General features: G+C 38.2%; 6 protein-coding genes across 6 annotated transcripts; 1 reads left to right on the forward strand and 5 right to left on the reverse strand.

Moving 5' to 3' along the window:
- Window positions 1-10,866: 10,866 nt before the first annotated feature.
- On the reverse strand, window positions 10,867-14,072 carry LOC110898608. The gene is made up of 3 exons (XM_022145414.2): window positions 13,620-14,072; window positions 12,128-12,265; window positions 10,867-11,286 (listed from the first exon to the last, which is right to left on the reverse strand). The coding sequence occupies exons 1-3, from the start codon at window positions 13,959-13,961 to the stop codon at window positions 11,098-11,100; spliced, it is 669 nt and encodes a 222-aa protein (XP_022001106.1). The 5' UTR covers window positions 13,962-14,072; the 3' UTR covers window positions 10,867-11,097.
- Window positions 14,073-16,746: 2,674 nt separating this feature from the next.
- On the reverse strand, window positions 16,747-17,435 carry LOC110902963. Its single transcript, XM_022149244.2, has 2 exons — window positions 17,326-17,435; window positions 16,747-17,257 (listed from the first exon to the last, which is right to left on the reverse strand). Exons 1-2 carry the CDS (start codon window positions 17,432-17,434, stop codon window positions 16,785-16,787), a joined length of 582 nt encoding a protein of 193 aa, XP_022004936.1. The 5' UTR covers window position 17,435; the 3' UTR covers window positions 16,747-16,784.
- Window positions 17,436-18,142: 707 nt separating this feature from the next.
- LOC110902962 lies at window positions 18,143-20,408 on the reverse strand. Its single transcript, XM_022149243.2, has 2 exons — window positions 20,220-20,408; window positions 18,143-18,833 (listed from the first exon to the last, which is right to left on the reverse strand). Exon 2 carries the CDS (start codon window positions 18,672-18,674, stop codon window positions 18,246-18,248), a length of 429 nt encoding a protein of 142 aa, XP_022004935.1. The 5' UTR covers window positions 18,675-18,833; window positions 20,220-20,408; the 3' UTR covers window positions 18,143-18,245.
- Window positions 20,409-23,965: 3,557 nt separating this feature from the next.
- LOC110901282 lies at window positions 23,966-26,702 on the reverse strand. The gene is made up of 2 exons (XM_022148121.1): window positions 26,688-26,702; window positions 23,966-24,721 (listed from the first exon to the last, which is right to left on the reverse strand). Exons 1-2 carry the CDS (start codon window positions 26,700-26,702, stop codon window positions 23,966-23,968), a joined length of 771 nt encoding a protein of 256 aa, XP_022003813.1.
- A 6,751-nt stretch (window positions 26,703-33,453) lies between these two features.
- LOC110901281 lies at window positions 33,454-36,193 on the reverse strand. Its single transcript, XM_022148120.1, has 2 exons — window positions 36,179-36,193; window positions 33,454-34,209 (listed from the first exon to the last, which is right to left on the reverse strand). Exons 1-2 carry the CDS (start codon window positions 36,191-36,193, stop codon window positions 33,454-33,456), a joined length of 771 nt encoding a protein of 256 aa, XP_022003812.1.
- A 32,448-nt stretch (window positions 36,194-68,641) lies between these two features.
- Window positions 68,642-71,071, forward strand: LOC110898607 (transmembrane 9 superfamily member 11). Its single transcript, XM_022145412.2, has 2 exons — window positions 68,642-69,963; window positions 70,198-71,071. The coding sequence occupies exons 1-2, from the start codon at window positions 68,793-68,795 to the stop codon at window positions 70,989-70,991; spliced, it is 1,965 nt and encodes a 654-aa protein (XP_022001104.1). The 5' UTR covers window positions 68,642-68,792; the 3' UTR covers window positions 70,992-71,071.
- The last annotated feature ends 1,018 nt before the right edge of the window (window positions 71,072-72,089 follow it).

Genomic DNA, 72,089 nt, shown 5'->3' on the forward strand with positions numbered 1-72,089 from the left:
TTGCAATTTCGACCAAGTTACATTTATATATTTACATGTGAAGCTTTTATTTTCTAGAGTTTGCAATTTCGGCGCATTTACCATATTTCGACCCAGTTATCTATAAATCAAAGTGATTAAAGGCGCGAGGCGCACTCAGGGCGATTTGTTGGGCCCAGAGCTTTATTTGTGCCTAGGCGCGCCTGGGCGCTCGCTTAATAACTATGACATGAACCGTAGCTATTAAAGGCGCGAGGCACACTCAGGGGGATTTGTTGAGCCCGAGGTTTTATTTGCGCCTAGGCGATCACTTTAATAACTATGTTATAAATAAGTCAAATGGGTAAAACAAAAAATATTAGCTCAAATGGGTGGGAACATAATAAAAAATGTATATAATGATCATTCTATTAAAAATAATACATTATTAGCATGGGCTATAAAAATGAAAGAAAGGAGCCTGGTACATGAGGCAAGCTGGTGCGCAAAAACGCCTCACTAAAATGCCCTAAAAAAGGGCCCGGCTCAACTTGTTTCATGTACGTTCATATACAATCTTAAATACTATTTATTTTTTCATATTCTATTTTTCTTGTAAACTTATTTTTTAACAAGTTTTAATAGAACAGGTTCTGGTCAAAGAGGGTCCGTCTAAAAATAATCTTTTGGTTCGGGTGGCCTGGTTCGGGTGGCCTAATGATTGTATTCCTGCATAAATGAAACAAAAAAAATGCAAGCTTGTTTAAAAAAAATATTACTGAACAAATTGCAAGTCAAAGCACCATTAAGTTGAGAACTGGGACCGACAACAATTAACCAATTACCATATACCGATAGTGATGATACTAAAGCGTACCAGGCTACCAGCAAATCGCATAGTGATGGTATGGATGCTGAATCCATCTGCTCACCGCTCTGCTCAATCCACGAATCTTGATATGTATGTTTTAGACTGCAGTCCAATGAAAATTATCTTAAATAAATAGCTTTATAAAGCAAATGATTTGCAAACAGAAAATAATCACATCACAAGCAACCATCATGTTTGTCTCTTGCTGCAAATGACCACCTTTTCACAATGCGAAAAGAGAAAAAAAACACAAATTAACAGCCAAAATGCATATAAACATACATCACAATTGTGGGAGGACGGAACAATATCTTCAAGCTTTTCTCTAATAAAGTGGCACTTACCATGACCATGGTTTCCAGTCTTGGATGTTGAAACTTCTACAACCTGTATTATCATTAATGTGAGATCTTGTGGCTCTTTCGATGGTAGAACCGTAGAAGTCTTTGATTTCTTTAGTCGAAAACAAAGGTCGCTTGTTTTCATTTGGAGCCGGTAACATGGCATTTATGAGGCCACCGGTGCTTGTCCCAGCAATTACATCAAAATAGTCTGCTATTCTTTCACCCTCATCATTTGCTAGTTCCTGAAAAAATAAATCATAAATAAATATTGTGGTGGTCAATTCTATAAGTTTTACTGGTTGCTTAATCAAATCTTAAACAGTTAGTAATGTTTTCGAACATTGTAAACCAAAAGCAATCTTAGAACAATCAGAATGAAACCAAACTTTGGCTTCGCTTTGGTTTCACGGTTTAAAATTATTACAAAGATTAAAAAACAAATACACAAAGCCTAAAAAAGTTAATAAAAAACCCTAACACAAACCAAACTAAAAAAACCATTTTTAGAACTAAAAAACACCAGAGAATAACCTAAAATTATCCATCCAAAATACAACAAACATACCTAGATTTACACACAGCAAAATATAGCATAATAAATAACCAAAAACCCTAATTTTTCGAATCAAAGAGCAGCAGGATACCCACACGCAGAACACCGGCTCTTCTGCAAATGTCACGTAGCAGGATACGACACATAAGTAAGAAATTTTTTGAATCAATGTGAGAAATTGAGAGGACTTACTTTGGTGGTTGTTCCGAGCGGTTGTGGTGGTTGCGAACGGCGGTGGTGGCTGCAATTGGGGTCTCCGAGTCTCCGGTGAAAGGCTAGATCGAATGGAGAATGCATTGATATCGATCTGATGTTAATGAGAAAGGTAGATCTTGAATCGCCTGGGAGAAAAACCCTAGATCCAGATCTGTAATCGCGAGAGAGAGAGAGAGAGAGAGAGGAGCAGGGAAGCGGAATTTTGAAATGAATGTGAACTGATGTATCCCATGTTTTTTTAGCAGAAGGGTATAAGTGGAAAGTGATGTTTTCTGATGCTTAAAAGACTTGTACATTATGCTTTAGGGGTGTTTTAAAGAAATTTTAATGACCTTAAGAAGTCCTTTGGATATGCTTATTAATATAGTATAGATATATATATATATATATATATATATATATATATATATATATAGGGTAAGGTTATTGTAAAAAAGACCAAAAGTGTGAGAAAGGTAAGAAAGAATTTCAGACATTAGATCTAAATTAATTGAAAAGGGTAAACAGGTAATTTTATCATTAATTCAATTAATTAAAAACTTCCCATAACCGCCACCTTAATTATAGAAAGTATATAACACCATTCAGCAAGTATATAACACCATTCAGTAAGTATATAACACCATTCAGCAAGTATATAACACCATTCAGCATTCAGCAAGTATATAACACCATTCAGTAAGTATATAACACCATTCAGCATTCAGCAAGTATATAACACCATTAAGCAAGTATATAACACCATTCATTGACTAAACATCTGATCGAAACATATTTTTTTCTCTATATAAGTATAGCAATATGGTACTCATATTAAAGATAAAAAAACGCTCGTTATTATGGTGTAATTTTTTTTTAAAAAAAAGTTACATATAAAAAGTTATTGACGTTTAAAAAAGATGAGGGAAGTTACATGTGCATTACCTAATTTCTAGTGGGTTTAAAAGACTATATTGCCCCTAAATATTTCAAATCAGTCCAAATTAATAAAAATATTTTACAATTTGGTCCCTATTGATCTCAACCATTAGATCAAAAGATCTAATGGCTGAGATTCTTTCTCACCCTTCTCACACTTTAAGCCTTTTTTACAGGATCCTCTACCTATATATATATATATAGGACAAAGATCCGTTAGGAACCACCCTTTATATATATAGGATAAAGATCCGTTAGGAACCACCCTTTATTGCGAGAACCAGTGTGAACACATGGCATTTTTTGTAATTAAAGTGAAATTACATCTAACAGTTCTATATCTTCTCCTCAATCTGGTTCTATATTTCAAATCAGCTATGTATCCTCTCCTCGATCTGGTTCTCCGATCTGGTGATGTATTTCAAATCGGTAACTGCAACCACACCCATGACAACCGTCGCTGCTGCCGGCACATCTGCCGCCGATCACCATTAACACATCACTGCTGCAACCACCGAGACACCACCGCACCACCACTGTGACAACTACTTCAACGAATCTGGTTATGTATTTCAAATCGTTATCTGCTACCACTTCCATGACAACCGCCGCCGCCGATCAGTGCTAACACATCACCGATGCCACCACCGAGACACCACCGCATCACCACCGAGACACCACCGCACCACCACCGTGACAACTCCTTCAACGACAACTATGACGACGACAACTCATCCGGTAACATTCATACATCTGCTCATAGGTCACCACTTCGATAACTAATTCGGCTCATCCTTATACGATTACTCAGTCAAGTACATCATTTATCCAGTGACTACAACAAATTACATATTATTTTTATTACACCCACTCTGTTACCAGTTTCGCTGAACACTCAATTTCTGATAAACACTCAATTTCCGGTGACACTACTTCAACATCGACTACTACAGCACCCACAAATCTGGACCAACAACAATTACAATTTATACAATACGAGACTAAAGGTAATATACATAAATAGTTTTTACATGTTTGATGACTCTATGTTCCTATATCAATTTTATTTATCATTGTTCTTTGTTTGTTTTGCTAGTTTTTTACATGCTTGGTTACTCTATGTTACTGTATCATTTTTTGTTTAACATTTTCTTGATTACTCTATGTTCCTATATCATTGTTTATTTAACATTGTTCGTTTTTTTTTGTTTATTTACTTGATCAATACAACGATCATGCACATGTGCATTATATTGATAACACCCATACTCATCACCGATCATGCACATGTGCATTATGTTGATAACACACATACTCATCTTTCGTAAACTTTCAGTGCATTATGTTGAAAAATGCTCACATTGGTTAATGCACATGTGCATGATATCACGGCGGCACAGAACTATGTCCATCTGCTGTCAATCCCGTTGATAGTCACAGAACTATGTCTAAAACTGTTGAAAGTCGACATACCCTTCATGGGTTTGAAATTCAGACTCTTGACTCTATGTCTACAACACTCTGACTGGTACAACACCTACAAATACAGAGCATCAAGAGTTGCAATTCAGTTGATTTGTGACTAAAGGTATTATGTTGACTGTAAACGATGTTTATACTTTTGTAAATGATATTGTATTAAATGATGTGCATATGTGCATTATATTGACTGTAAATGATGTTGTATTAAATTATATGCACATGTGCATCATGTTGATTGTAAATGATATTGTATTAACTTATATGCACATGTGCATTATGTTGAAAATTATACCATGTCATTGATGTATGGATTCTGTTTATGTATGGATTCTGAACAGGTGCCTTATGGATGACTATCCAATTATGTACAAAATGGCATTAAACAAAGGGTATTGGGTGGCGGACAACTACAAAAAAAATGGAAGAACAAGCCGACAACCGGGAAGGCATGGGTGGAGTTTATGCATCTTATGGCATGCTGAGAAACACCAGAGTGAAGACGGGTCAAGATGGGTGGGGTTGGCACTGATGTTGATGCTGAATTCCCTACTCTAAATAGAACGTTTAATCACTAGGAGGACATTGTGATGATGTACAACACTTATGATACAACAACTGGATTTTCCACACGCAACTACTTATATATTGATTATCACTTGTTTTTTTGTTTACATTCATTGTTTATACTTATTGTTTATCTACTTAAAAATATTCATTGTTTTATTCATGTCCATTTAACATAAATTACCAATATGTCCACTGTTTCAACACATGCACATGTGCATTACCCAACGCGTGCATTTTCAACGTTGAAACCGTAGCATCTAAACTTGTCGATTCACTGTTTCTAATGTCATTAAGTTTTAAGTGCATGTACTCCATTTTCAATCCACCTATTATACATTGCAACGTATACATTATGCACATGTGCATTGCCACCATATACTATTATATCACATCAATATGTGCCTGGGCATTTCCAACATATATTATACCAGACACCATACAACATTGTAAACTACAGATCCTATACCAAACACCATCATGAATTACCATTATGCGTCATAATACATAAATATGCACATGTGCATAGGCAACACAATCATTTACGCCACAATATTACACACTTGTGTATTTCTAACATATACTATACCAACCACCATATAACATTTGAAAACGTTGTAAACTGAATATAATCATCTGGTAACACATCATATATCACCACTATGCATACTAATTCACCTTATGCACATGTGCGTTTCCAACATATACTATACCATATTACATCAAATTATGGAATTAACGATCACATAGTTGTCATCGTCCAATAAACAAATATAAATTATCGTTAAAAGAAAATAACTAACATGTAAACCATCATACAAAAAACAACCATAATTTTCAATATAACATCGTTCTATCCAACTTTCTTTCATTAATGTTTTCCACTGTCTTGTCGCCCTTATCATCCATCACATAAGATCCATCATATCGTGCATTCGTCTACTTGTCCTATTCCTTGTATTTCTTTATCCTGCCGTAACTGCATGTGACATCAAAGAACATCGTTCTACTAAGATTCGTTGTTGTTGGTAGTCTATCCAAAACAAGCCTCCAAACCGATAAATTTATTTTTAGCGGCACCCATCTGTTCCAAAAGAACCCGAAACCATCATTCGGAAACGAATTTTCTTCGATTATCTTCCTGATGTTACGAACTATAAATAACCCTGAGGATTCCGGAGACCACATCCATCTGTCTGGACCTACCTCAAAAGAGACCGCATTCGCTGCATAGGTTAAGTCCGACAACTCAGCCAGTTCAGACGGGTTAAGTTGCAGCCTAGACCATTGGAGATGCAGCATTAGTTGGCCGATTTCTACCCCCATCCGCTCTTGTAAACATGCTGATTTGCGGCGTTCTAGCGCATATAAAAGTGCGAACCTTCTGCACAACGACTGGTCACCCAACCATACTTCCTTCCAGAATCTGAGCCCGCTTAAACAACGACATTAGATCCACCCCCAAACGTGCAAAATCGTTGGAAATATTGGCAATTTGTTTCCACGTACCAGGCGTGGACAATTTAACTGGAATGACCTTATTAACCTATTCTAGCAATTTATGCACATGTGCATAATTATACTCATTTTCATCAATAACTGACCCTTTTAAACTAATATGGCAAAATATGCATATGTGCATAAGCACTATGCACATATTCACTATGCACTTTTAACGAATCAACGACTTGAATCACTATACGCATAATCACTATACGCATTTTCATCAATATAACTGACCTTTTTAACGAATCAACGACTTGAATCACAATCATAGAAATCAAAATTAATTACTAATAACAACAGATACTTAAACTATAATATATATCTACCGGTAATAATCGGATCTTTACCGAGTGTTAGATGGCGTGATTGACGACTAATTGAGATCTGGCAGAGATAGACGATCAGCGATTAATACTCAGACGAACACGATTTCTAGCGATTAATACTCAGACGAACACGATTTCTGATTGCTAGGTCATGTCGATCAATGGTAATCAATGATTTTGTAATCGGTTATTAAATTGTTTAATTTAATAACAATCGGTAACCGATGATGAATGATTTTGTTAAATTTGTGCCCTAAATTGTACGATGATATGGTGAGGTTGTTAATGGAAATCGAAGTGCAGAGATTGTAGAGAGTGTGCAAGTTTTAAATGTTCGGACGTGATTCTGAACAATTAAATATGAAATAGTATTTTGTTGAAGTCCGCTTTTTGTTGAATTATTTGAAGTCCGTGTTTTTTTCTGAACATTCACTATTTAATTACAATAATACCCCATGTTCACATTGGTTCTCATGGTTCTCGCAATAAGAGTGGTTCTCACATGAACCCTACCCTATATATATATATATATATATATATATATATATATATATATATATATATATATAGGGGATGGTTCAAATGAAAACCACTTTTATTGTGAAAACTAGAAAACTAACTAAAAAAGCCTAAAAAAACCTAAAAAACATACAATTTTTTTTTTTTTTTAGAAAAATCGCTACTTTTTATATATGGAAAAAAAATTTCAAAAAAAAAAAAAAAAAAAATTGGTTGTACTGCACATGTGCACTAATACGGAAAGCCTAAACCACTTAACCCACCCCCCACCGACACCCCCCAAAAACCTAAACCCCCCCCCCAAACCTAAATTCACCCTCCCACCAAAAGCCTAACCCCCCCCCCAAAAAAAAAAAAAAAAAAAAAACCTAAACCCCCCCACCCTCCCGAAAACCTAAAACTAAACCCTAAACATAAACCCGAAAAAAACCTAACCCCCCCACCCCCACCCCCCAAAAACCTAAACCCCCCTCCCCCCACACCCAAAAACCTAATCCTAATCCTAAACCTCCAAAAAAACTAACCCTAAAAGCTAAACTAGAATCAAAAAACTAATTTTAAGCATGTAATGCACATTGTAGTACATGTTATATTGCACATGTGCACTACTATAATAATAGTATTGAAAACAAGACGACACCATAAATCTTTTTTTATGTCATAAAAAATATGCTCGAATATACTTGAATGAAAGATAAGAAAATTTGTGATCTTATGGTGCCATTTTTGTTTTAAAATGATAACGTATGGAGATATGGGAAATGTTTGAAAAGTTATATATTTTTTGTTCCAATTTTACCCCTCCTTCATTAAAAGTCTTCCCTCCCTCCTTTTTAGTGGGTTTTAGTTAGTTTTCTAGTTTTCACAATAATTAGTGGTTTTCATTTAAACCTTCCCCTATATATATATATATATATATATATATATATATATATATATATATATATATATATTTAAATAATGGCCCCTCAAGGAGGCCGGGCCCAGGGTCGTTGCCCACCCGGCCCACCCCCTAAGCCAGCACCAATCTTTACACAAATTAGATATGTAAACAGTACTCTATGGTAATGCTTTAAGAGCCATATTTGTAATTGTGAATTGTGAAGGTGACATTCTTCAAAATATTACATACTCACGAGTAAGTTATCAAAGAAAGTTCTTTACGTTAGAAAATTTTTTGCAACCAACAATCTTATTTCTATGACGTAATGGTTTGGCACGATGAGTTGACCATGACTATGGACGTCATGATCATAAGGTGTGCATTATAACTTAGAATATTCTAAGAGTTAAATGCCTGGATAGTCTCTGTGGTTTACCTAAATTTCTAAAATTACCTCTATAGTCCCTAACTTTTCAATTTTCGTTTCCGGATAGTCCCTGGCGCAGATAGGAGTTAGTTTTTTATGTTAAGTGGGTGTAAAATAACTAAAATGCCCTATCATAAAACAAAATAAATTAAATTAGTATTAAACAAATATATCTTTGTAGGACCCACTTCTTATAAAACATATATAATATAAGTATGTAAATATACATACCCTCAGTTATCCCTTTCTCTCTCTCCTTACTCTTTCTCTCTGGTACCACCATCACCTCCACCTCCACGCAGCCATCACCACCGACCACCATCACCATCGTCACAACCACCCATGCCACAACCACCACTTCCGCCATCATCACCACCCCTGCCACAACCACCACCGCCGCCGCCATCATCACCACCCCCGCAACAATCACCACCACCACCACCCCTGTTTCTTCCCGACAATCCCACCCCCACTACACCCCTCCGGCCGACCATGGTACTATATATGAGCCACCGTCACCGACAATCAAGCCATCATTGCTTCTACCACCACAACTGTCATCTTCGTATTTCTGTTGCCGTACATGGTAGATTGCTTCTGCTTTAATGAAAAGTTCCACGACACAACTGTCGTCTTCGTCTTCTCCGGTAGTACAAAATCGGAACATGAGTTCGTTATCGAAAAAGGTAGATCGGAATGTCACCAGAACAACCGGTGTCACTGGTTGTGTTGTATAGTTGATTCGTTGCTTCTTATGATGTCACTGGTGTTTTGATTTGTTTGGTTTTGGATAAACAGGATCATGGAAATTCTTGTGGTTTTGTTTCGGTTTGAAGCTTGATTTGGGTTTGAAGCTTGATGATGGTGGAAGGTGGAGGGTGGTGTTGACAATGATAGGAGGGTGGGTTGGGGTGAGATGAAGAGAATGGTGGTCACCACTTGACCTAAATATATTTCTTTTACATTTAAGTTATTTTTTAATAATAAGGGCATTTTAGTCATTTCACAACCACTTAACACCAAAAACTAACTTTCATCCGCGCCAGAGACTATCCGGGAACGAAAATTGAAAAGTTGGAGACTATAGAGGTAATTTTAGAAAGTTTGGGATTAAAGCTGAAAAAAGGTCAAACCACAGGGACTATCCGAGCATTTAACTCATATTCTAAAAAATAAATAATCCTAAACTCAAAAGCCTTGTTTTGACCCCCGAGGGGGGGGGGGGGTCGAGCAATGGTTGTTGACAGGTGGCGTGGTTGGCGGGTGGAGTGATTTTCATGACGATCAATGAGTGTGGTGAGCACAATGAACAAATGAAGGCTTCGGTTGTGGTACCTAGGTTTAAAGGGATCAATTCAGTGTTTGTTAAAAGAATTACAAAACAAGTTATTTTGTGATATAAAGTATGTTTTTCATATCAGAAAAACAAGTTAATAAAATAAACAGGTAAACCTTAACACTAACCTAAATACGACCTCTTTAACTAAACATGATAAGCATAAGCAAACTACTAACCCGTCAAACTATTCCAAATGTAACTCATGTTACGAGACTAGGCAAAAACTTATCACACTAAGGCTGGAGGGTGTGGGATGGAGGCCTTAAAGGCTTTATCAGGACACGTCAGCGCCACCTAGGATCCACGTCAGTCAGGGGCTTTATAATGCTCTCCTTTAACTTGCAGTGTGTGGGATAAAACCCCCAATTAAACAAAATTAAAAAAAAAAAAATTGTTATTGGATGAAATGATGTGAGCCCCACCTGCCCTCTCCCTTCTTCCTCGAATCCTCGTTACCATGGTAAAGCCCCATCAATGACTCCCGGTTTAACTAGCAGGGTGTGGGGTGACGCCACCACCCAGACGTGATGGAGGCTGAGATGGCAAGGATGGCGCTCCCATACCCTCCGGCCTAAACGCAAACTAACAAAAAAATTATATAACATGTCACGTCAATCCTGCACTATTATCTACAAGGGAGGGACAAAGTTATTACGCGTGGAAGATGTTAGCTAGCGATCATCTATTAAACATGTGTCATTCAATTTCAGCTATTACAAACTATTATAATAAAATTTAATTATTTCAAGAAAAGTAATTGAAAATGTCCAATCTCATAGGCAAAGTTCATAAACTCTTAGTATATGCTTCGAAAGTATGTATATTCCAATTTGTGGCTTCGAAATAAACAATAAAATAAAGTGATCTTTAATTTATTAATTAAACACTATTTACGTTTTTTTAATTAACGATAGCAATTCAATGGCCGCTATCAATTGAGGATCTTCAACATCATACCCGTCAACAACCACAAATTGTCACTCACACAGGTAATCACCAGAAAAACAAAAAATTACATTTGATGAATAAAAATGAAAACCTGCAAAATTACCAAATTCCTTTATATTCTTCATCTAGCAATCCTATTCCTATATTAAAACCACTAGAAAACCTGCTTCAAGCCGGCATTCCTTACCCTTATCGGTAAGTACTTACAACCTACACATATAATCTACTTAATCATCTCCAATCTCAGCCCATCATCGCGAGATCTTCTTCACTTGGTGTCCTATTTAAATCGGGTAACGCAAACCCCTTTTGTGGAGCTACCGTTTCTGCTTCTATTCTACACGATTGAGTAGCCATTGATGGCGATTTTATTTGTCGTTTATGTTCTTCCATCACTCTCGTCTTGTTTCTCTGGTTTTGATCCAAATCAATCTGAAAATAAATAACAAAAATGAATCGTATTAATTTTTTTAACAGCGAATGTTACTCTACTCATACTCATAAATTACATCAAATTAATCAAAAAGGTAAATTGTATTTTATGTCCTTTAAGTTTCAGCAAAATTTTAGACGCTCTTCTTTAACTAACGAAATTACAACGAATCTTTATGTTTGATTTTTTTTTACAGCAGATGTCCTTTATTTCTGTAATCCTTTTAGGGAGAAAGGACACCGCCTGTAAAGAAATTAAAACATAAAGGACATCCGCTGTAATTAGGGGTGCAAACGAGCCTAGCCGAGCCCGAGCTCGACCAGGCTCGAGCTCGAGCTCGTTTAATATATGAAAGCTCGAGCTCGGCTCGATTCGAGCTTTATTTCTAAAGCTCAAGCTCGGCTCGGGCTCGACTCGTTTAGTATTTATTAATTAATTTATATTAATTATAATTATTATTATACATATAATTTAGTTATTTTTTATATGTATATAAATGGTAATTATTATTATATAAATATATGTTTAATATATTAATAAAAATATATAAACAAAAAGCTCGATTAGGTTCGCGAGCCGGCTCGAGCTCGATAAGCGAAGTTTGGGCTCGGGCTCGTTCACTAAACGAGCTTGTTTTTAGGCTCGAGCTCGAGCTCGTTTAAGCTTGGCTTTTTTTTCAAGAAGAGCTCGAGTAGCTTGCGAGTAGCTCGGCTCGTTTGCACCCTTAGCTGTAATTTCGTTAGTTAAAGGTCAGCGCCTGAAATTTTGCTAAAACTTAAAGGACGTAGAATGCAATTTACCCTAATCATAACATGCATATGTGTGATTAAAGCCTTGTACCTTAATTCGTTTCAAATTGTCGCTTGTAGATATTTGTTGATATAATGGTACTCGCGTCGATGTCAATTCCTGTTCATGTTGAAAAACCTTTCGTTTTTCTGATTTTTGGTGGCTGGAGGTAGATGCACCTTCATTTACCTGCAACAAAAAATGATAAATAATATTATTTTATTATATTATAATGTGTACAAAATAAATAAAAGATAAAAGCGCTATCCTTTCAAGTGGAATATCAAAAAGTCATAAAGACGTAGCCGACAAACTTTCACGCACCAAAACATATATCAATTTTATGATCATAATATTCGAATATTGGTAAAAATGAAATAATAATTACTTAAACCGGTGTTCACGACTTGGGTCGGCAGGTTTTGAAAATACTTATCGCCGAAATTAACCATGGTTAAATGGGAAAACAACAAACCAAACCGGCCGGGTCGGGTAGAAAGTCCAAAAATGCCAACTCTACGGCGGTTTAACAGTTCAGTTTTATTTGTTTAAACATAAGTAATCTCCTTTCGACGAAAAAATAAAAACATAGGAAATTAGTTGTTGAATGCCATTTTCGCCCATGTTGGTTTGTCGAGTTCCACCAGTAAGGCCAAATTTCATTTTTTTTTCTTTTTCGTCCCAGACATTCTTGAAACACGGCAGTTTTAATCTAAAAAGTTAACGGTCGTTAACTTTGAATGTTAAATAAAGAGTAAAAAGGTAATTTCAAAGTTTTTATACTTTGTTTAACCTGTATGTGTATCGTTTTAAAGAGTTGTAAAAAATTGAGAAAAAGAATAAAAACGAAAAATTACCTTTTTAACCCCCATTTAACAGTCAAGGTTAACGACCGTCAACTTTTTAGATTAAACTGGTATGTTTCAAAGATGTCAAAAACGAAATAATACAAATTTAAAATTTGGCCTCGGCATAAATCAATAAATCACAAAAACAAAAATAACAATTAACTCAAAAGAAACAGTTGAAAGATAATGTAGAAAAAGACAAAAGTGCCCTCCGCGTATGGGCTGACCAGCATCCGAGTCCCTTTTTTGTTTAAAAACAACGGAAAGGGTAAATCCGTCCAAAAAATAAAAAACTCGTCTCGGAGAAGTTTCAAGTTTCAACTCGTCTTTGGATCTTAAACCCGGTATGTTTACACAAATATCCTTGAAAACACGTCACGAGAAACAGGTAAAAAACAGCCTTTCGCCCTTTTAAAACTTTTTATAACGACACGTAACACATTTCCGTAAATTAACTTCCGACGCCTTTCACCGTCGGCAAAAATACCGACGCAAAAGTCAAACTTCAGTAGTAGTAAAATAGAAAAAAAAAGACAAGGGTAAAATAGTAATAGAACTTTATAAAACTCGTTTATAACAAAGTCATACATAGGCCGATAGCCCGCCGGAAAAATCTGACGTGTCACAAACCAGATCGATAAAAAAACAGATTCCGGTAACCGACAAAAAAACCGGTAGAAAAGAAACAAACAAACCTTGATGGATCTTCCACCGGATGAGAGATCTGACGGCCGACAAGATTCGTCATATCCGTCGCTGCTAGAACCACCGGCGCCGCCGCTTCCGCCGCTCCAGGACAGATGTGTGGTGGGACTACGACGGTGTTCTTTCCCGGCGGTGGTTGGAGAAATAGATTTCGATCGGTTTTTCCGATGGCCCCAGAGAGGTGGAAGGATCGTTGTGATTGCAGTAGATGTGGTTGGTGATGGTGGATGACGGCGTGATGAATCTGAATCGGATGAATGTTTTGCTCGTAATAGAAGCTCCGCCACCAGAACGTCGTTTGTTAACGCCGATTGCAACCAGTGGTCCGTCATCTGAATCTGGTGGACTTTTTTATTGGTGTTTGTTAACGGAGAGATGATTTGCAGAGAGAAAAGGGGGAGGAAGATGAGATGGGAAGTGGAGGGTTGGGTGGCGCAAGATGTTGAAGGATTTTATAGGAGGTGTCGATATGTTTTTTTTTGTTTTTTTTTTTTAATTAGTTTTAAAGTGAAAAAGGTGGAGTTAAATGAGTTAAGGCTTAAGGGTATACGGGGCATTCTCGGTGACCCCATGCGGTGACCCAAGTCCCCGCTAGGCAACACCGTCGCCATCTCTGCAGTGAGGCAAATCGGGGACCAAGCTTGGTGTATGTTCACTGCATGAAGGAGAGAGGAGATGGTAAGCCACCCTTATTTTCAACCAATCAATTATTTTCCTTTTTTTTAATAAAAAACAATTCCCCCAAGAGAGGAGTGTCGCCATCAAATTGAGGGTGTGAGGGGAGTTTAAGAGGGGAGTTGACGTGGCATAACCTGATTGGGTGTGTGTAAGAGAGGGGACTCCCTAAGACCACCCGTAGTGGGGCGGTTTTTATAAAAAAAAAATTCAAAAAAAACGCCTAATCACGCCCATAGCCCATTACGGGGCGGCGTTTTATGGCGTGTTACGAGCCAAAAATTGTTTTGGCGTTTTTGTAATCACGCCTTAGCCTGCATTCTCATTTCCATTTTAGCCGATAAGAATATTCCACCTAATTTTTAGTTTAGTTTACTTTTATTTTTTTAAATAATTGGGTAATCATTGATGGGACATTATTGGGCATTATCCCACTACGCCTATTTGTGTAAAACGCCCGTAATGCCTATTTACTGACTGGGATGACACGTGTCGCACAATGCCCATGGGTGGGGGCATTATTCATGTGTACCACTACCATGGTCTAAGAGGGGAGTGCCCCTCTCACCCTAAATACAAGAGTTAAATGTCTGGTTGGCATATGTGGTTTGTAGATATTATAGATTTACTCCTAGTGGTTTAATAATTGCACTGTTGGTCTCAGTGGTTGTATTTTTTGCACTTAGGTGATCGTTATCACTAATTTGTGTTATATTTCTCAGTTAAGTACGTGTGAAATTACTTATTTAACCCTGAATAATTTAAAAAAAATATATATAAAGACATCATTTTCTCCCTTTTATCTCTCTCTAAACATCTGAACATAGAACCCACCCTAAGTCGTTACGATAATGGCAACTGAAACCCTAAACACTCCGGCGACTGAATCAGGATCCAACAACTCTGGCGCCGGCGAATCAAATATGTCGGAAAACACCGCAACCGGCACTCACCCATCTCCCGATACAAAACCATCAGCCGACCACGAACATGGAGAGATACGAAAAAACTATCGAAACCCTAAACACTCTGGCATCTGAATCAACGTCGAAAGGCACCGGCGCCTGTGAATCGAATTCGCCGGAAAACTCCGTAACCGATACCAAGCCACCTGCTGATGACGAACACGGAGAGAAACAAAAGCGAACGAAAACCAAAGAAGACGAAGTTGGAGACATAAGGTAGAATCGAAGCTTCTGGAGAAAGAGATGCTGGAGTTATGATGACAGAATCGGTATCAGATGAAGAATGTTCTGAATTTGCACTTGATAAGTGTTTTGTTAATCTTCCGATTAAGTGGAGTAATAATAATTTAAAAAAGTTTCTTAATGATCAAGTGAATTGCTGTTTCTTTTACTGCATTTTGTTTAATTTGTTCATGATGTAGTGGTGGTGGAGGAGAGATGGTAGTGGTGGTGGTTTAGGGTAGAAGATATATTGTTTTATTTTTTATTTTCTTAACAAGTAAGGGTGTTATAGTCATTTAACACAAATTTAATTGGGATATTTAACACAGATTAGTGATAAGGATCATCCGAGTGCAAAAATTACAACCGACACAATTTTCAAACGGAACGGTCTATGACGTCATCATTTCACGAGCATTTAACTCTAAGGCCATGGGGTGTACTCTAACATTTAGATTGTTAACAATGACATGCCATGTTAACTAACAATGTAAGACACTCCCTCCTTGTGTTAAACGACATTAAATGGGTTATGTGTTAACATGTTAACCCAATGTTAAGAGATTGAATTAATTATTCTTTTTTTAAACCAAAACCACTAAAAGATAGGGTTAGATAAAGCTAATGGGATTAATACATTTCCTTTGAGTGTGGCAAAATGAAACCGGAAAAAAAAAAGATTGATGTGACACTTAGATGTAGTTAACATAGATTAAAGTATACCCAAAGGCCTACATAAAATAAGAATGAGATTTAGATTTAAATATTTATTGCCTAAAATAAATTTAGAAAACTTATGTTTGGTAATGTTTTTTGAGCAATGGATATTGGATAAAATCTTATTGTGACATCAAGAAAAGTAAAAAGTATCTCTAACTATTGAAGATTATAAAAATTATTTATGTTGACAAATCATAATACTCCATTAATTACATAAAGTTTTGGTTAGGTTTAGAAAATAATGATTTTATATATTTTTTTATTAAAGTTATTCACCAACAAGGTCTATTCTTCACCACTTCTTGAAAAAGGAAGGGTGTAAGGTGCTGTTTGTTTTTTCTGGGGTAAAATGTCTGCAGTCTGCAGACCACATCTGCAGACATCTGCAGCAGAAGTGTTGGACCAAATGTCTGCAGTCTGCAAGAAGAAGACGGTTTGTTTTTTTACTTCTGCAAACTGCTGAAATATAAATAAACTGATTTATTAAACTTATAAGAGTTTTTCAACATTCAAACTTAAATAATAGTTATACAATACTGAAATAATATTCATAAAAAAGACAATAACATTTTTTTAAAGCATTGTATCCATGCTTTGCATTAACTGCTCAGCAATTTCATCTCGTAACTGAGTCATATATTCCCGATCCAATGCAGTACCATGTGCTTCAACCTCGTCTTCATCAGCATCAACGTGCACTAGCCAATTATGCACCGAAACATTGGGTTGATCGTATTCTGTAAACAATTCATCGCTTAAACCCTCTTTCCTTATAAAATTATGTAGCGCGAAACATGCAATGGTAATGTTCCTTTGTGTAACCAATGGAAATGGTGCCATCCTTTTCAAAATAGGGAATCTTGCTTTCAAGACACCAAAAGCACGCTCAATTACGTTCCGAAGTCTTGCATGAGCATGGTTAAATTTCTCTTTATTACTCAACGCACGTCTTCGGCGAAAATCTCCTAGCCAATACCTCACATTACGATATGGAGCCATAAATCCCCGTATGTGTGCATACGCGGCATCACAAAGATAATACTTGTCTGTAAAGATATACAATTATTTAGAAAAGTAAACCAAGTGATAAATATTTAACAAAACATAAACATACCTTGTGGTGGAAAGGGGAATGGTGCATCTGGATCTGATAATGCCTCTGATAATATTCTTGCATCATGTGCTACACCTTCCCATCCAGCCATGACGAACGTAAAAATCATGTTGAAGTCACAAATGGCTAATACGTTTTAATAACAATCTCCTTTTCCTCTTCCTCTATATAAATCTTGTTTACTAGTAGGGACAACAACATGTATTAAAGTTCCATCTAGTGCATCAACCGCTCCTTTAAAAACCCATCGTAGTCTCTTGTTATGTCCCGGTATGTTTGGATTAGGATTGAAAGAAGTTGGTACTATCATTTCTTTGGCAAAAAGCATCATTTTATCCAAGACTTCATAAAAATATTTATGAATTGTTTGCTTTGAGTGTTGAAATCTACGCTTGATAACTATATATCGTTGATTATGACCGATTATCATAAAAAACATAGTCATCTTCTCCTCAACCGATACATGTTTACTATCCTTTAAAGAATAATTTACTCTAAAATGTGCACATAGTCGGACAAAATGATTCACGAGACATACGTAGAAGTTCAATGCATTGTTTGGGATTTCCTGTCAATAACTCTAACGTGTATTTATGTCCCGTCATACGCAAATCATTGTCTCGCACTCGTTTTAAACCTCTCCTCCAAAAAAACCGGACATACAAGTACATAAGAATAACGAGAAGTAATTTCTTATTATACTCCATTATGAACCTGTTTTAACAATTATAAACAAACAAAAGCATAAGCATAAACCAAAGGATACAATCATAAAACCATACAATGTCTAACATAAATCAAAAACATAAAATGTCTTAAACATAAACAAAAGCACAAAATGTCTCAAACATAAACAAAAGCAATCAATGTCTCAAACATAAACAAAAGCTAACAGTCGTGTTAAGCATGTAAGGTCTTCACTACTTTAGCAGGCCTAAACTTTTTGCCGTCATCCCGATCCACCCTCTTAAGACCTCGGGAATTTCTGGCAATGCCATCCACGCCTCTCTCATGTCGGAGGACACCCCAAAAATGTGAAAAGCATCTAAGAATATAGGATCTACCGGGTCTAACCCAACCAACTTTAACTTCTCTGAACACTCACGAACTGTCGGCCCTTCTTTGCCTTTAATCAAAACCTGTAGAGCCTTCTGCATATCACGTGCTAAATCATCATGGTTAATAGATGATTTTGAGATTTTGGCCCTTTTGTTTGGATTAGGCTCAGAAGTGGGCTCGGAAGTAGGCTCAGAAGTGGGCTCAGGATTAGGATCAGAAGTGGGCTCGGAAGTAGGCTCAGAGGTGTCGGCATCATCTTGTGTGTCATGATAATGGGTGTCCATAATCATAAGCGATTGCACACGATGACAAGAAGATCCAACACCGAATGTTGTTTGGGTTGAGGTCCACTTGCAATTTCCAGTGGCAGTATTTCCATCAAACAATTCTGCACAAAGTTCTAGAAAAGGCAATGAAACTGTCTTCAATGATGCAGCCTTTGGATGCCCCTAAACCCAAATTATAAAAAAATGTTATAAACTTTTTTTTAGGATTATGTTTAAAATTTATATAAATGAACATACCTTCTTAAATTCTTCCCATTCCTCGTTTGTTAAGGTAAAAGTATTTGTTTGAGGGTTTTATATGTTACTAGTTTTGTTTTTCAAATACACCCAACCTACGTATTTGGCTTTAAGATTATCATATGCATTCTTCATTTGTTTTTGAGTCAAATCCAAGCCAAACTTTTCCTTAAGAACTTTTCCTAATTTATTCCACGAGTCTTTATGCAAACTCAAGCCTTTTCTACCCACCGTGTTTATCTCTTCAATGCAAGTCTCTAATAAGCATTTTAGATGGTCGTTTGACCATTGTTGTTTCTCTCCCATTTCTACTAATCAATAAACAACCAAAGGAACAATTTACAATTTTAAACTAACAACAAACAAGAAAAGGAACACTTTTTTGACAAAAATTATGAATTAACATTACAAATTAACAATTATAACCTAACACTAACAACAAACAACAAAAGGAACATTTTTTTTTACAAACATTAAGAACTAAAATTAACAAATTAACAATTTTTATAAATCACTATGTTCAACTAAGAACCAAAAACAATTCCTTACTTCAAATCAGAAATATATGCATCATTACAACACATGTTCAAATGAAAACACAACTTTACTTTACAAATCTGTTGAAAACACCACTTTACTTTACAAATCTGAACTTAAAACACATCTTTCAACCAAAAACAGCAGTATCAAAATTCATAAGCAAACACAACTTTACTTTACAAATCTAAACTTTACTTTACAAATCTGAACTTAAAACACATCTTTCAACCAAAAACAACAGTATCAAAATTCATAAGCAAACACAACTTTACTTTACAAATCTAAACTTTACTTTACAAATCTGAACTTAAAACACATCTTTCAACCAAAATCTGAACTTTACTTTACAAACCCTAAGCAAACAGCAGTATCAAAATTCAACATCATAATTATATGATACAAATCTAAAGTTCGAAGACTATTGAGCTAATGGGAAGTCCATGGCAAAGAGATTTTGGATGATGGGGGCTGATCAGTTTTTGATTTGTTATTTTGTTTTTCCTAGTTTGTCAGGCTAGCTGGTTTTGTGTTGATTTGTTAGTTGTTTGAGTTTTGGTTGTTTGGCTTACGTTCATGGGGTATGCCTCATGATCGAACTAGTGTAGACTCTCTACACTACTTGGTTTGTATTGTTTGTGTTGATATATAGAATCACCGGGGTAACCCTTTACCCAAAAAAAAATAATTATATAACTGTAAAAGGCAATGGAACAAGGATTATGGTCTCAACATCAAATGTATGTATGTGAGTAGATATTCTGAATATTGTACCTTTTGCTTATGCAAGAAAGAAAGGAGAAGAAGAGGGGCTGTGGTCGACCGGCAAGGGCTGTGGTCGATGTTGTTGTGCCGGCGAAGGTGACCGGCGAATAGGGTTGTGGTGACCGGCGCTGGAGATGTAGCAGCGAAGGTGGAGAGCGTGGGAGAGGAGTGGGTCGGCTGGAGAGGAAGGAGAGAAGATTAGGGTTTATTTTTTTGTGAAGGAGAAGTTTTGTGAAGAGCCTAGAAGACTTATGGTAACATCTGTGTGAAAAAGAGGTGAGGAAGATGTTTTTTAATGAAAACCCTTCTAAAAAACAAACAAGCTGCAGACCCCTATGTCTGCGCGTGGTCTACGTGGGGAAGAGAAAAGAGGTTCTGAAGTACTTTTCTAAAAAAACAAACACCCCTAAGTCATCTTAGCTGTAAGTTAGACTTCTCAAAAATTCAAACAATGCGAAGATAAACATCTGAACTCAATTAGGGTCTAAATATTTGAAGGAGTGAATTATGATTTTGGCCCTTATGGTTATATTACTTTTACCCTTTTAGCCCGAATTTTTTTTTATAACATCTGAGCCCCCAACGTCTTTTATTCTAACCCTTTTGGCCCCTAACACTAACCTCATCCATTAAATTTTAGGGGCCAAAATGGTTAGAAAAAAAGACGTTAGGGGGTCAAAAGGGTTAGAAAAAAAACGTTGGGGGTTAAGATGTTAAAAAATTCTTCTTTGGACTAAATTGGTAAAAGTGATATAACCATAAGGGCCAAAATCATAATTTACTCTATCTGAAGTTAATTAGAGTCTAACTTTCAGTAGAAACTTAATGTCCATACAGAGATGTTATCCGTGTAACTATAAGTCTATAACAATTCCAATGATAGGTTTCCTCTCTTTGTAAACATGAGGTAGCCTTGATAGTCTCTAAAGTTATTTGATGCAACTGAACGCATCATAGCTAATTCAATTGAATCTTATTGTTTCCCCAACCACTTTAACTGTAATCTGAGAAGATGAGCAAGAACACACATGATTCATATATATTATGAAGCAAGTTCTAACACCGACTCCATCATGGCTCAATCAGTGGCTTAATTCAAAGGTTACAGAAGCTTTTTTGAATTGACAAAAAATGCCCTCATATGCAACCAAAGTTAACTGAAAAAACTAACCGAGTTAGTCCTAAAGGACAAAACATGTATGATATGAAAACTTAAAGGACAAAACTCGTCAATTTTGAACATAAAGGACAGCGCCTAAAATGGGTATAAAGATAAAGGACAATCCTTTAAATTCACTCTGAGAATAATTATCTTGTAAGAAGACAAAAAAAGATTCAACCAATAAGATTTTTCATTTTGTTTCATTTAATATTTGTATTTAATATTATTGTAATGGTATATTAGTAAACTAACATAGATTATTCATGTAGTCTTCCTTTTTAATAGTTGGCTACATTAAATTTGTAACTTATTTTCAAAGTATATATTTTTTTTCAAAAAAAAAAATTTAGAGTGTAGGATAAATTACGAGTTATGTAAGATAAATTTCAAAATGTGTAGAATTAATTTTGTTGTGTGTAGACAAAAAGTTTCTAACGTGGAGGATAATAGTCTTTATAACTAATTGATTAGTCAAACATAATAATAAATGAGACGAAAGAAAACTATATAATGTTTTATAATTGTGTCATTTATTCTGTTTCTTCATGAATAATTTTTTCTTCTCGAATGATCATCTCCCTATTTGTATACATATATGTGTATTTTTGGTTAAAAACTAGATAAAATGACCTTTTATTAAATGATATAATTTTTGGTTAAAAACTAGATAAAATGACCTTTCTCATTCTAGCGGATGATCTGTTCCTTTTTGCTAGAGGGGAAGTGAACTCGGCCAATTGTATTATGACCTCTCTTTCAAAATTTTCTAAGATGTCGGGCCTAGTGCCTAACAACCAGAAAAGTACGGTCTTCTTTTGCAATGTGAAAGATCATGTTAAACAGGAGATTCTGGACATTATGCCTTTTGTGGAAGGTACGTTACCGGTCAAGTATTTGGGTGTCCCTCTTATTTCCTCTACGCTTAGGTACAGTGATTGCCGTGTGCTCGTGGAAAAATTAGAGAAACGTATTATGCACTGGAAGAATAAATTGTTATCATTTGCGGGGCGGCTTCAACTGATTATCTCAGTTCTCTCTTCAATGCATATTTATTGGTCCTCTGTGTTTTTGCTTCCTGTGCGGGTTGTTAAGGAGCTTGAAGCTAGAATGAGAAATTTCTTATGGTCTCAAGATGTGTCGTTCAATAGAGGTAAAGCTAAAGTTTCGTGGAAAGTGGTTTGTACTCCTAAGTATGAAGGTGGTTTAGGCATTAGACGGATTGGGGATATGAATAAAGCCCTGATGGCGTCTCATATTTGGAGTATTGTGATGAAGCGGGATTCCCTTTGGGTCAAGTGGGTTCACTCTTATCGGCTTAAAGGAAAGAATTTCTGGGTTTGCAAAGCTACTTCAAATTCTACTTGGTCATGGAGGAAAATCATTCAGTTGAGGCATGTTATTCGGAAATATGTTTGGTCCGATGTGGGTAATGGCCGTGATACATCAGCTTGGTTTGATTTTTGGAGTGATTTAGGCCCTCTTGGTGATTTTCTGTCACCAAGGACTATTACGGATGCTGATTTTCGGTTAGATGACACTGTTTTCAATATTTTCTCTAACGATACTTGGAATTGGCCTGTCGCATGGAGGGATCTTTTCCCTGTTCTTATTCAGCTGGATCACTTTCGTTTAGACCCATCAAAATCTGACCGATTGCTATGGAAAGATGGGAACGAATGTCAGGATTTCTCTTCGTCAGCCGTATGGCACTCGGTTCGTCATAGAGAATCAGAGGTTGATTGGAGTGGTATTGTTTGGTTTGCTCAATGTATCCCTAGGCACGCGTTTATGATGTGGCTGATTATGAAGAGAAAGCTCCTTACTCAAGACAAGATTCTGCAGTGGGATTTCTCAAGGCGGAAAAACATGAATATGATGTGCTGTCTATTGTGCTACGAGAACTTTGATTCTCATCAGCATTTATTCTTTGAATGCAAATTTTCGGACGAAGTCTGGAATATGATTCGGGGTAAAGTGGGTATGGAGGCTGTGTGTTCGAGATGGGCGGATATCACCGAGTGGCTATGTGCTCGCATTCGGTCAAAGAAAGTGGAGATTTATGTCGCGAAGCTTCTAGTTGCGGCTGCTGCGTATACGATTTGGCAAGAGCGGAATGCTAGACTATTCAGAAACCAATTACGTCCACCTGAAATGGTGAAGGATGCTATTCTGAAAACTGTGAGATACAAGCTGATGGGAGCTAAGCTGAAGAGCAACGCTAGGGTGCGGAAGCTGCTTGGGGATTGGGATGTTGCAACTGAAACGAAAGATGACGGAGGCTAATTAGTTAGTTTATTTGTAGTTTCGTTTCTGTCTAGATGAGTGTCTAGGTGTTTATGTCCGGTTGTTGCGTTCGGTTTCTTGTGGTTTTGTTTTACTGGCTTTACTTTCATGGGGCATGTCTCATGATTGAACTGGTGTAGGCTTTCTACACCACTTGTTCTTTTTTGGTTGTGAATATATAGAATCACCGGGGTAACCCTTTACCCAAAAAAAAAAAAAAAAAAAAAAAAAACTTTTTTTTGAAAGGCGAACTTCATAAAACACCAAAAACGACGGGAAATCTCCAAGACGGAGACACCCAAAACCAAAGTTACATTACATCAAAAGAGAAATTCTTCCAATCCATCCAACCCACCAATCCCTTTTTATACCTACTAGAAAACCATAAGAAACCCAAAGCTTTAATGTCCGCCACAATATCAACAACGGTACGCCTTTCGTTCTTGAATATCCTCTCATTCCTAGCCCTCCATATCCTCCAACAAGAGATCACCAGCACCCCATGAAGCGCTGTCTTCTTCTCCTTAGACCAAGAAGAAGTATACTCCATATGGAGGATATCCGCCACCGAAAAGAAGTAGAACTGAGGGAGACCAACCCATCTAGCTATCGCGTTCCATACTCCCGTAGCAACCAAACAGGCCGTAAAAATATGGTCAACGGTCTCCTCAAACTCCTCACAAAAACTGCATAAACCGTCTCCACAGTTGACATTCCGCCTAGAAAGCGCCTTTTTCGTAGGAATCCTATCCATAAGCATTCTCCACATAAACACGTTGCACTTGATCGGAATCCATTTGCACCACCTATAAATCGCTTGGTCTATGTTTGGCCGACCACTATCAATCCATCTCTTGACATCCGAAACCGAGTACCCATCTGTATCAATTGTATCCCAACACCACTTATCAGCCGAATCTAGCACTTGAATCCCATCTATCAAAAGAAGACAATCCTGCAACTGATTTAACTCCGCTTCTGTCGGTGGTTCATGTCTCCAATTCCACTGTAAGCCACCAACTGAAGCAGCCCCTATGATTCTATCCCCCACCGAACAAGATTTCTCCTGCTCTAACCGAAACAAATCCGGAAAATGTTTTTTAAAGGATCTCGAGAAACCCAAGGGTCTATCCAGAACCTTATTACATCTCCGTTCCCAAGCCTACCCCGGATCATACTCACACTACTAACGTCTCATCCTTTAACTATCATCCTTTAACTCATCCTTTAACTATCATGTTGTGATTTAACTAAAATTTAAACAAAACAAAAAACATAAATATTATCGGTTGATTTTTGAGCGAAGCCCTGGAAAAAAAAAAACCTTCTCATGGGCGTTAATGGACGTGCAACACCCCCCCCCTAACTACTGAGACGCAGTGTTTAGGGCATTAAAGGATAATGTGAAGGGCGGCTTTAAACAACAACACACAGTTTTAAGTTTTCATAATTTCTAAAAAAAAGGGAAAGAAATTAGCTTGTTTCTTCGTATTTTAAATTGCAACGTAAGATAGGGAATCCTATACCCTTGATTAGTTGTAATTTTTGTTTGGAAGTGAGTGTAGATTGCTTTAGAACATGAATGAGACCCTTGTCTTACTCATAGGCGTCAAACGTTTTGGACTATCTGATTTTTTCTGCATGTTCTAGTTTGATACATGCATCACTTAAACTTTCAAACTTTGATACTAGGTAGCATACAATTCGACTTAACAGACTCAAAGAGGATTTTGAATAAAGAAAATTTTAAAGTACTTATACAGAATAATTAATTAAATATCTCAGGTTTTAAAATAAAAAAATGACCAATTTGCATTTACATAATGGTTAAAATGGGATTGATTTATATAATATTTGAAACATATTAAATGTCTAGTCTAATAAAAACTATAAAAGTTTTAAATTTTTAAATGAGTATATAACAGCCACTAATAAATGGATGATGTTGGGTCTTTCACTGCAGCGCAGTGGTTGTTCCCATCTCGGTGAAGGCTTGGCCTGGAGTTCTATCTGGATTCAAGTCTTGTGGGGGGGGGGGGGCAGTTTTACCTATTCTACGGGGTTTCTGCGCATCAGGGGTGTGCTACGCTTTCTAGCGGTCGTCGAGTAGTCGGCCTTTGGACATAGCTCCGAAAGGGTGGGTTTACACGTGGAAAGCAGTTAGCCGTTCAAAAAAAATGGATGATGTTTAAATTAATATAATACTCAATGACTTTATATTATATATGGTTTATCTTATTAAGTTGTAATTGATAGTAATACATAATACTCAATGCTTGGAATTTGCTCGTTTGATTCAGCTCGATTTACAAAATGCTCGGTTCAGTTCAGTTTGTAAACGAACCGAGCACTAGCAAAGATCCGCTCAGTTCGGTTCGGCTCGGTTGACTCGATTTATTTTTTAATATATATATACACATATACATATATATTTGTGTTTGTGTGTGTATCATTTTTAATGAAATGATTAGAGACCAACATTAACAATGTTTGGTCCAAGATCCAAATAGAGCTCATTTAAGTAATTAGAACTGAAATCCAATACCAATAGTACATTATCCAATACTTAAATGTCCAATTGAGTAATTGAGTCAAAATTTCAAATACTAAAATGTGAAGCGTCGATCAATACTCAAGTCTCAACCCGCCATTTGATTGAGAAGTGCAAGACCCTAATCAAAACCCTCCATTGGCCATCGTTATTCGATTTCTCCATCGCCACTTGCCACGACGCCAACTCGCCAGGGTTTTGCGTCAATCAATTCATTCAGTTTCAAATTTCCGATAGAACAAGGGTATGCTTCAAACGGTCGACGAGGATTTTCAGCGTAGACAGGAGATTTGGGTGTCGGGAGCAAGAAGTCGCGTCGGCGACGCCTCCCTATCTCCCAAACACTGATTTGCTTATATTCAGCTCGTGCGACCCGTTTCCGAGTCCCGTTCCAACCCGAAATAACCCAAAATGTCCGTAACATTTTAGAACATTCCTACATGACTCCCAATAACACTTGACGCACACCAATAACACTTACCTTGGTGCCTACCATTACCTATACTTTCTTACATGATTCTCTATATTAAATCATACCAAACATCAAATATAATATACGAAGTGGATTCGGGACTCACTTACCTTATGCTTCTGTATTCGTATTCGTTTCCTTGCCTTCTCTTGACTCGTTAGCTCTCCATGCTTGAGTGTGTGTTAATATTGTTCATATCCTTTTCATATCACCACATTCATATCATGGTTACTATATAATCATACATACAAACGCTCATTTTATTCCGTACATACATTATTTGTCTTGCATTAGTCAACTACCACATACATATGACATACACTAATGGTCGCCTTGTTTCACACTCACGAAACTCAATTTTCATCATACACATCAAATAAATCATCTAGTGCATATGTCACACCCCAACCGATGGCGGAATCATCGGGGCGTGGCACTAGGCGAATCAGATTGCTCAAGAGAATCCATAACAACTATATTGCGATAATATCCATTACATTTGTCATCCCATACTAACAAACAATACAATCACATAAGTTATCACAGATTTCTTGTCCTCTCGAACAATTCAAATCCGCCAACTTAGCATTTAGGTGTGTTTCTAGACTTCCTAGCTTGATTTGATGTAGACTTCGACTAATCCTGCAACATACGTTAAAATATTGTCAATACAAAAGTATTGGCGAGTATACAGGTTTGATATGTAATAGCATAATAGATTAAAAGTGCTGCGAATTTCCATATGCATAAACGTAACACACGACATATATACTCACAAAACTGATACTATCAGCTAAGTCCTCGATGCTCGACTCTTCGATGGCATAACTAGACCCCGTCGGGCGCAATAGTACTATACTAGTCTGGGTGGGACGTCACGAGTATAACTCCTAGCATACATGCAACTAGCATCACGTATATCTGTGCAAACAGTTATTCGCAAGTGATAGATTGACAATTTGAATCATTCGTTTGATAAGTTAGATTTATAAGAAACGTATGTTACACCCAAAATTCGATAAAAGGGGTCAAGTATACTCACAGTGCGTATTCGGTTGGATCGACGGGATGGTGCCTGAGAATGTCCTGATTTCAGTCTAATTGCATAAGTATTGGGTTACGAGTCCAACGGTATCGAATTGCGTGAATTTGGACGAAAAATTGAATTGGGCTGGCCCATTCGGATGGACCGCTCGATCGAGTGGGCCGTTCGATCGGCTGGTCCAGCCGATCGGCTGGGCTGCTCGATTGGCCAGCCTGTCCAGCTGTTTTCGATGGTTTTCGAGTGTTTTTCGGTGTTTTTGGTCGAGACGTTGTTGTGACGCGTTGAACAACTGAAATTCCATCAATTCCGGCCTGTTCTATCGGCCGGGAGTCACCCCGTTCCATCAGAACTGGCCGTTCTTGGCGGTTTTCCCGTGTTTAACCCGAAATTGGTCGTCTCTTCGGTAGGAATCAGATCCCTGACCAACACGACACTAAGAATGAGTAGAAGGTCGGTCTAAGCTCTGTTTCTACCATTTTTGTGTATAGACCAGATATGAAAACCTTGATTATTCTTGGAAATCCCTGGGTTCTGAGTTGTTCTTGGTGGAATGAGGCCAACACTTGAAGTTCATAAGAACCTTGTGATGACATCACTCTGAACATCTCAATCCATGGCTTTTTGATTAGAAAACATAGATTTAGACGAGATTCATGAAGAATCGCATGGAAACCATTCGGATCTGAGTTGTTCTTCATGGGGTGACATCACCTTTGAAGAACTCCATGGTGACATCACCCTAGAACACTCCGAACCCGTTGATTTCACGGTTAAAAGTCAGATTTTGAAAGATAGAAAGATGAAGGATTGCATTTAGATCAAGGAAGTACAAGATTTGAGTTGAAAACTTACAAGAATCGTGAGAAATCGGAAGATTAAGGGGCTGGAACGTCTTGGTCGAGGAACAGCAACAACAACAAGTGTTTGAGGGTGATAGAGGGGTATTTATAGGCAAGAGAGGAGGAAAAAGGAGGAAAGGTGGGCCAGATCGGCTGGCCCGTTCGGTCGGCCGGCCCAGCCGATCGGCTGGCCTGTCCGATCGGACGGCCCAGCCGATCGGCCGGTCCGTTCAATCAGATGGGCCCAGCCGATTGGCTGTCTGTTCGATCGGCCGGCCCAGCCGATCGGCTGGCCCGTCCGATCGACTGGCCCAGCCGTTTGGCTGGCCCGTCCGTACGGAAGCCCTGGGTCCTCGTTTTTGGCACGATTTCGACTGTTTGGGCCGTAATTTCATATATTTATATAATTATTTAATTATTTATTATAATTAATCACAAAAGGGCCGTATATACGTATCTATATATCCAATATTCGGTGCGATGATCGAGTTACGCGTGCCTTCGAGTGCGTTCTTCGATGTGATGTGCCACAATGATTATCAGGGCACTACTTGCTCGTGTTGCCGTCATCGTCATGATGGCTGGAGACATGGTACTCAGCCGATAGTCTTTGTTAGCGTTGCTTGTTTACGTTTGACACCTCGCGGTTATCGAGGAGGGTAGATTAAGCCCCTCACTCAACATCATCGTGAGTGTTATGATTTATTGAAAATAGGTTTGTAATAGCGATAGAATATGCGTAATTATTCGATTATACTTGATTTAGCGATAGATCTGATATAGTTACATTATGATCCGAATCTCTGGTGCTAGGCGTAACGAGTGTATCGAGTAGTAACAACGCACGAAAGTGCGAGTTGTTACAGCATAACATATGACTCCTCTACTCTTAATTTTGCCCGAAAGCCTAACCATGCTTCTCATGCATTTTTGACCCTATGAAAGTCAATTGTCCTATTTTCATACTTACAATCTATGAACACACACTCATAATGATATGGCCAACTGTAGTAATAACACCATATGCATTTCATACTCATGTTGTACGACCCTTATAACTACACGTTCACTTAGTCACATATACAATATACACATAATTAATTATTTACACATGTAATGCTTTCATAACTCCACATTTGACAACCACATACAAAGTCAGTCAATTCAACGTAATCATACCATCATTCGTTACTAGTAAGTCCATACGCTATAGACATGGTACTCATTCATTTATTGATCCTTACCACAATCAATTCAACACATGGTGAGCATTACACCATTCAAGCACATCGTACAAGCTCCTAATGCACAATCTTGGTCAAATCATGTAACCAACCAAAAATCCTTCATGTATTCCATTTAAAATACAATCCTCATGTTTAGTTATCATCAATCATGTAATCGTTACATTCTACACATGTTTATCTATTGCTAACATACAAATTTCATCCAAAATTGTTGTTTAGGCATTTCATTAAACACTTGGTGTGCGTACATCATTTAATACACAATATACAACTAATTCATGCTCTTATTCCTATTTCTTACATTCATTCATCATCATCACTAAGGGGGTGTTTATTTTTTCTTCAAACATCTTCAAGGGAGCTGATGTCTGCAGGCGCGCAGACGTTACCCTTGAAGACTGTTTGTTTTTTTCTTAAACAGATCTGATCTCAGCTTTTTTCATCTTAAAAAAAAAGCTATGGAATCCCTTCTTAAAACATCTTCACAAAATATTCCTCCCTCATATATTGAACTCAGCCCTCATCTCTCCACCGCCGACGACCACCCTCTTCTCCTCCGACCAGTGCCCCCATCTCTCCACTGCCGACGAATCTCCGGCGACATCCACCGGAGATTCATTCGGATTCGGACCCTCCGATAGCGGCGACAAAGCTTCCAACGGAGATAAACCTCGGCTCCGACCCGGTTTGGGACTCCGGTGACGTGATCTTCCCGGAGATAAACACTAGCAGAAGACGATGGCCGCCGGCGACTCCACCACCACCGTCGATGAAAACCTAGGTCAATTTTCAACCGATCTTTATGATAGTCTCTAAAGTTATTTGATGCAACTGAACGCATCATAGCTAATTCAATTGAATCTTATTGTTTCCCCAACCACTTTAACTGTAATCTGAGAAGATGAGCAAGAACACACATGATTCATATATATTATGAAGCAAGTTCTAACACCGACTCCATCATGGCTCAATCAGTGGCTTAATTCAAAGGTTACAGAAGCTTTTTTGAATTGACAAAAAATGCCCTCATATGCAACCAAAGTTAACTGAAAAAACTAACCGAGTTAGTCCTAAAGGACAAAACATGTATGATATGAAAACTTAAAGGACAAAACTCGTCAATTTTGAACATAAAGGACAGCGCCTAAAATGGGTATAAAGATAAAGGACAATCCTTTAAATTCACTCTGAGAATAATTATCTTGTAAGAAGACAAAAAAAGATTCAACCAATAAGATTTTTCATTTTGTTTCATTTAATATTTGTATTTAATATTATTGTAATGGTATATTAGTAAACTAACATAGATTATTCATGTAGTCTTCCTTTTTAATAGTTGGCTACATTAAATTTGTAACTTATTTTCAAAGTATATATTTTTTTTCAAAAAAAAAAATTTAGAGTGTAGGATAAATTACGAGTTATGTAAGATAAATTTCAAAATGTGTAGAATTAATTTTGTTGTGTGTAGACAAAAAGTTTCTAACGTGGAGGATAATAGTCTTTATAACTAATTGATTAGTCAAACATAATAATAAATGAGACGAAAGAAAACTATATAATGTTTTATAATTGTGTCATTTATTCTGTTTCTTCATGAATAATTTTTTCTTCTCGAATGATCATCTCCCTATTTGTATACATATATGTGTATTTTTGGTTAAAAACTAGATAAAATGACCTTTTATTAAATGATATAATTTTTGGTTAAAAACTAGATAAAATGACCTTTCTCATTCTAGCGGATGATCTGTTCCTTTTTGCTAGAGGGGAAGTGAACTCGGCCAATTGTATTATGACCTCTCTTTCAAAATTTTCTAAGATGTCGGGCCTAGTGCCTAACAACCAGAAAAGTACGGTCTTCTTTTGCAATGTGAAAGATCATGTTAAACAGGAGATTCTGGACATTATGCCTTTTGTGGAAGGTACGTTACCGGTCAAGTATTTGGGTGTCCCTCTTATTTCCTCTACGCTTAGGTACAGTGATTGCCGTGTGCTCGTGGAAAAATTAGAGAAACGTATTATGCACTGGAAGAATAAATTGTTATCATTTGCGGGGCGGCTTCAACTGATTATCTCAGTTCTCTCTTCAATGCATATTTATTGGTCCTCTGTGTTTTTGCTTCCTGTGCGGGTTGTTAAGGAGCTTGAAGCTAGAATGAGAAATTTCTTATGGTCTCAAGATGTGTCGTTCAATAGAGGTAAAGCTAAAGTTTCGTGGAAAGTGGTTTGTACTCCTAAGTATGAAGGTGGTTTAGGCATTAGACGGATTGGGGATATGAATAAAGCCCTGATGGCGTCTCATATTTGGAGTATTGTGATGAAGCGGGATTCCCTTTGGGTCAAGTGGGTTCACTCTTATCGGCTTAAAGGAAAGAATTTCTGGGTTTGCAAAGCTACTTCAAATTCTACTTGGTCATGGAGGAAAATCATTCAGTTGAGGCATGTTATTCGGAAATATGTTTGGTCCGATGTGGGTAATGGCCGTGATACATCAGCTTGGTTTGATTTTTGGAGTGATTTAGGCCCTCTTGGTGATTTTCTGTCACCAAGGACTATTACGGATGCTGATTTTCGGTTAGATGACACTGTTTTCAATATTTTCTCTAACGATACTTGGAATTGGCCTGTCGCATGGAGGGATCTTTTCCCTGTTCTTATTCAGCTGGATCACTTTCGTTTAGACCCATCAAAATCTGACCGATTGCTATGGAAAGATGGGAACGAATGTCAGGATTTCTCTTCGTCAGCCGTATGGCACTCGGTTCGTCATAGAGAATCAGAGGTTGATTGGAGTGGTATTGTTTGGTTTGCTCAATGTATCCCTAGGCACGCGTTTATGATGTGGCTGATTATGAAGAGAAAGCTCCTTACTCAAGACAAGATTCTGCAGTGGGATTTCTCAAGGCGGAAAAACATGAATATGATGTGCTGTCTATTGTGCTACGAGAACTTTGATTCTCATCAGCATTTATTCTTTGAATGCAAATTTTCGGACGAAGTCTGGAATATGATTCGGGGTAAAGTGGGTATGGAGGCTGTGTGTTCGAGATGGGCGGATATCACCGAGTGGCTATGTGCTCGCATTCGGTCAAAGAAAGTGGAGATTTATGTCGCGAAGCTTCTAGTTGCGGCTGCTGCGTATACGATTTGGCAAGAGCGGAATGCTAGACTATTCAGAAACCAATTACGTCCACCTGAAATGGTGAAGGATGCTATTCTGAAAACTGTGAGATACAAGCTGATGGGAGCTAAGCTGAAGAGCAACGCTAGGGTGCGGAAGCTGCTTGGGGATTGGGATGTTGCAACTGAAACGAAAGATGACGGAGGCTAATTAGTTAGTTTATTTGTAGTTTCGTTTCTGTCTAGATGAGTGTCTAGGTGTTTATGTCCGGTTGTTGCGTTCGGTTTCTTGTGGTTTTGTTTTACTGGCTTTACTTTCATGGGGCATGTCTCATGATTGAACTGGTGTAGGCTTTCTACACCACTTGTTCTTTTTTGGTTGTGAATATATAGAATCACCGGGGTAACCCTTTACCCAAAAAAAAAAAAAAAAAAAAAAAAAAACTTTTTTTGAAAGGCGAACTTCATAAAACACCAAAAACGACGGGAAATCTCCAAGACGGAGACACCCAAAACCAAAGTTACATTACATCAAAAGAGAAATTCTTCCAATCCATCCAACCCACCAATCCCTTTTTATACCTACTAGAAAACCATAAGAAACCCAAAGCTTTAATGTCCGCCACAATATCAACAACGGTACGCCTTTCGTTCTTGAATATCCTCTCATTCCTAGCCCTCCATATCCTCCAACAAGAGATCACCAGCACCCCATGAAGCGCTGTCTTCTTCTCCTTAGACCAAGAAGAAGTATACTCCATATGGAGGATATCCGCCACCGAAAAGAAGTAGAACTGAGGGAGACCAACCCATCTAGCTATCGCGTTCCATACTCCCGTAGCAACCAAACAGGCCGTAAAAATATGGTCAACGGTCTCCTCAAACTCCTCACAAAAACTGCATAAACCGTCTCCACAGTTGACATTCCGCCTAGAAAGCGCCTTTTTCGTAGGAATCCTATCCATAAGCATTCTCCACATAAACACGTTGCACTTGATCGGAATCCATTTGCACCACCTATAAATCGCTTGGTCTATGTTTGGCCGACCACTATCAATCCATCTCTTGACATCCGAAACCGAGTACCCATCTGTATCAATTGTATCCCAACACCACTTATCAGCCGAATCTAGCACTTGAATCCCATCTATCAAAAGAAGACAATCCTGCAACTGATTTAACTCCGCTTCTGTCGGTGGTTCATGTCTCCAATTCCACTGTAAGCCACCAACTGAAGCAGCCCCTATGATTCTATCCCCCACCGAACAAGATTTCTCCTGCTCTAACCGAAACAAATCCGGAAAATGTTTTTTAAAGGATCTCGAGAAACCCAAGGGTCTATCCAGAACCTTATTACATCTCCGTTCCCAAGCCTACCCCGGATCATACTCACACTACTAACGTCTCATCCTTTAACTATCATCCTTTAACTCATCCTTTAACTATCATGTTGTGATTTAACTAAAATTTAAACAAAACAAAAAACATAAATATTATCGGTTGATTTTTGAGCGAAGCCCTGGAAAAAAAAAAACCTTCTCATGGGCGTTAATGGACGTGCAACACCCCCCCCCCCTAACTACTGAGACGCAGTGTTTAGGGCATTAAAGGATAATGTGAAGGGCGGCTTTAAACAACAACACACAGTTTTAAGTTTTCATAATTTCTAAAAAAAAGGGAAAGAAATTAGCTTGTTTCTTCGTATTTTAAATTGCAACGTAAGATAGGGAATCCTATACCCTTGATTAGTTGTAATTTTTGTTTGGAAGTGAGTGTAGATTGCTTTAGAACATGAATGAGACCCTTGTCTTACTCATAGGCGTCAAACGTTTTGGACTATCTGATTTTTTCTGCATGTTCTAGTTTGATACATGCATCACTTAAACTTTCAAACTTTGATACTAGGTAGCATACAATTCGACTTAACAGACTCAAAGAGGATTTTGAATAAAGAAAATTTTAAAGTACTTATACAGAATAATTAATTAAATATCTCAGGTTTTAAAATAAAAAAATGACCAATTTGCATTTACATAATGGTTAAAATGGGATTGATTTATATAATATTTGAAACATATTAAATGTCTAGTCTAATAAAAACTATAAAAGTTTTAAATTTTTAAATGAGTATATAACAGCCACTAATAAATGGATGATGTTGGGTCTTTCACTGCAGCGCAGTGGTTGTTCCCATCTCGGTGAAGGCTTGGCCTGGAGTTCTATCTGGATTCAAGTCTTGTGGGGGGGGGGGGGGCAGTTTTACCTATTCTACGGGGTTTCTGCGCATCAGGGGTGTGCTACGCTTTCTAGCGGTCGTCGAGTAGTCGGCCTTTGGACATAGCTCCGAAAGGGTGGGTTTACACGTGGAAAGCAGTTAGCCGTTCAAAAAAAATGGATGATGTTTAAATTAATATAATACTCAATGACTTTATATTATATATGGTTTATCTTATTAAGTTGTAATTGATAGTAATACATAATACTCAATGCTTGGAATTTGCTCGTTTGATTCAGCTCGATTTACAAAATGCTCGGTTCAGTTCAGTTTGTAAACGAACCGAGCACTAGCAAAGATCCGCTCAGTTCGGTTCGGCTCGGTTGACTCGATTTATTTTTTAATATATATATACACATATACATATATATTTGTGTTTGTGTGTGTATCATTTTTAATGAAATGATTAGAGACCAACATTAACAATGTTTGGTCCAAGATCCAAATAGAGCTCATTTAAGTAATTAGAACTGAAATCCAATACCAATAGTACATTATCCAATACTTAAATGTCCAATTGAGTAATTGAGTCAAAATTTCAAATACTAAAATGTGAAGCGTCGATCAATACTCAAGTCTCAACCCGCCATTTGATTGAGAAGTGCAAGACCCTAATCAAAACCCTCCATTGGCCATCGTTATTCGATTTCTCCATCGCCACTTGCCACGACGCCAACTCGCCAGGGTTTTGCGTCAATCAATTCATTCAGTTTCAAATTTCCGATAGAACAAGGGTATGCTTCAAACGGTCGACGAGGATTTTCAGCGTAGACAGGAGATTTGGGTGTCGGGAGCAAGAAGTCGCGTCGGCGACGCCTCCCTATCTCCCAAACACTGATTTGCTTATATTCAGCTCGTGCGACCCGTTTCCGAGTCCCGTTCCAACCCGAAATAACCCAAAATGTCCGTAACATTTTAGAACATTCCTACATGACTCCCAATAACACTTGACGCACACCAATAACACTTACCTTGGTGCCTACCATTACCTATACTTTCTTACATGATTCTCTATATTAAATCATACCAAACATCAAATATAATATACGAAGTGGATTCGGGACTCACTTACCTTATGCTTCTGTATTCGTATTCGTTTCCTTGCCTTCTCTTGACTCGTTAGCTCTCCATGCTTGAGTGTGTGTTAATATTGTTCATATCCTTTTCATATCACCACATTCATATCATGGTTACTATATAATCATACATACAAACGCTCATTTTATTCCGTACATACATTATTTGTCTTGCATTAGTCAACTACCACATACATATGACATACACTAATGGTCGCCTTGTTTCACACTCACGAAACTCAATTTTCATCATACACATCAAATAAATCATCTAGTGCATATGTCACACCCCAACCGATGGCGGAATCATCGGGGCGTGGCACTAGGCGAATCAGATTGCTCAAGAGAATCCATAACAACTATATTGCGATAATATCCATTACATTTGTCATCCCATACTAACAAACAATACAATCACATAAGTTATCACAGATTTCTTGTCCTCTCGAACAATTCAAATCCGCCAACTTAGCATTTAGGTGTGTTTCTAGACTTCCTAGCTTGATTTGATGTAGACTTCGACTAATCCTGCAACATACGTTAAAATATTGTCAATACAAAAGTATTGGCGAGTATACAGGTTTGATATGTAATAGCATAATAGATTAAAAGTGCTGCGAATTTCCATATGCATAAACGTAACACACGACATATATACTCACAAAACTGATACTATCAGCTAAGTCCTCGATGCTCGACTCTTCGATGGCATAACTAGACCCCGTCGGGCGCAATAGTACTATACTAGTCTGGGTGGGACGTCACGAGTATAACTCCTAGCATACATGCAACTAGCATCACGTATATCTGTGCAAACAGTTATTCGCAAGTGATAGATTGACAATTTGAATCATTCGTTTGATAAGTTAGATTTATAAGAAACGTATGTTACACCCAAAATTCGATAAAAGGGGTCAAGTATACTCACAGTGCGTATTCGGTTGGATCGACGGGATGGTGCCTGAGAATGTCCTGATTTCAGTCTAATTGCATAAGTATTGGGTTACGAGTCCAACGGTATCGAATTGCGTGAATTTGGACGAAAAATTGAATTGGGCTGGCCCATTCGGATGGACCGCTCGATCGAGTGGGCCGTTCGATCGGCTGGTCCAGCCGATCGGCTGGGCTGCTCGATTGGCCAGCCTGTCCAGCTGTTTTCGATGGTTTTCGAGTGTTTTTCGGTGTTTTTGGTCGAGACGTTGTTGTGACGCGTTGAACAACTGAAATTCCATCAATTCCGGCCTGTTCTATCGGCCGGGAGTCACCCCGTTCCATCAGAACTGGCCGTTCTTGGCGGTTTTCCCGTGTTTAACCCGAAATTGGTCGTCTCTTCGGTAGGAATCAGATCCCTGACCAACACGACACTAAGAATGAGTAGAAGGTCGGTCTAAGCTCTGTTTCTACCATTTTTGTGTATAGACCAGATATGAAAACCTTGATTATTCTTGGAAATCCCTGGGTTCTGAGTTGTTCTTGGTGGAATGAGGCCAACACTTGAAGTTCATAAGAACCTTGTGATGACATCACTCTGAACATCTCAATCCATGGCTTTTTGATTAGAAAACATAGATTTAGACGAGATTCATGAAGAATCGCATGGAAACCATTCGGATCTGAGTTGTTCTTCATGGGGTGACATCACCTTTGAAGAACTCCATGGTGACATCACCCTAGAACACTCCGAACCCGTTGATTTCACGGTTAAAAGTCAGATTTTGAAAGATAGAAAGATGAAGGATTGCATTTAGATCAAGGAAGTACAAGATTTGAGTTGAAAACTTACAAGAATCGTGAGAAATCGGAAGATTAAGGGGCTGGAACGTCTTGGTCGAGGAACAGCAACAACAACAAGTGTTTGAGGGTGATAGAGGGGTATTTATAGGCAAGAGAGGAGGAAAAAGGAGGAAAGGTGGGCCAGATCGGCTGGCCCGTTCGGTCGGCCGGCCCAGCCGATCGGCTGGCCTGTCCGATCGGACGGCCCAGCCGATCGGCCGGTCCGTTCAATCAGATGGGCCCAGCCGATTGGCTGTCTGTTCGATCGGCCGGCCCAGCCGATCGGCTGGCCCGTCCGATCGACTGGCCCAGCCGTTTGGCTGGCCCGTCCGTACGGAAGCCCTGGGTCCTCGTTTTTGGCACGATTTCGACTGTTTGGGCCGTAATTTCATATATTTATATAATTATTTAATTATTTATTATAATTAATCACAAAAGGGCCGTATATACGTATCTATATATCCAATATTCGGTGCGATGATCGAGTTACGCGTGCCTTCGAGTGCGTTCTTCGATGTGATGTGCCACAATGATTATCAGGGCACTACTTGCTCGTGTTGCCGTCATCGTCATGATGGCTGGAGACATGGTACTCAGCCGATAGTCTTTGTTAGCGTTGCTTGTTTACGTTTGACACCTCGCGGTTATCGAGGAGGGTAGATTAAGCCCCTCACTCAACATCATCGTGAGTGTTATGATTTATTGAAAATAGGTTTGTAATAGCGATAGAATATGCGTAATTATTCGATTATACTTGATTTAGCGATAGATCTGATATAGTTACATTATGATCCGAATCTCTGGTGCTAGGCGTAACGAGTGTATCGAGTAGTAACAACGCACGAAAGTGCGAGTTGTTACAGCATAACATATGACTCCTCTACTCTTAATTTTGCCCGAAAGCCTAACCATGCTTCTCATGCATTTTTGACCCTATGAAAGTCAATTGTCCTATTTTCATACTTACAATCTATGAACACACACTCATAATGATATGGCCAACTGTAGTAATAACACCATATGCATTTCATACTCATGTTGTACGACCCTTATAACTACACGTTCACTTAGTCACATATACAATATACACATAATTAATTATTTACACATGTAATGCTTTCATAACTCCACATTTGACAACCACATACAAAGTCAGTCAATTCAACGTAATCATACCATCATTCGTTACTAGTAAGTCCATACGCTATAGACATGGTACTCATTCATTTATTGATCCTTACCACAATCAATTCAACACATGGTGAGCATTACACCATTCAAGCACATCGTACAAGCTCCTAATGCACAATCTTGGTCAAATCATGTAACCAACCAAAAATCCTTCATGTATTCCATTTAAAATACAATCCTCATGTTTAGTTATCATCAATCATGTAATCGTTACATTCTACACATGTTTATCTATTGCTAACATACAAATTTCATCCAAAATTGTTGTTTAGGCATTTCATTAAACACTTGGTGTGCGTACATCATTTAATACACAATATACAACTAATTCATGCTCTTATTCCTATTTCTTACATTCATTCATCATCATCACTAAGGGGGTGTTTATTTTTTCTTCAAACATCTTCAAGGGAGCTGATGTCTGCAGGCGCGCAGACGTTACCCTTGAAGACTGTTTGTTTTTTTCTTAAACAGATCTGATCTCAGCTTTTTTCATCTTAAAAAAAAAGCTATGGAATCCCTTCTTAAAACATCTTCACAAAATATTCCTCCCTCATATATTGAACTCAGCCCTCATCTCTCCACCGCCGACGACCACCCTCTTCTCCTCCGACCAGTGCCCCCATCTCTCCACTGCCGACGAATCTCCGGCGACATCCACCGGAGATTCATTCGGATTCGGACCCTCCGATAGCGGCGACAAAGCTTCCAACGGAGATAAACCTCGGCTCCGACCCGGTTTGGGACTCCGGTGACGTGATCTTCCCGGAGATAAACACTAGCAGAAGACGATGGCCGCCGGCGACTCCACCACCACCGTCGATGAAAACCTAGGTCAGTTTTCAACCGATCTTTATGTATACCAATTCAATTTCACACTAAATTCACTTCCTTTTAGGGTTAGTTTCAGCTAGCAGTCGTGATCCTATACACACATTTGATTTTACAACTAATAAAGAAAAGAAACCTCTGTTTCAGTCACAAAGATAGGATTAAGAAATGGGTAGACATGAATAAAGTTAAGAATTGTGACATGGAGAGAAAGGGGAATAGATATGACTGATTTTTGTAAATAAATATATATGATGATATTAATGAGAGAAATATTGGTGTTAAAGTTCTTCAATTTATATTTCATAGAAAATAATTACATTAATGTTGGATTTGTTGTACAGTTATATATTTTCAGTTTATGCAGACAGTATCAATTTATAAAAACAAACAGTCTTATATTTTTAGCTTGCAGAGCTTCAGACCCCATCTTTAGTTGCAGACATGAAAACAGAGGAAATCAGCTTGCAGACACTTTATGTCTGCAAAAACAAACAGCACCTAAGAATCACATAAATTTCATACCATCCTTCAATCTAACCAACAATTATGCATCACACACTAGCTAATTCATCATATTTACACAAGGATTGGACATGGGTAAGATACCCATGTCACCATCTTCATCATCCCAAATGGGTTTCACCTTTAAACATCGAATTAATCAAAATAATTTATAATACATGTTCTATATGGTGATTCTAACACATAATGATGCATAATTTGTCACAACCCTCGATCCCTAATTCCCGGGAACGGGCGGCCGCGAACCAGTTTCAGTGGTATCACGTTATTACTTATTTGGCAGCGGAAATTTTCATCAGGACCGTAGTTAGAAATATTAAATCAGAGTAAACCACCGCATTTTATAATATTAAACACATGGGTAAAACCCAAGTTTTCATTACAAACTGATTTACAGGGATAAATCCCACTTTATTGAAATACACGCTTTCTTTTATTTAGGTAACTTTTATAGCCACTTTTCCAAGCCTTCAGTGCTATCCAGCTGGCTTCTAATTGGCTTTCACATTGTGTTACCTGAAACGCGTTTTAAAAACATTTTGTCAGTGGAAAATACTGGTGAGTGAATCCCAGTTTAATCAAGAAATATTAATTAAATTTAAACAGTATTGAGGGCGATTACAATGTTTATATCTACCAAATTACTCATTCAGTACTGTCAATCCTGACTTGTGGGTCATATTACACATTGGCTAACTCTTCGTCCAATGGTAACGTTACTCACATTTTGTATACAAAACCCCAACATACCGGCAGTAATTGTAGAATTACAAAGACTCAATCACTGCTAAATTGCATTGTAAAAAGGTTAAGGTTTTGTAAAAACTGTTAGCAAAAAGGAGATTACTCACATTGCTGTTTTAGGGTTTTCAGTAATGATTTCCTGGGAATAATCTATAAATTACAAAAAATGCACGTGTGTTAGTATAATAACCCATTTTAACATTAGTAATACCCTCCCCGAGACGGCATTCCAACGACTACGTCGGGCAGAACCACGACAGCCGTTACGGAACCCTAGATCAATCGGGCAGAGTATCTAATACGTATCCAGGGGTTATAATACTTACAACGGAGCAGAACCTCGCTATTTAGGGGGTATAATACCCGAGTATAATAACTTCCTACAGAAATTGTGATTTGAGATTGAAATTGTGAACGACGGAAATCGAAAGCTGATGCGTTCTATTTATAGTTGTGAAATCGGACATCCAGGGGGCCCGCGTAAAACACAGGCCAGGTTTACGCGGCCCGCGTCAACCTTGGTCAACTCAATAGCTTGGCGCGGTCATCTACTAGGTTCGACACGATATCGACACGTGTCAGCTCAGGGCTGCGCCACAACTTAGGTCACTCGCGGCCCGCGTTAACTATCGAGAACATTTACGCGGCCCGCTTCAACTTAAGGAAATCAAAGGAATCCGGTTTACACCTTCATACAGCCCGCGTGAGATGTTGGGGTGGGTCTACGCGGCCCGCCTCAGCCTGATATTTATTGTTTTTAATTTATTTTATATGTTATATTGTATTTCGGGCTCGGTTTTCACATACGAGCTGCAATTTAAGACATATTGGGATATTTTAAGGTATACTAGGGTGTCAGAAAAATTATAAGGGTGTCGGTTTACGTTAGGGTTGTTATATCCTCCCCACCTTGTTTTAGAGCTCGTCCTCGAGATCTATTGGAACAAGTGCGGATATTTCTTTTGCATTTCTGATTCAAGCTCCCATGTGTACTCAGGTCCTCTTTTGGAATTCCACTTCACTTTGACCAGAACTAGTCTCTTGTGCTTGAGATTCTTAATTTTCCTATCTTCAATCTGTAGAGGCCTTTCTACAAATTTGAGTTGTTCATTTACCTCTATGTCCTTAAGAGGTACTACGAGTGATTCATCAGCTAGGCACTTTTTGAGATTGGATATATGAAATACATCGTGTATTCCTGCCATTTCCTCTGGCAGTTGTAGCTGATAGGCTACATGTCCTATTCTTTTAATAATCTTAAAAGGTCCAATATACCTGGGACTTAGCTTCCCTCTTTTGATGAATCTTACCACTCCTTTCCAAGGTGAGACTTTTAACAACACTTTATCTCCTGCCTAAAATTCTAACGGCTTACGTCGGTTATCAGCATAGCTTTTCTGTCGATCACGTGCTGCTTTCAATCGTTCCTTGACTTGAATAATTTTATCTGTTGTTTCCTGTACTATCTCAGGTCCAGATAGTTGCTTTTCCCCAATTTCGGCCCAACAGACTGGGGTTCTGCACTTTCGTCCATAAAGTGCTTCAAATGGTGCAGCATTGATACTTGTGTGATAACTGTTATTATAAGAAAATTCTATCAAAGGTAAGTGATCATCCCAATTACCTCCGAAATCAATTACACAAGCTCTAAGCATGTCTTCCATTGTCTGAATTGTCCTTTCACTTTGCCCGTCCGTTTGAGGATGATAAGCGGTGCTTAGATTCAGCTTGGTTCCCATTGCCTTTTGGAAACTTGACCAAAAATGAGAGGTAAAACGGCTATCCCTACCAGAAACAATTGATAAAGGTATTCCACGTAATGAAACAATTTTGTTTACATACAATTTGGCTAATTGTTCCATACTGAAAGTTTCCTTCATTGGTAAGAAATGAGCTGACTTGGTTAGCCTATCTACAATCACCCAGATTGTATCATTTCCTTTTCTTGTTTTGGGTAATTTAGTAACAAAATCCATTGTTATTAATTCCCATTTCCACACTGGCATTTCTAATTGTTGTAACAAGCCTGAGGGTTTCTGGTGTTCAGCTTTAACTTGTGAGCAAGTTAAACATTTAGAAACATAAGCTGCTATATCCTTTTTCATTCCTATCCACCAGAAATTTTTCCTTAAATCCTGGTACACTTTATCATTCCCTGGATGCATCGTATATTTAGCTTTATGGGCTTCTTCTAATATTCGGTGGCGTAAATTTCCTAATTTAGGTATCCACATTCTCTTTTTATGGAATCTCCAAATTCCATCTTTTTCTTGTTCTAATTCCTTAATCATTCCTTTTAATTTTTCAGTATCTTCCTTGATTACTGATTCTTGTGCTTCTCTAATTTGTTCGTTCAAATCTACTTGTAGATTTAATTTAAGAGAACGTACCCTTTTTGGCTTTTCGTGATACTTTCGACTTAAAGCATATGCCACTACATTGGCTTTTCCTGCATGATACTGGATATCACAATCATAATCGCTAAGCAATTCCATCCAGCGTCTTTGCCTCATATTCAATTCTCTTTGCCCAAAAACATACCTTAAGCTCTTATGATCTGTGAATATGGTAAACTTACTACCATAAACATAATGTCTCCAGATCTTTAGGGCAAAAATTATAGCTCCTAATTCCAAATCATGGGTTGAATAATTCTCTTCATAATTCTTAAGTTGTCTAGAGGCGTAAGCTATAACCTTTTGACGTTGCATCAACACACATGCGTAACCTAACTTGGAAGCATCACAATAGACTACAAAGTCTTCAGTTCCTTCTGGTAATGCTAGTATGGGTGCATGGGTTAATCTTTGCTTAAGGATTCTAAAAGCTTCTTCTTGTTTTGGTCCCCATTCAAACTTAACAGATTTACAGGTTAACTTAGTTAAAGGGGTGGCTATTCTAGAAAAATCTCGAATAAATCTTCTATAATAACCAGCCAATCCTAATAAACTTCTAACCTCGGTTGGTGACTCAGGGGTTTTCCATTTGGTAATTGCCTCGATCTTTGTTGGATCTACATGAATTCCTTCATGATTAACTAAATGTCCAAGAAATTGTACTTGCTCTAACCAAAACTCGCACTTTGAAAATTTTGCATGAAGCTTTTCTTTTCTTAATAAACTTAAAAGTAAGTGCAGGTGCTTTGCATGCTCCTCTTTACTTTTAGAGTAAATTAGAATATCATCTATAAAAACAATTATGAATTTATCCAAATATGGCTTACATATTCGGTTCATCATGTCCATAAATGCAGCTGGGGCATTGGTTAAACCAAATGGCATGACAGTAAATTCATAATGACCATACCTCGTTCTAAATGCGGTTTTAGGAATATCCTCTTCCTGTACTTTTAATTGATGATATCCTGATCTTAAATCGATTTTAGAGAAAAATCGAGCTCCTTGAAGTTGATCAAACAGATCATCGATCCTCGGTAATGGATACCGATTCTTAATCGTGACTTTGTTCAATTCCCGGTAATCAATGCACATACGCATTGATCCATCCTTCTTTTTAACAAACAATATCGGTGCTCCCCATGGCGATGAGCTTGGTTGTATGAATCCTTTTTCCAACAATTCGTCTAATTGCTTCTTTAGTTCCTGCATTTCGGCGGGTGCCAAACGATAAGGTGCTTTGGCAATCGGTGCTGTTCCTGGTAACAGATGGATTCTAAATTCAACTTCCCTGTCTGGCGGCAATCCTGGTAATTCTTCTAGAAAGACATCTGAAAACTGGGACACTACTGAAATGTCTTTTAATTCTTTTCCTTTAGTGTTAGTGATTATAGAAATCAAATACACTATAGATCCTTTTCTTATACAACTTGCAGTTTTCATCACAGAGATGAATTTAGTGGATCTAGATGATTTATTTCCTTTAATTGTGATCTTTTCACCTCTTGGTGATTTTACTTGAATTGACTTTTGATCACATAAAATATTGGCTTTATTGGCTATTAACCAATCCATTCCTAACACAACATCGAATTCTGTCAGATTCATTGGGTAAAGGTTTGCAATAAATTTTTGATTAAAAATTTCTATTCTTGCCCCCTGCAAGATTTCAGAAATCCTAACAGTTTCTCCATTTGCTGTCTCTACTAGACATTCTTGTGGTAGTTTAGTTAATGATTGATTTAAGAGTTTGCAAAACGAAGTATTAATAAAACTTTGGTTTGCACCAGAGTCAAATAATACTTTAGCAAAAATATCATTAACTAAAAACATACCAGTAATGACGTCTGGAATCATCTTGGCTTCATCCGCAGTTAGAACAAATGCACTAGCATTTTTAGGGTTCTTGTTGTTTGGGGCTGGGGTCAATTTTGGGCAGTTTGGCTTGATGTGACCTTTTTCTCCACAATTGAAGCATATTCGGTTGTTGGCTTTCCTCCTGCAGTCTTCTTCCTTGTGACCTGCCATTTTGCAAAAATTGCAATATATGGAGCATTTTCCGGAAGGCTTCCTTTTGCAATTTAGGTGCAGATGTAGAACCTACATTTCTACGGTTGTAATTCCCAGAACGGAATTCTTGAGTAAGCCTTTGGGATAAGTTTCTCTTCTGGTCTTCTTCTCTAGTACGGATTAACTCATCTGTCAAGGTATTGGCTAGTTCTACAGCTTCCTCTATGGTTTGGGTCTAGCTGCCTTGACTACATGCCTAATTTCTCCAATTAATCCCCAGATATAACGGGAGATTAATACCGGTTCAGGTGATGCAAGGGTTGGTACTATTCTAGCATATTCAAAGAATGTGGTAGTGTAACCCTTACTATCTACCCCGGTCATTCTCAGATTCAGAAACTTATTTGCTATCTGTTCTTTTTCATTGGGAGGGCAGAATTTCCTTTCCACCATGTTTTTAAATTCTTCCCATTCCATGTTATAAACCCTATCACTTCCTCTTGACTGGAGGATAGTGTTCCACCATTCTAGGGCTGCATTTTTAAACAGATTCGAAGCAAACATTATCTTATCTTCTTCAGCACATTTGCTTATTTTCAGAACTGCCTCAGTTTTCTCTATCCAGCGTAGAGCTGCAATGGGTCCTTCATTGCCCGAGAATTCTATTGGTTTACAGGACCAGAATTCTTTGTAAGAACAACCATATGGCATGGTTCTTCTTCTTTTAGGAATGGGTGCTTGAAGTACGAGTCCATTGTTCACGCTGTGTTCTGGTTCAGTTGGTCGCTTACTACTATGCTTACTTTTATTATTCGCTTCTTGAACTGTTTGAATAATAAATGGCATTGCATCTATAATTCCCTGTGCCACTATGTGTTGAACGGCACTATTATCCATTTGGTTTCCATTGTTGTTTAGATTCTCATTAACCACGTTATTGGGTTACTCTGGTTATTGTTATTCAGATTATCTTGATTTTCCTCGTCGGCCATCTGAATTTTAAACATTTACCAAATATTAATATCACAAATAATATTTGAATATAGCAAATCACATGACACGCACTTTTGGTTAAAAGCGTCGAGCATTGCGACTTTTACTCTATTCATATAGTATGCATCATTACACACCAGTACCGAATTTAAAATTACAATACCGACTAAAATGTAAAGCTATAATACTAGTAGTATGCATCCGTAGTTTTTTTTTCTAACACATACACACATATATTATTATATTATTACTATTATTTCTACGGTTCCTCTCATCACATTCACTGATATGGATTCATCCAAAAATCCATATTGCGCTCGTCGTATTTCCATACGAGACGCTCTCCCACCTGTCGCATTCTCTCACTGCTTTCTAAAATTTCTCACCAAAAGTCCTAAGTTCTTGCACATTTTCTGCACTCATTGGGGGTGCAGGTTCTAGGACTGGGTTTGGAATATGGGGTACGGGTTCCTGGTATGGGGCCTGGTATGGGTAGGGATTCTCTAAGATCTCTCTAATGTATGCATCGTTAACGTAATTGGGATCTTGAGGATCTAACCCCGGGTAGGCTCCTAAGTTGGGCATCGGCACATTTTCCTGTATCGGGTTTTGTTGCACATAGTCCCTAACATCGTCCCACCAGGGGTCGTAATTGTTTGGGTCTAGGGGATTTGGTGCAGGTACCCTAGGTATCTCCTCCAGGTTGTAATCAGGCATTTCTGTTTGGTTTTCAGGGTTTTCTATTTCCATGGGCTGGTCAGGATTTGGTAGTTGTGGTTGGGGTGCTAGCATTTGCTCCAGGTTTGGGTCAGCTGCAGTGGTTGCTAAAATGTGAATATTAGCTATACCCCTATTGAGCATATCCTGGGCATAGGCATCAGTTTCTCTTTTAGCTGCGGCTAACACTCGCTGTTCCTGCAACTTTTTCATACGTTTCCTACGCTCATGTGCCCCTCTACTGAACCATCCCCTCTTTTTCTGAGGAAATGGCTATTCAGACTGAGCCTTAAACACAAAGATTCCTTCTTCCGTATCAGCAGAGTACCCTGAGAGGGCAGGCTGAGAAGAGGAGGTGCCTTCGCTCCTAGGCGAACCAGACAATTGACGATACGCGTCAGATGGTCCTTGGTCGCTCATACTGTAAACTAACAAATAGTCAGATAACACATAACAAGAAAATACAATTATGCACGTATTTTCGTAATTTGTTTCCTAACATTTTGAATTTTGATGTCAGCAGAACGCTTCTGTGGCTGAATCAGTGACATAGCTCTGATACCACCTTCTGTCACAACCCCCGATCCCTAATTCCCGGGAACGGGCGGCCGCGAACCAGTTTCGGTGGTATCACGTTATTACTTATTTGGCAGCGGAAATTTTCATCAGGACCGTAGTTAGGAAATACTAAATCAGAGTAAACCACCACATTTTATAATATTAAACACATGGGTAAAACCCAAGTTTTCATTACAAACTGATTTACAGGGATAAATCCCACTTTATTGAAATAAACGCTTTCTTTTATTTAGGTAACTTTTATAGCCACTTTTCCAAGCCTTCAGTGCTATCCAGCTGGCTTCTAATTGGCTTTCACATTGTGTTACCTGAAACGCGTTTTAAAAACATTTTGTCAGTGGAAAATACTGGTGAGTGAATCCCAGTTTAATCAAGAAATATTAATTAAATTTAAACAGTATTGAGGGCGATTACAATGTTTATATCTACCAAATTACTCATTCAGTACTGTCAATCCTGACTTGTGGGTCATATTACACATTGGCTAACTCTTCGTCCAATGGTAACGTTACTCACATTTTGTATACAAAACCCCAACATACCGGCAGTAATTGTAGAATTACAAAGACTCAATCACTGCTAAATTGCACTGTAAAAAGGTTAAGGTTTTGTAAAAACTGTTAGCAAAAAGGAGATTACTCACATTGCTGTTTTAGGGTTTTCAGTAATGATTTCCTGGGAATAATCTATAAATTACAAAAAATGCACGTGTGTTAGTATAATAACCCATTTTAACATTAGTAATACCCTCCCCGAGACGGCATTCCAACGACTACGTCGGGCAGAACCACGACAGCCGTTACGGAACCCTAGATCAATCGGGCAGAGTATCTAATACGTATCCAGGGGTTATAATACTTACAACGGAGCAGAACCTCGCTATTTAGGGGGTATAATACCCGAGTATAATAACTTCCTACAGAAATTGTGATTTGAGATTGAAATTGTGAACGACGGAAATCGAAAGCTGATGCGTTCTATTTATAGTTGTGAAATCAGACATCCAGGGGGCCCGCGTAAAACACAGGTCAGGTTTACGCGGCCCGCGTCAACCTTGGTCAACTCAATAGCTTGGCGCGGTCATCTACTAGGTTCGACACGATATCGACACGTGTCAGCTCAGGGCTGCGCCACAACTTAGGTCACTCGCGGCCCGCGTTAACTATCGAGAACATTTACGCGGCCCGCTTCAACTTAAGGAAATCAAAGGAATCCGGTTTACACCTTCATACAGCCCGCGTGAGATGTTGGGGTGGGTCTACGCGGCCCGCCTCAGCCTGATATTTATTGTTTTTAATTTATTTTATATGTTATATTGTATTTCGGGCTCGGTTTTCACATACGAGCTGCAATTTAAGACATATTGGGATATTTTAAGGTATACTAGGGTGTCAGAAAAATTATAAGGGTGTCGGTTTACGTTAGGGTTGTTATATCCTCCCCACCTTGTTTTAGAGCTCGTCCTCGAGATCTATTGGAACAAGTGCGGATATTTCTTTTGCATTTCTGATTCAAGCTCCCATGTGTACTCAGGTCCTCTTTTGGAATTCCACTTCACTTTGACCAGAACTAGTCTCTTGTGCTTGAGATTCTTAATTTTCCTATCTTCAATCTGTAGAGGCCTTTCTACAAATTTGAGTTGTTCATTTACCTCTATGTCCTTAAGAGGTACTACGAGTGATTCATCAGCTAGGCACTTTTTGAGATTGGATATATGAAATACATCGTGTATTCCTGCCATTTCCTCTGGCAGTTGTAGCTGATAGGCTACATGTCCTATTCTTTTAATAATCTTAAAAGGTCCAATATACCTGGGACTTAGCTTCCCTCTTTTGATGAATCTTACCACTCCTTTCCAAGGTGAGACTTTTAACAACACTTTATCTCCTGCCTAAAATTCTAACGGCTTACGTCGGTTATCAGCATAGCTTTTCTGTCGATCACGTGCTGCTTTCAATCGTTCCTTGACTTGAATAATTTTATCTGTTGTTTCCTGTACTATCTCAGGTCCAGATAGTTGCTTTTCCCCAATTTCGGCCCAACAGACTGGGGTTCTGCACTTTCGTCCATAAAGTGCTTCAAATGGTGCAGCATTGATACTTGTGTGATAACTGTTATTATAAGAAAATTCTATCAAAGGTAAGTGATCATCCCAATTACCTCCGAAATCAATTACACAAGCTCTAAGCATGTCTTCCATTGTCTGAATTGTCCTTTCACTTTGCCCGTCCGTTTGAGGATGATAAGCGGTGCTTAGATTCAGCTTGGTTCCCATTGCCTTTTGGAAACTTGACCAAAAATGAGAGGTAAAACGGCTATCCCTACCAGAAACAATTGATAAAGGTATTCCACGTAATGAAACAATTTTGTTTACATACAATTTGGCTAATTGTTCCATACTGAAAGTTTCCTTCATTGGTAAGAAATGAGCTGACTTGGTTAGCCTATCTACAATCACCCAGATTGTATCATTTCCTTTTCTTGTTTTGGGTAATTTAGTAACAAAATCCATTGTTATTAATTCCCATTTCCACACTGGCATTTCTAATTGTTGTAACAAGCCTGAGGGTTTCTGGTGTTCAGCTTTAACTTGTGAGCAAGTTAAACATTTAGAAACATAAGCTGCTATATCCTTTTTCATTCCTATCCACCAGAAATTTTTCCTTAAATCCTGGTACACTTTATCATTCCCTGGATGCATCGTATATTTAGCTTTATGGGCTTCTTCTAATATTCGGTGGCGTAAATTTCCTAATTTAGGTATCCACATTCTCTTTTTATGGAATCTCCAAATTCCATCTTTTTCTTGTTCTAATTCCTTAATCATTCCTTTTAATTTTTCAGTATCTTCCTTGATTACTGATTCTTGTGCTTCTCTAATTTGTTCATTCAAATCTACTTGTAGACTTAATTTAAGAGAACGTACCCTTTTTGGCTTTTCGTGATACTTTCGACTTAAAGCATATGCCACTACATTGGCTTTTCCTGCATGATACTGGATATCACAATCATAATCGCTAAGCAATTCCATCCAGCGTCTTTGCCTCATATTCAATTCTCTTTGCCCAAAAACATACCTTAAGCTCTTATGATCTGTGAATATGGTAAACTTACTACCATAAACATAATGTCTCCAGATCTTTAGGGCAAAAATTATAGCTCCTAATTCCAAATCATGGGTTGAATAATTCTCTTCATAATTCTTAAGTTGTCTAGAGGCGTAAGCTATAACCTTTTGACGTTGCATCAACACACATGCGTAACCTAACTTGGAAGCATCACAATAGACTACAAAGTCTTCAGTTCCTTCTGGTAATGCTAGTATGGGTGCATGGGTTAATCTTTGCTTAAGGATTCTAAAAGCTTCTTCTTGTTTTGGTCCCCATTCAAACTTAACAGATTTACAGGTTAACTTAGTTAAAGGGGTGGCTATTCTAGAAAAAATCTCGAATAAATCTTCTATAATAACCAGCCAATCCTAAGAAACTTCTAACCTCGGTTGGTGACTCAGGGGTTTTCCATTTGGTAATTGCCTCGATCTTTGTTGGATCTACATGAATTCCTTCATGATTAACTAAATGTCCAAGAAATTGTACTTGCTCTAACCAAAACTCGCACTTTGAAAATTTTGCATGAAGCTTTTCTTTTCTTAATAAACTTAAAAGTAAGTGCAGGTGCTTTGCATGCTCCTCTTTACTTTTAGAGTAAATTAGATTATCATCTATAAAAACAATTATGAATTTATCCAAATATGGCTTACATATTCGGTTCATCATGTCCATAAATGCAGCTGGGGCATTGGTTAAACCAAATGGCATGACAGTAAATTCATAATGACCATACCTCGTTCTAAATGCGGTTTTAGGAATATCCTCTTCCTGTACTTTTAATTGATGATATCCTGATCTTAAATCGATTTTAGAGAAAAATCGAGCTCCTTGAAGTTGATCAAACAGATTTAGGTAAATTCATAATGACCATACCTCGTTCTAAATGCGGTTTTCATTACAAACTGATTTACAGGGATAAATCCTACTTTATTGAAATAAACGCTTTCTTTTATTTAGGTAACTTTTATAGCCACTTTTCCAAGCCTTCAGTGCTATCCAGCTGGCTTCTAATTGGCTTTCACATTGTGTTACCTGAAACGCGTTTTAAAAACATTTTGTCAGTGGAAAATACTGGTGAGTGAATCCCAGTTTAATCAAGAAATATTAATTAAATTTAAACAGTATTGAGGGCGATTACAATGTTTATATCTACCAAATTACTCATTCAGTACTGTCAATCCTGACTTGTGGGTCATATTACACATTGGCTAACTCTTCGTCCAATGGTAACGTTACTCACATTTTGTATACAAAACCCCAACATACCGGCAGTAATTGTAGAATTACAAAGACTCAATCACTGCTAAATTGCATTGTAAAAAGGTTAAGGTTTTGTAAAAACTGTTAGCAAAAAGGAGATTACTCACATTGTTGTTTTAGGGTTTTCAGTAATGATTTCCTGGGAATAATCTATAAATTACAAAAAATGCACGTGTGTTAGTATAATAACCCATTTTAACATTAGTAATACCCTCCCCGAGACGGCATTCCAACGACTACGTCGGGCAGAACCACGACAGCCGTTATGGAACCCTAGATCAATCGGGCAGAGTATCTAATACGTATCCAGGGGTTATAATACTTACAACGGAGCAGAACCTCGCTATTTTGGGGGTATAATACCCGAGTATAATAACTTCCTACAGAAATTGTGATTTGAGATTGAAATTGTGAACGACGGAAATCGAAAGCTGATGCGTTCTATTTATAGTTGTGAAATCGGACATCCAGGGGGCCCGCGTAAAACACAGGCCAGGTTTACGCGGCCCGCGTCAACCTTGGTCAACTCAATAACTTGGCCCGGTCATCTACTAGGTTTGACACGATATCGACACGTGTCAGCTCAGGGCTGCGCCACAACTTAGGTCACTCGCGGCCCGCGTTAACTATCGAGAACATTTACGCGGCCCGCTTCAAGTTAAGGAAATCAAAGGAATCCGGTTTACACCTTCATACGGCCCGCGTGAGATGTTGGGGTGGGTCTACGCGGCCCGCCTCAGCCTGATATTTATTGTTTTTAATTTATTTTATATGTTATATTGTATTTCGGGCTCGGTTTTCACATACGGGCTGCAATTTAAGACATATTGGGATATTTTAAGGTATACTAGGGTGTCAGAAAAATTATAAGGGTGTCGGTTTACGTTAGGGTTGTTATATAATTTCATACTAATTCGTGGATTAATCAATAACTCACTTCTTGCAAAATCACCAAATCAAGATTTACAACTTACCTCATATTTATTAAAGCTAGATGGTGAAAAATCTTCATTCATGCAAGTGTTTTGGCTTCAATTCCATCTTCAATTTTATCAATTTATGAGGTTTGGGGAAGAACCTCTCTTTCCTCGTATGTCTTGTGTTTATGTCGACAGATATACTTACATCCATATAAAATATACTGAATTTTATTAAGTTTTCCCACTTTTCACTTTAGGTCCTTCTAATCTTGAGCCTTTGGTTACTTACAACCAACACCACCATTTCATTTATACTTAATCCTTATGTGTATAACTAAGTTAAACAACTTCGTTAGTACATTTCACACCCCACATAAAAAGTATACTATCAAATTATAAATTCGAGTTTTGGGGCGTTACAGACACCACTATCTACGTTGATTATATATATACATAACACACACCCAATCTACCCTCCCCAAGGTCCGAACACACGCTTATGGCAGGGGCCTAACCATAACCAAAACCAAACTTGCAACCACAAATTCGATCACATTTCACAGGTTGTAAGGAGCACCAGGTCTCCAGCTTCCAATCCCGCTTGCCTTCTCGAAAACGTCCGACGTAGACTTCCAACGAAACCTAAACGCCTCTGATCCTCCTCCTAACCAATCACCAAAACAAGATTAACACATAATTCAATATGAAGACTTTAAAGTAACATTCAATCTTCAGTTTTTGCTTTAGGGACGTTGCATATACACACAAGTTCATTTCTGTTATTCTTTATCTGAAAAATAAAACCAATTAATCAACATCAAATTCAACTCCAATAAATAAACCCAATTAATTAAGTTAAATATATAAACTTAAAAGTAGGTTGCCATTATTATAAACAATGTCCTTTTCATGGTGGTACATGGCCGGCCCTGAGCAAGTGCCAGGTGTGCGCCGGCTCAGGGCCAAAATCGTAAAAGGGCCCGGAAAAGTTTTAAAATTTTTTTATTTTATATATAAGTTATATATACTACATGATACGAAGAAAGATAATGAAATCAGTTTGTTCTAGTGGTAGGTAGATTCTATTTTAAAGCATACGCCCGGGATCGAGTCTGCTGTCTGATTTACGTTTAATTTTTCTTTTTACTTCACAGGTTTAATTTTCTTTTTTCCTATTGGAAATTGAAGCTCACAGGATACGTCTACTTTAGTTTTCTTTTAATTTTTTCCATTTGAGCACGAAGTTCAGATGATATCTAAAATGTAGTTTCCTTTTAATTATATATGTTATTGATAATTCATTCGTAATTACTTTTATGTACGTTTTGATATAATTTTGTTTGAAAACAAATTGTGTCAAGTATAATACATTTTTGAGTTGTCATACATTTTGATGTAAATTTAGTTCGAAAACAAGTCGGGTTGACTGTAGCCTATACTTTATCCCGCCACGTACAACGCCACCGCACGTGTTTATTTTATTTACATTTTGAGTTGATCAACATTTCGACATAAATTTTATTTGGAAATAATTTTCATTCAATACCATGAATTTGGATTACTCTACGTTTCAACGTAAATATAGGTCGAAAACGAGTCGGGCTGACTGTGGTTTATAACTCATTCGTCGCGTACGGGTAAAAAAGCTATTATTATATTGAATTGAAACTTTCAGTGTTTTTTATTTAGAAAAATTGAATAATATATTATTATAGGGCGGATAGGGCCCAATTTTTTTATCTCGCTCAGGGCCCAAAATATTTTTTGCATTTTCGAAGACGGCTCTGTGGTGGTAGATGAAGCTATGAGCAAATGGGGTGTGGTCCATTGGCAAAGGCAATGCCTTTAAACGCCCGGAGGTTTTGGGTTCAAGTCCCACAGACGACAAGAGTAAAGAAGTTACCGGCGTTACTTTTGTAGGAGGATCCCCTGCTGCCAAATTCTTCACCGGCGGCAATTCTCCTTCAAAATAGTGTTGAAATTTTCAATCACTTACAAAGTTTCGATTCATTATTCAGATCGTCTCGAGTATTTAACTTGAAATAATTACGAAATTTTGATCACACGATGACGTGCTAGTGGATTGCCACCCCAACCCCTTTCTAAAGTGGAGGTCACGGGTTTGATTGCTCTGGGTTGAGCCAGGGGCAGTGTTGTAGTAATCGCTAGTCACTGGACCGGCGTTAAGGTGAGGACTAGCGATTAATCAGGGATTAACCGGTGATAAATCGGCGCCTAGTCGGGATTTTTACAACCATGGCCCAGGATTTTACCACCATGGGCCTTCGGGTTTCCTCTGGGCCGGGTCTCCGGCGCCTTCTGCATTCGCATGCACAGATGATCTTTTACCATTGGGTTACTCGGATGATCAGGCAGAGGCGTATCCGGCCTATATTTGTGGGTTCCCAAGAACCACCTTGTACATTTTAGAAAAAATTAGTGTGAATTAAAGAAAATTTTTACTTAAAGAAACAATTGCTCAGGCCTCAGGGGACGGGGTTTTGTCTTTGATAAATTAGGGTTTGCAATTCAGAAAGGGGTGACGGCGCAGCTTGTTGTCCGTCAACCTTTTGTTTTGATGTAAGTTGGCAAGTATAAATCAAATAGGACTGTTAATTGATTACAAAAAAATAAAAATAAAAAAAAAACCATTAAAATAAAATACTGGATCCTGTGATCAGTTTTTTATTGGTTCATTTAAAAGGAAAAAAACAGAAATTTGATCACTTATGATAAGATTTTTGGAAAATTGTCAGCAAGTAGAAATTTAATAATCACAGTTACCAATTGAGCTATGATTAACACGATCTTTAACATGTTATTGTACATAATTTGCATTTTAACAGCGGTAAATAGCAGTGTACCCTTGCCGGATTCCGATGACCGGAAAGTAGAAGTTGTCTGGCCTTTCTCAGGTGGAGGTCCGGCAAATGTGTCGTCCCAGAGGTGATGAAGTAAGCTCATAGCTCAATACAGAAGAGAATATGATATATTGATAATTTATGATCTGATTTGATTAACACTCAGGAAGATCTGAGTGATTTAAGAGACTGGGTATGGAGGTATTTATACCGATATTTGATCGTAACCGTTGATTTTGGATTTGGTATGTGTGAAGATAAGATCAGGTAATATTAGATTATATTGCCACGTCAAGTCCCAAAGACTAAAAAAAGGTTAACAAATTAAGTAATGTTTATTTATTTATTTATTTTTTTGAACGGCAAATTTGGATCACTGACAGACTTGGAGTATCATCGTGCTACAAACGGAACCACCCGATCATATCTATCTTTAGTAGTCATAATGTCTATACACCAATTCAGGAGGAAACCCAATAAATTTGGGAACAACCCCCTTGTAGGAATCGAACGCAGAACCTATTGGTCTCAAAACCTTATATCACCCCAAAGATGTCGCTAGGCTATAAAGCGATTGGCAAAAAAAGACCATGTAACCGGCAAAAAAGACCAATTTTATTAGACCAACCCTAATAATTAACGTCCCTCCCTTAACTGATATTATATTTTCTATCAAATCAGTATCATAACGCCTTTTTAAAAAATATGTAATAGTTAAATGCTCTTAATGCTCTTTCAATCATAATTCATTTCCTTTCCGTTTTATTTTGTTTTGTTTTCTGTTTATTGGGCATTAAACTAGAAATGTCCCTCCTTCTTCATGTCTTTATGACACCTAAGGGCAGGGGAGGAGCTTAGAGGAGGCCGGACCGGGCCTCGGCCCGTGCGGTTTTTTCGCCTAATAGTGTTAAATTTCAGGTTTTCGAGATTTTTTTTAAATGTGTATTGGTTCGGCCAGGCTGATTTTATCTCCAAAAAACATCGGCCCATGCTGAATTTTAGGTCAAGATCCGCCACTGCCTAAAGGGGACGTGTGTGTGTGGAGGAGGGGATGGGGTGGGGGGGGGGGGGGGGGTTGTTATCAAGCCTCTTTACGTCTCTATAATGCCCCATTATGCTGCTACACGGACAAAATCACAGCTCTCATCTCATGTGAGCTCCAAGCTTTTAATCAGCTTCTACACCAAAGGTAACCAAAAAACTTTTATTTCCTCCTTAATACCTGCTAAATTCACTTGTATTCTGTTGAACTCCATATCATTGCGACTTTTTCAAATACACCATATTGTTGTTTGAGCCACCGCGTAAATTGCTTTCTTCCACCTTTTAGACCATGGGGTATGGTGGGGCTTAGGTTGGGGGGGCATGAGTTGACACGTGAAAATAAACCCAAACTTACGCCCGTGGGGTATGGTGGGGCTTGGGTTGGGGGCATGAGTTGACACATGGGGGCATGTGAAATGGCTAGTTTGGTTTGGCCATTGAGAGTCTGTCATGTCACCTTGCTAGCCCGCCCCACGCCCGGCTTCAAACCCAAACCCCAAGGGCCACGCCTCAACCCAAGCCCACCCGGGATGGTGGCTTGGGCGTTTTCCCCCAACCCAACCCCCATACCCTATAGTCTTAGGACCCCGGACATGGTTATGCATATTCACAAGTTTTTTACCCCAAAAAACATAAAAAAGCATGGATTTAAACCAACCGGCCATAAAATCCTATACTAGTCGTGGAGAACACAAGATACAAACAGACCGAGCTTCGATGTTTTTCTTTTGAGACAGGGCCGGCCCGTAGGGGTGCGTGGTGCGCGACGGCACAAGGCCCAAACCTTCCGAGTGCCCAAATCTTTTTAATTTTGTATAGAATTTACGTTATATAAGATAGAATATATATGTACTGAATCGAGAAATAACATAAATGAACTTGGTACTAGTGGTTGCTGGTTGCTGTTGGATGGCGGCACAGTTTGTTGCTCGTCTACCTGTTATCCTTATGTAATTTGCCCTTATGATTGGAATGAAATAAAAATGCTAATTTAAAAAAAAATAAAAAAAATTATTTTTTGTTTTTTTTTCTGTTACCGGCATTTACTGCTTAATTTTGTCAACTGTATCTTTCCCTTTAATTAATAAATTACTTTCTAAACTTAGCTAAAAATAACTATTTAAATTACATTCACATAAATTTTATTGATTCATGAGTTTATATTAAATGAAGATTTTTGAATATGACCCAATTTTTTAATCTCGCACAGGGTCAAAAAAATCTGTAATTTTCAAAGACGGGATCTTCACAGTTCATCCTGTTTTAACCCTAGCGAATGTGTTAGTCTTGCTTGTCTTCATAACCTTTAAAGTAGCTATCGGGATGTTATTAAAGATTCAGTCATTTCTCGCCTTCCATGGAAACTAAACAATAGCCAATATTATGCTTTGCATCGTCTTATGTCTTAAGATTTTTTTGAACATCTTTGCACCTGATGATTTATTTATAAAACTTAGACGTGACTTTCAAACCTAAAATATACCATGATACTGAATTACTAATAAATTTTGATTTTCTTAACCACTAATCAAACCTAAACCATTATGATTAACACTCCCTTTTGTGTTTTTGTTATAGGATTTTAGATATCTATTTAACACAAATCACTTATTCTAATTCAACCTATATTTAAAATAAAAATAAAAGGCTGATGGGTTTATTTTCGCGGGAGATTGGTAGGCCGGTGCATGGTGTGAAACTCTTGGGTGGTGCTGTCAGTAGAGATGGGCAGTTTATTAGTGGGTTGGCCCTCAAAAGAGCCAAATGTGCGGTTGAGCTGATGGGATGCCTCAAACGCCTTAAGGACCCTCAGAGCGAACTCCTCCTGCTTCGTTCGTGTATGGGGGTTGCTAAACTGCTGTTTGGGTTTAGAACGTGTCAGCCTTCTTATGTCGGGGAAGCCGTCTCTGTTTTTGACAAGGGGCTTCGGAATGCGATCGAGGACATTGTTGTTTGTGGGGGTGCCTTTTTCGGGGACCTACAATGGAGGTTAGCTTCCCTCCCGACGCGTTTTGGGGGGCTTGGGATTTGCTCAGCTGAGGATGCCTCTTCCTACGCTTTTGTGGCTTCAAGGGTCCAATCTTGGGTTCTTCAAGACCACATCCTTCGCGAATGTGGGGGAGAGCTGTTGGACTCTGATTACAAAGGTGCGTTGGAGAATCTGCATAGTTCTCTTCCTGATCTTGATCTTGGCGGTTTCTACATTAAAGACACCGCCCCCATTAAAGCCCAGAAAATTCTGGCGAATGCCTTATATGGTGAAATCGTCAAGACAGTTGAAGAGAAGTTTGCCTTTTCCCCTCGTCAGCGAGCCGTGTTTGAGTGTTTGCGAGCCCCCCATGCTCAGGATTTCCTGTCTGTTGTTCCTATCGAAGGTTTAGGGCAATGTATGTCGGCTGTGGAATACCGGGCTATCCTCAAGTACCGTTTAATGATACCCCTGTTCCCGGCTGATGACCCGTGTCCTGTATGTCGGAAGTGTTGCTTGGATTCTTTTGGGGAGCATGCAATACATTGCAAAGAATTACCGGGCTTTAAGTATCGACATGATTTAGTTCGAGATGTGCTGTATGATGTCCTTAAGCGAGCAGGGATCTCGGCAAAAAAGGAAGCTCCGGTGAACTTCTTGACTGATCCATTAGAAGGGAGATCTACGCTACGGCCCGCGGACATTCTTGTTTTTGGATGGGAAGGAGGGAAACACGCGTGTGTCGATTTGACAGGTGTGTCCCCCCTCGTTGGGTTAAGGGACCACGAGTTTGTGGCGGGACATGCGATTACCAAGGCAGAGGCGGGCAAAGTAGCTAAACACGAAAAAGCTTGCATCGAGAATCAGCACGTGTTCGTCCCGTTCGCTTTCGATACATTTGGCGCTCTCGCCCCTGACGCGGTGCGGTTCCTTAAGCGGGTTCAACAGGTGGTAAGCAGTAACACCGCACATGTTAAGGGGCAGAATTTTGTGTTTAGCAGGGTAGGGTTTGCTATTCAGAAAGGGGTAGCGGCGCAGCTTGTTGCTCGTCTACCTACCATTAGTTTGTAATCACCATTAATCTAAAAAAATAATAAAATGTTTAATTTAGGATTTAAAAAAAAAAAAGGCTGTTCTTTTTTAATATATGTCCTTATTATCATAACTGGTGCCTTCAATATCTGATGTTGATGTTACAGACATCATTTTTGTCTCATTTCTTAACACAATATAATATAGAGACAATTTTTTTATTATTTCACACAACCAACATAAGACATCAAAAATAAATAATTGTATATTTGACTCAAAACTTCTACGTGTTTCTCCTGAAGCAGTCCTTAAGAATAGGAAGATAAAACATACTTGTTTCCATTGAACCGGTTTTTGTCTTGTTACTAAAAAGACAACTTTTTATAGAGAAAAATTGTGAAACTAGTTAATTAGTTATTTTTTTAAGATGTATTATACCTTTACCATAAAGTCAGATGTTACGCGACAACATGGTCGTGTATTCGTTTTTCCTTGCATGACGCTATATGTTCAACGAAATGTTTGTCTATTTTCTACGCGACCAACTCTTCTTTCATGTATCACGTCTCTTTCATGTATCATGAGTTGAGTTGGTTTAATGCATTTGTTAATGCATCTTTTATGCAATTGACTCTTCGGTTTCTCGTATATCATCCTTCTAATCGTGTAGGCTAATGGTCAAACATCTATTTGCTATAAATATGTGAGTATCATTCGATCCAATATTTATTCGATAACTCAGATATAGAGAGATTGGTCTTGATGCATGTTAGGAGGTTTGCTATATAGTCCCTTAATATGATATTTTGTATGAAATAAAACATAGTAGAGACTTAAGTAATATAAATGTTGCACTTTTATACTTGTGTTTGACATATGTTTTGATCTATATAAATCCCAATATTTACAATATATGTAAGCATATTGGTTGAAGATTATGAACACTACTTCCTACCCGTGGCGGACCAAGAAAGTAGTCTGGGGTGCGAATGAAGGGTTCAACCAAACTTTCAGGGCGCGGTCGATATTTTTGCCTAAAAAATACACAAAAAAACAAATTTTAAGGGGGACGCCCGTGTTAAAATACCTATATCTATCCAGTATAAATGTGCATATTATATAACGTGTCTTAGTTTGTTTCCTTTTATTTTATCCATATTTTAACCTCTTGTTTATCTTGGTTGTGAGGTTGGGCTATTTAGGATGGGCTGCTCTTTCAATTTGGTGCTTGATGTCTTGGGCTGTGGCTTGGGCTTATATCCGTTGCATCTTGTTGTTGCCAGTTGTGCTCCGGTGTTGTCGCTTAGGGTTGGCAAGATAAAAGAGGGCTTTGGTCCCTTGGTGGCTGTCATTCGAGCATCTCATTCTCTCCTGTCATTCGCTGCTCTCTAGTTGTTCCTTGAGTCTCACACGTACATTCGTGAGCCTAGGGTTTTGTCTATTGATTATACTGATCATCCAGTTGGAGATCTTTTACTCTTTTGTTTACTGTTAATCTGTGATGACTGAATCATTCAGTCGTTGTATTTGATTCTGAACTTTCATAATAAAAGTCTTTGATTCTCAAGTTCTGACATGGTATCAGAGCTCCGAGGTTAAATCGGTGCTCTGGTGTTCTTCCGCTGCTTCTCGTCAAGGTTGATCTCTGTAAATCAACCTAGGCCTTCCGATTCTTGAGGTCTTGGTGGTCTGTGAGTCTGCCGGCCTTGACTCCCGGTGTTACCCTTCTCTTGCTGTGATCAAAACCCTAAAGTCTAGGGTTTGGGCTTGGCCCTGGTTCTGTCCATCGGTGCTGCTCGTGTGAAATAGAAACCCTAATTATTGGGGGTTCTGCTCTCTTGCTTGAAGAAGACCCTCGTTGGTCCCTTTTTGGGCAAACTAACAGGATCCTGTTTTGGTTTTCTGATCAAACGCTTGTAACCCTAAGTGAAGGTTACAAGCCTTGGTCCGCTGGAGTTGTTTGCACCCACTGTGAGATTGTTCCTTCCTTATCTCTTTAATTTTGTTGCATTATTTTTTGTCTTGTGTCTAGGCATCCTTGATACCGGTCTTAGGCTTTACCGGTTTGATTATTGGGACACAGAGAGGGCTCACTCTGTTGCATTGTGTTTGGTCTGTCAAGTTGTGGCTCCCTGGTCACTGTCTGCGGAGGCACCTTGAGTGATGAACCTCTGATCGGACCTCTGTCCAGGCTTCGCCGGTGTTTGTTACCTTGGTTGCTTTGGTTGGTTTTGGTCTATTCGTCTGATTGTTTATTACCTTGATTGTGTTGGCTGTTTGTTGGATTGTTTGTTGATATTTGCTGTCTGGTTATCCATTCACTATCTGCTCTGTTCTGTGTTTTTTTCTTTTATCATTATGCCTGATAAATCTGAGACTGCTGTGACCTTGATTAGCAAGTTGGATGCTAGTGACCCATTATATCTTCATGCTAGTGACTCTAGTGGTCTCACAATAGTTAGCATTAAGCTTAAAGGAACTGAAAACTATGTGGTGTGGTCCAATGCTATGAAACTTGCTCTAATGGCTAAAAACAAACTAGGGTTCATTGATGGTACTTGTGTTAAATCTAAAGACAATGATGTGCTTGCTAGTCAGTGGGATAGATGCAATTCTATTGTTCTCACATGGATCTTGAACTCTGTCTCTGATGAATTATATGTTGGCCAAGTCTACTCTAAACTTGCCTCAGAAGTATGGGATGATTTAAAGGACACATATGATAAAGTTGATGGGTCTGTTGTGTTTAGCTTATATCAAAAAATCAACTCTGTGAGTCAAAATGGTTCTAGTGTCTCTGAGTACTATCACAAAATTAACACTATGTGGAAACAATTTGATGCTATGCTTCAGTTGCCTTCTTGTACTTGCAATGCTTCATCCAAGTTCAATGAGTTTAATCAGTTAATCAAACTTATGCAGTTTCTAATGGGCCTTGATGACATTTATCAACCTGTTAGAACTAATCTCTTGACTAGAGATCCTCTACCTACCATTAAAACTGCCTTCTCTATTATCTCTAGAGAAGAGTCCCATAGAGGATCAAATAGTGGGTCTAAAACTCCTAATGTTGGTTTTGCTGCTAAGTCAAACAATTTTAATGACAGGAAAAAATTGAACAAAGGTCCCAACCCTAATCTTAAATGTACTCATTGCAATAAGGTTGGGCATACTGTTGATAAATGTTTTAAACTCCATGGCTATCCTTCTAACTATAGACAAAAACCAAACAGTCAGTGGTCTAAGTCTAATAATTCTGTCAGTAATGGGAATAGCCCTTCTGTGAATAATTCTGTGGGTGATAAAGGTAGTAGCTCCTTAAACACTCTGTCTGCTGATCAATTTTCCAAGTTGCTAGGGCTGCTGAATGAAAATAAAACTGAAGACTCTAGTAAGTCCAATGTGGGAGGTAAATGCTTTAACTCCTTTTCTAACTTCAAGCATCTTGTCTGTTTTAACTCTGTGAACTCCTCTACCCAGAGTCTGAACTGGATCATAGACTCTGGGGCAAATCAGCACATGGTCATGTCCAGTAAAAACATGTTCAACCTGGTAGATGTCACTAAATATAATATAACCATTAAACACCCTAATGGAACGGATGCTAAAGTTACTAAAATTGGATGTTTTAAACTATCTGAGTCTGTGATCCTAAAGGATGTTTTTGTTGTGCCTGAATATTATGTGAATCTCATCTCTGTGTATAAACTTGCTAAAGATAACAAGCTTAGAGTCATATTTGATGAGAATACTTGTTACATTCAAGATTCCTTCACCAAGAAAACCCTGGTGACTGGTAGACAAGCTGAGGGCTTGTACTTTTGTGGTAATCCTCTAGGCACTAGTTTTTCTTGCTTAAGTAAAACTGAAAGCATAAAGCTCTGGCACTCAAGGCTGGGTCACCCAGCTGAACAAGTGCTAAAAATCTTACAAATTAAAACTGAATCAAACGATGCCAATCCTTGTGACATTTGCCACAGGGCCAAACAACATAGGGCACCATTTCCTCTAAGTGATCACAGGTCAACGAAAATAGGGGATCTGGTGCACTTAGATGTTTGGGGCCCCTACAAGGTCACCAGCATAGATGGTTACAAATACTTTCTCACTATTGTTGATGATTTCACTAGAGCGGTGTGGGTATACCTAATGAAATCTAAATCAGAAGTTTTTGAAAACTTACAAAGTTTTTACAACTTGATCAAAACCCAATTTGAGGTTGATATCAAGATCTTTCGGAGTGATAATGGATCTGAATTCATTAACTCTCAAATGTCATCCTTTGTTAAATCCAAAGGGATAATTCATCAAACCTCTTGCACTTACACCCCACAACAAAATGGGGTTGTTGAAAGAAAACACAGACACTTGTTAAATGTTGCAAGAGCTTTATTATTTCAGTCTAAGGTCCCTCTTAAATACTGGTCTGAATGTGTGCTTACTGCTTCATACTTAATCAACAGGCTTCCTTCCTCTGTGCTACATGGTTGTTCCCCTTATGAAATGCTTTTTGGTTTTAAACCTTCTCTTGATCACTTGAAAGTGTTTGGTTGTCTGTGTTACTTCACTACTTTAGATGTCTCTGATAAACTTGAAGAACATGCTGAAAAATGTGTTTTTATGGGGTATTCCAACTTTAAAAAGGGATATAAGGTCTGGAGCTTGGACCAAAGAAAGTTTATTTTTTCCAGAGATGTCAGTTTTCATGAAACTGTTTTTCCTTTTAAGAATAACGCTAATGATGGAATTAATGCAAACTTGTTAAATCAACTAAATTTCTTTGACAACCTTGATCCTTCAAGTGATACAAATCCCCATGATGAAGAGAAGGGCAACACTGACTCAACTACTATGACTCAGCAACACAGTGATGCAGTAGAGTCAACTATTGATAGTGACACTCAACATACATCAGACGTTCATGATGTGTCTGGGCTTAATGAGCCTATAGGGGTTCCAACTGAACCTGTGAGGGCTGAGTCAAGTAGTGTTCATGATGAGTCAAACCTTCCTGAGGGTACTCAAATCATTAGAAGATCCACTAGGTCCGCCTCGGCCCCTAGAGGATTTGATGATTTTATTGCAGGGAATGCCAAATATAGCTATGATAAAGTTGTTAATTACTCTAATCTGCCTACTGAAAATGTGTGTTTTGCTGCCAATATAAATAAAATTGTTGAACCTCAAACTTATAAAGAAGCCCTTAAAGATAAAAGGTGGATTGATGCTATGAACGATGAACTGTCAGCCCTTTATAAGAACAATACCTGGGATATTGTGGACTCCCCTAGTGGTACTAAACCTATTGGTTGTAACTGGGTGTTTAAGGTAAAATACAAATAAACAGGCGAAATAGATAGATTTAAGGCTAGGCTTGTAGCTAAAGGGTTTAATCAGCGTGAAGGGATTGACTTTGAGGAGACATTCTCCCCTGTAGTCAAGATGGTTACTGTTCGTTGTGTTATTGGTCTATCAGTCCAAAACAACTGGCCCCTATACCAACTTGATGTTAACAATGCCTTTCTATATGGCAATCTTAGGGAAGATGTTTACATGACCCTTCCAGATGGTTTAAATGTTAATCAGAAGGGTAAAGTGTGTAAGTTGAACAAATCTTTGTATGGGTTAAAACAGGCCCCTCGTATGTGGAATGAGCGTCTTGTCCAAACCTTAGTCAAAATTGGGTTTGTACAATCCAAATGCGATCATTCCATGTTTATCAAGTCTGATAAATCTATCTTTGTTGTTCTCTTGGTTTATGTTGATGATATTGTGCTAACAGGGAATTGTGAGCATGAGATTAATAAAATAAAGAGCCTTTCAAAAAATGAGTTCCTGATCAAAGATCTTGGTTTACTAAAGTATTTTCTTGGAATAGAAGTAATAAAATCTAACAATGGAATTTGTCTTTCTCAAAGAAAATACTGCATGGACTTACTGAATGAATATGGCATGAGTGGCAGTAAGCCAAATAGCTGTCCCATTGATCAAAACCATGTTTTGACAAATCTGACATCAAATAATTCTAAACCGGTGGATCCAACACAGTATCAAAAACTTGTTGGAAAACTCATTTACCTATCTCACACCAGACCTGATATTGCCTACTTTGTTCATTACCTATCTCAGTTCATGCATAAGCCCACTGAGGCTCACACCCAAATTGCTTTCAAAGTTTTAAGATATCTCAAAAATGCTCCTGGCGCTGGAATCCTGTTTACCAAAGGCACCACTTTCCAGTTAACTGCTTTTGCAGACTCAGACTGGGCTAAATGTGTGGACAGCCGAAGATCTGTCACAGGTTTTTGCATTTTTCTTGGGGGCTCTTTGGTGTCTTGGAAGAGTAAGAAACAAAGTGTTGTTTCTCGGTCCTCTGCTGAGGCCGAATACAGGTCTATGTGCAGTGCCACGTGTGAAATATTAAGGCTACTGAATCTGTTAAGAGAGCTTAATGTTGCTGTGGATATTCCGGTTGAGCTGAAGTGTGACAACACTGCAGCGCTGTCCATTGCTGCTAATCCTGTCTTTCATGACCGGACTAAGCATTTTGAAGTTGATTTGTTTTTCCTAAGAGAGAAAATTGCATCCGGATTGATCAAAACAAAAGGTGTTAAGACTGAGGACCAGCTAGCTGACATATTCACTAAAGGCTTGCTTCCAAAAACTCATTCTGAAATGTGTAAGTCACTGGGTATGTTCAATTCCTTTGCACATTTAAACTGAGGGGGGATGTTAAAATACCTATATCTATCCAGTATAAATGTGCATATTATATAACGTGTCTTAGTTTGTTTCCTTTTATTTTATCCATATTTTAACCTCTTGTTTATCTTGGTTGTGAGGTTGGGCTATTTAGGATGGGCTGCTCTTTCAATTGGGTGCTTGATGTCTTGGGCTGTGGCTTGGGCTTATATCCGTTGCATCCTGCTGTTGCCAGTTGTGCTCCGGTGTTGTCGCTTAGGGTTGGCAAGATAAAAGAGGGCTTTGGTCCCTTGGTGGCTGTCATTCGAGCATCTCATTCTCTCCTGTCATTCGCTGCTCTCTAGTTGTTCCTTGAGTCTCACACGTACATTCGTGAGCCTAGGGTTTTGTCTATTGATTGTACTGATCATCCAGTTGGAGATCTTTTACTCTTTTGTTTACTGTTAATCTGTGATGACTGAATCATTCAGTCGTTGTATTTGATTCTGAACTTTCATAATAAAAGTCTTTGATTCTCAAGTTCTGACAGCCCGCCCACCCAAGGAATGCCTTGGGTCCGCCCTTGCTTACTTACATAAAGCGTAAAACCGGTACTTGTTCACACTTTAGTGTGGTTGGTGAGTTATTAGGAGGGTTGTATCGTCTAGTCACTGTATGATGTTTATGTTAGGACATTTGTTAGTTATTCACCTACTCTACCTAGGAAAAAAAGTGAGATGCATAACAAATTTTAACTTTTACTTGATATAATGACCTATAGTGTGTTGAGTTTATTTGACATGCGGTTTGTATATGATATCGAGACCTATAGCGAGTTAATCTCTAATATTCGACTAAGTTTTCCATGGCGTTTGACACGTTCGGCTCCTTGGCGCCGGAGGCAATTCGGTTCTTGTCTAGAGTTCAGCGTGTGGTCCACAACAACTTTTCGACCCCTCAGGGGCGAGACTTTGTTTTTAGTAGATTAGAATTTTCTATTCAGAAAGGGATGACGGTGCATGTTGTTGCTCGTCTACCTGCTATCCTTATGTAATTTGCCCTGATAATTTGAATGAAATAAAAATCTTTAATAAAAGGAAATGGTTCTTTAGTTTGTATTTGACATGTTTTATAAAGTGTTTTTTAAATAAAAGTATACTTGTTTAAAAAATTTAGAGTTAAATGTCATTTTAGTCCCTATGGTTTGGGTCATTTTGTCAGTTTAGTCCAAAGGTTTCATTTTTAACCTGTGGGTCCAAAAAGGTTTCACAGTTGCCATTTTAGTCCATTGGGTTAACTTCATCCATTTTTTCTGTTAACGAGAAGACCAATTCGGTCATTTGATATGTAATTCTGTTAACTAGAAAGACAATTCAGCCATATAAAATGACCGAATTGGCCTTCTCGTTAATAGAAAAATTGGATGAAGTTAACTCAGTGGACTAAAATGGCAACGGTGAAACCTTTTTGGACCCACAAAATTAAATCTTTGGACTAAACTGGCAAAATGACTCAAACCACAAGGACTAAAATGGCATTTAACTCAAAAATTTTAAAAAAGAATAAAGTTAGTTAAAATAAATATAAAAAATAGAAGATGGTTTATAAAAGGCAACCACACGTGAAGAAACTAGAAAGTGGTTCCCCACCAACCCCAAAATGCAAAGATATAAATACATCTTCCCCTTCACATTTCCGCATTCTACAATGCTTTAACGCCTCAAGAACTCCAATAAAAATCACTCCTTTTCTTCTTTTTATGCTTTATAGATCTGTTTACAACATACCCAAATCAAATCACAAGGTAACGTTTCAATCTTTTCACAATTCAGATCCATACTGCATCTGGGTTCGATCCATTTAGTGATTCTTGATGGGTATTTTTCATAGATTCAAGAATTTGCTTTTGCTTTTGCTTTTATTCATTGAAATTGTTAATGGGTATTATCTTCCTGGTAGTTTCCCTCACAAATACAATGTGGGTGATAGATTAAATGTGAAAGTGAATTCATTAACATCTATAGATACAGAAATCCCATATGGGTATTACACTTTACCCTTTTGTAAGCCTCTTGAAGGCATTAAAGACAAGGCTGAGAACATAGGTGAGCTTCTAATGGGAGATCGGATCGAAAACTCACCCTATCGGTTTAGGATGTTCAACAATGAAAGTGAGATAGTTTTGTGCAAATCGAATCCGTTGTCGAGTGATGAGTTCAAGACTTTGAGGGATAGAATTGATGAAATGTATCAGGTTAACTTGAATCTTGATAATCTTCCTGCAATTAGGTACACTAAGAAAGATGGATACTATCTTAGATGGACTGGTTACCCTGTGGGAATTAAGGTTAATGATGGTTATTATGTGTTTAATCATTTGAAGTTTACGGTTTTGGTTCATAAGTATGAGCATAACAATGTTGTTGGTGTGATTGGGACCGGGGATGGGGCCGAATTGATCACTCAAAGGAATGAAACAAATGTTGATGGTTATATGGTTGTCGGGTTTGAGGTTCAACCATGTAGTGTGAACCATGATGTTAGTTTGCTAAAGGATATTAAACCATATGGGAAATACTCTAAACCGATTAGGTGTGACCCTTCTTCGGTCACAATGGCTGTGACCGAAGGTCGATCGGTTACTTATACTTATGAGGTTTCGTTTATCACAAGTGATATAAAGTGGCCTTCTAGATGGGATGCTTATTTGAAAATGGAAGGTGCAAAGGTTCATTGGTTTTCGATATTGAATTCGTTGATGGTGATCACTTTTCTCGCGGGTGTTGTTCTTGTTATATTGTTGAGGACGATCCGAAGAGATTTGGCTCGTTATGAGGAGTTGGATGATGCTCAAACTCACATGAATGAAGAGTTATCCGGGTGGAAACTTGTCGTTTCTGACGTTTTTCGAGCTCCAGAACGTCCTCAGCTTTTGTGTGTTATGGTGGCCGATGGTTGTCGGATTCTTGGAATGGCGATCGCTACGATATTCTTTGCCGCTCTTGGGTTTATGTCCCCGGCTTCACGTGGGGCCCTCATCTCAGGTATACTCATATGTCAAGAACCTTTCATTTTAATATATATAGTCAAGGGCGGAACCCCGAGGGGGGGGGGGGTCAAGGGGTCTGTTGACCCCTTACCACTGGAATTCGTCATATTTATTTTATATAAAACATGAGTTTTTTAAAGGAGAATTTTTATAATGACCCTGACTAAAAAGTTTTGATTCTGCTACAGCTATAAGTTGTCACAAAGTGACACGCATGTTTGTTTTGTAGGTATGCTTATGTTCTACTTGTTGTTGGGAGTTGTAGCCGGATTTGTTGCTGTTTGGCTACAAAGGACACTCGAAGCCGGAAGCTCTCGAAGATGGTTTTTCGTGTCATCACGAGTCGCATGTTTCTTCCCAGGCATCTCATTCCTCATACTAACAATCCTAAACTTTTTCTTATGGGCAAGTCAAAGCACCGGGGCGATCCCCTTCACAACCTTCATCATACTAATTCTACTTTGGTTTTGCATCTCGGTCCCCTTAACCCTACTCGGCGGACTCGTGGCCTCACGAGCCCGATACCTCAAATACCCGGTCCGAACAAACCAAATCCCTAGAGAAATCCCGGCTCATAAATTCCCTTCATGGCTCTTAGTTCTTGGAGCCGGGACACTCCCATTCGGAACCTTATTCATCGAGCTATTCTTCATCATGTCTAGCATATGGCTTGGACGTGTTTACTACGTATTTGGGTTTCTCTTCGTTGTCCTTGTTTTACTCGTGACTGTTTGCGCTGAAGTGTCACTTGTCCTCACTTACATGCATCTTTGTGTCGAGGATTGGCAATGGTGGTGGAAATCTTTCTATGCTTCTGGATCAGTTGCTCTTTATATCTTCTTGTACTCGATTAACTATCTTGTTTTTGATCTTAAAAGCTTGAGTGGACCTGTGTCCGCGATAATCTACTTGGGTTATTCGCTGTTTATGGTTATTGCGGTTATGCTGGCGACTGGAGCCGTTGGGTTCTTGACATCGTTGTTCTTTGTTCATCGTCTTTTTTCATCAGTCAAGATTGATTGATTGATTGATTATTTGAGGATGTAGGGAAGTCCAGTGATTTTGAGTCGTGTTAGTTTAATAATGAACAAAGATTTGACTCATGTGAGCGGTTTTTAGATGTATTTACACGCGATTATGAGGCGGAATTAAATTAGTAGAATGATTTTGTTAATTTGCAAGTGTTTTTTTCCATTGTGTTACTGTGATTATACATTATTGGTTTGTAAAAAAAATTTTAAGGGGTGTCCTCGTAGTTGTTTAGAGTTGTCATTAGTATAAAAATTGAAAAAAAAAATAAAAAAATTTACACTACCGGAAAAAAGTTGAGCCGTAGCCCGTGCTACGCCTAGAACTTCTTTAGGTCCGCCCCTGAAACCGGTTGTTTCATAATATGTTACCTTATATTTTTAATTTGTGTTAGTTGAAGCCTAAATCCACATATATCCCAAGGACATATTTAATCATATACTATGTGAGTATGTATATATAAAAAATAAAAAAATAGTTTAACCAACCATATTTATTTTTATGGCGGCTACTGGCGAAAGGTATTGATTGTGGCTAGGGCTGCAAACGAACCAAACGTTCGGCGAACAGTTGGTGAACCGTTCGGCGGGAAGTTCATTTGTGTTCGTTCGTTTAATAAATAAACGAACACGAACAAGAAATTTTGTTCGTTTAGTTAAATGAACAAACATGAACAGAGGCCGTGTTCGTTCGTTTATGTTCGTGGACGTTCGGTAACGTGTCCGTTTGTGTTCGATAGTTCATTAGTGTTTTTAGTTTTTATATCTATTTAAATACTTCAAAATTCCGACAAATTAAATATCTAATAAGTGTCAGTGTATTATATATTCTGTTCATGAAACGATTGTTTGTGTTCATTTGTTTCCATTTGTGTTCATGAACATTAATTTGTGCTCATTTGTGTTCGTCAACGTTCGTTTTTGTTCGTTGCCTAAAATTAACAAACAAACACGAACAGGTTCATTTCCTTAACAAACGAACACGAACATAAAATCTCGTTCGATAAGTATTCGTGAACGGTTCGCGAACACATATATTTCTCAACAAACGAACACGAACAAGGTCTTGTTCCTGTTCGTTCGGTTCGTTTGC

The sequence above is a fragment of the Helianthus annuus genome, chromosome 13 (genome assembly GCF_002127325.2).
Source record: "Helianthus annuus cultivar XRQ/B chromosome 13, HanXRQr2.0-SUNRISE, whole genome shotgun sequence".
NCBI lineage: Eukaryota > Viridiplantae > Streptophyta > Magnoliopsida > Asterales > Asteraceae > Helianthus > Helianthus annuus.

Bases quoted from the DNA above. Each gene is read 5' to 3' on its own strand.
- LOC110902962 (XM_022149243.2), bottom strand. From the start codon at position 18,674: ATGATTATGGACACCCATTATCATGACACACAAGATGATGCCGACACC.
- LOC110898608 (XM_022145414.2), bottom strand. From the start codon at position 13,961: ATGACGGACCACTGGTTGCAATCGGCGTTAACAAACGACGTTCTGGTG. The intron at 12,266-13,619 runs GTTTGTTTGTTT...TTTTTGTTGCAG, and splicing joins CCGGTGGAAGATCCATCAAG to GTAAATGAAGGTGCATCTAC. The intron at 11,287-12,127 runs GTACAAGGCTTT...ATTTATTTTCAG, and splicing joins ACAATTTGAAACGAATTAAG to ATTGATTTGGATCAAAACCA.
- LOC110902963 (XM_022149244.2), bottom strand. From the start codon at position 17,434: ATGATTTTTACGTTCGTCATGGCTGGATGGGAAGGTGTAGCACATGAT. The intron at 17,258-17,325 runs GTATGTTTATGT...ATATCTTTACAG, and splicing joins ATTCCCCTTTCCACCACAAG to ACAAGTATTATCTTTGTGAT.
- LOC110898607 (XM_022145412.2), top strand. From the start codon at position 68,793: ATGGGTATTTTTCATAGATTCAAGAATTTGCTTTTGCTTTTGCTTTTA. The intron at 69,964-70,197 runs GTATACTCATAT...TTTGTTTTGTAG, and splicing joins ACGTGGGGCCCTCATCTCAG to GTATGCTTATGTTCTACTTG.